This window comes from Telopea speciosissima, chromosome 5 (genome assembly GCF_018873765.1).
Source record: "Telopea speciosissima isolate NSW1024214 ecotype Mountain lineage chromosome 5, Tspe_v1, whole genome shotgun sequence".
Taxonomy (NCBI): Eukaryota; Viridiplantae; Streptophyta; class Magnoliopsida; order Proteales; family Proteaceae; genus Telopea; species Telopea speciosissima.
In genome coordinates this window covers 54,450,823-54,522,911 of record NC_057920.1, presented here as the reverse complement: position 1 = coordinate 54,522,911, position 72,089 = coordinate 54,450,823, and the positions used below count along the sequence as shown (strand labels likewise).

The 72,089-nt window shown below is 38.6% G+C and overlaps 2 protein-coding genes and 1 long non-coding RNA gene across 3 annotated transcripts; 1 reads left to right on the top strand and 2 right to left on the bottom strand.

Annotated features, from left to right (window-relative positions):
* Positions 1 to 36,145: 36,145 nt before the first annotated feature.
* On the top strand, positions 36,146 to 41,315 carry LOC122663084 (subtilisin-like protease SBT3.6). Its single transcript, XM_043858790.1, has 10 exons — positions 36,146 to 36,184; positions 36,258 to 36,349; positions 36,642 to 36,739; positions 37,026 to 37,184; positions 37,322 to 37,974; positions 38,310 to 38,404; positions 38,497 to 38,736; positions 40,219 to 40,333; positions 40,442 to 40,628; positions 40,696 to 41,315. Exons 2-10 carry the CDS (start codon positions 36,273 to 36,275, stop codon positions 41,262 to 41,264), a joined length of 2,193 nt encoding a protein of 730 aa, XP_043714725.1. The 5' UTR covers positions 36,146 to 36,184; positions 36,258 to 36,272; the 3' UTR covers positions 41,265 to 41,315.
* Positions 41,316 to 47,140: 5,825 nt separating this feature from the next.
* LOC122663083 (probable methyltransferase PMT16) lies at positions 47,141 to 48,640 on the bottom strand. Its single transcript, XM_043858789.1, has 2 exons — positions 48,233 to 48,640; positions 47,141 to 47,170 (listed from the first exon to the last, which is right to left on the bottom strand). The coding sequence occupies exons 1-2, from the start codon at positions 48,638 to 48,640 to the stop codon at positions 47,141 to 47,143; spliced, it is 438 nt and encodes a 145-aa protein (XP_043714724.1).
* Positions 48,641 to 50,936: 2,296 nt separating this feature from the next.
* On the bottom strand, positions 50,937 to 51,705 carry LOC122660933. Its single transcript, XR_006332806.1, has 3 exons — positions 51,621 to 51,705; positions 51,243 to 51,341; positions 50,937 to 50,996 (listed from the first exon to the last, which is right to left on the bottom strand). It is a non-coding gene; the product is annotated as an uncharacterized LOC122660933 (long non-coding RNA).
* Positions 51,706 to 72,089: the final 20,384 nt, after the last annotated feature.

The following is a 72,089-nucleotide window of genomic DNA, read 5'->3' as shown; positions in this document are numbered from 1 at the left end:
GCACAAAGATGCCATCGGAATTCTAATTTTTATGAATTCTAATGTCATGAGTGCAATTAACAATTGTTGTATATGTAACACTATGGAACTGAAAATATGGACAAAAAATGTTGAAAATTCATTGATGCTTTTTTTTTCCTGTGATAGAAGAGGATGCGTCGTAAGATCCACTTGGATCGAACATTTGGATCTGCTCCCCTAGTTGACACGTCGACGCATGTGACTAGTGACAACCCAAAAAAGGGTCAAAATTTTCCCCAAAAAAGCCATTGATGGTTACTTTTTTTTTTTCTTGGATAATAAAGACACATCGATGCATGTGATGTTGTTTGTATGATCATGTGATGGTGTATATGTAGATATGATAGAATCCGATCATTTATTATTGTTAAAAAATAATCATTTTTTTTTTTTTGTGAAGAAAGTAAAAACTTATTGATTAAACATAATATTAACAAGAGTATCCATGTAGTCCGTCGAGTACTTATGTATCCTAGCATATCTAGCTATGTTGTCCACAGGTTGTAAGTAAGATCTAGGCTGTTTTGTAATTATTACAGACCGAAGGGAAGAGAGGGATTGGGAAACATCAAATAAACGAGAATAAAGTTCCCATGGCCAGGGGAAAATCTCCTGGTCATATAACCAGTCTCGGACCTGTTGGGAATCCGTCCAAATGACTACTTGTTGACAGTCCAGTGAAAGTGACCTTTCGAGCCCTGCTTGGAGTCCTCGTAGTTCCGCTTCTTGTGCTGACCCTACAAAGCCACAGTCCATTGCCGAAGTAAACAGTTTATAGTTATAAAGAATTAAAAAACCCCATCCGCCAAAGGAAGAGGAGTTACAAAAGCTTCCATCTGATAAAATGACACAAGTGTCCCTGGCTCCCAGTGCTAGATAAAAGGAGAAGGGTAATGAATCATGGGTGGCCGTGGGAGATGGTGTGAGATGGATAGGTGAGGGTGGTTCGGCAAAGGCAGTTAGGTTTAAGTCATTTATCCATTTATTGATATTAAAACCATTTGATTCCTAAGATTGACAAGGACTATTGATCATATGATCCAATATTACCACAGAGTCAAGGGCTATGTTGTCCCCTTACTCCTCCCCCGCCCCCCCCCCCCCCCAAAAAAAAAAAAAAAAAGGGCTATGATATCTTTGAACATTCTAAACTGAATATGAAAATTAGGGAAAACAGAGGACTTCCCGCCCATAGTCAAATAGCGTTTAAAATGCCAATGGTTCTTTTCTTCATTCTTGTTCTTTCGAGTCTATCTCCGAGAGAGCAGAGACCCTCAGAGCCTTTGACTGCTCACCTGAACGCCAAGTCACCGGTCACCCTCGCCCCTTCCCTTCTGACGCTGTTTCGATAAGAGTTTCAGGCTTGCAGCGCCAGCGTCGGTGGAGGTAAACTTTCTCTCTCAGTTCCCATCTTCATTTCCTCAAATAGACGTTACTAAAAGCTTGAAAATAATTGTAATTATGCTACTATTTTGCGTGATAAAATCCAAACCCTATAATATTTGGGGATTTTAATCACAGTCACGATGCGAATCATGAAATGATTCACTTAGGGTTTCAGAGCTTCTGAAACTCGATTCACTGAAAACATTATTATTGAGAAATGGTTGTTAGATGTATTTTCAAGATGGTCGTAGAGCTCTCTCTCTCTCTCTTCTTTTAATTTGATTTAAAATGATATTAGAGCTTTTGAAAATCAACTATTTTCAAAAGCCATATTCTTCATCTCAGATTTATGATGCATGGGCTACTTGTAGTTCTCCTTCTCATGGCATTGATATCTACGTTACAATGTTTATTTCCAATCATATACTCCTCTATCAGATGTTGAAATTAAAGCTGCAGCCTTCTCTTTAGCTCCAAAGAATGCACCGGTGCCTGAAGGTTTGCAAGGCTTCCCTTACATGAAAGTGTTTGAGCCATTATGTCTATCTACTTTGATTTACTGTTTACCATCTTATCTAACTCTGTTCCTGTTTTCTTTTTTCTTTAGTACCATCTAAAAAACGCTCCTATGTTTCAACAGCAGCTCAAGAAGTGGTGTGGAACTGTAAAAGATGATTAGCTTATCCAGGAATGCCACTGTGAGGTCTTCACATCTCTATTGGTATTTGGAACTGCTTGTACTGACAATATATGTCACATCCACTTCTCCCAATCAGGATAGTATGAGATGCACCTTGATAGGTCTTCCCATCTCTATTGGAACTTCTACTTCTCAATGCACCTTGATAGACCTTTAACAAGAACTTGACTTGTATTGTTCATTTTTGTAGGTACTTGCATGGGTTTTTTTTTTTTCTTTCCTACTTGTATAGTTAGGACAGATGGTCAATCTTATTTTTATTTGCAAGTGTTTTTTGTTAGGCTTCAAATTGCTAACCCATACTATCAAGTTAATGTATTACATGTATTTGAACATTTTGTTGGAGTGGCTTTGTGTGATATTGGCTTGGGCTGTCATTAATTCCTATGATGAAAGATTAATGTTTATGTTGGCTTTGAATGGTTAGTTGGGCTGTGCTAGATTTTGCATAGTTATGGACTGTGCACATCAGCACTTTTTCGATGTAAAAATTACATTCTTTTTAATGTACTTATATCTGATATATAGACTGGTATAATCTAAGAAGCAAACCAACTCCCATTTCACTCTTTGTAGTTGAGATGGATCACTCGTGCTGCTGTGGAACATCAGTCCAAATACTTTTTCACCGTAGCAGTGCTCGATTAATTCGTTGCCTTGGCATCTTGTATTGAACTTGAGATTCCATGATCGCCTTTCTCAATGGTTATTGAAGGCCAGCTTGGTTCTTTTGTTTTTGTCTTAAAAATGCCACTAGTTACAATATACTGAATTAACCCATCGACTTGAATGATACCCAGGCTGCTTCCTCTGCCGCTTTTTTTATGGATGGACCCTCTCTTTCATATGGATGGTTTTTTAGGTGTGGTTTCTGTCATCTTCATCTCTTTCATGTAGTCTTTAATCTGTCTTATAGTATTTTAAAGAGGACTGATCTGCGAAGTTATAATTTTTTGTCAACTAGAAAATGCTTTTGGTTCATCTTAATTGCAAGGTCCAGTCATTGAATTCATTATCTTCTTAGTTAATCTGGTTTTGTAGTTTCTTGTTTAAGGTGATTTAAGGTCAGATGGTTTTGTTTAGGAGTAATACATTTATATAGCTTCAAGGAAATCTGATTGCTTAAGAATTATACATTCATTTAAGAATGATATGTCAATATAGCTAATGGAACACCCAAATGGTTCTTTCTGTTACATTCATTTAAGAATTATATCTATTGATCAGAAACATCTGTCGAAGTAAGGCAGAAGTGTGATGAATCACTTGAAGATGATGATGATGATGTAGGTGATGATGAGGAAGACAGCCTATTTTTTTTGACAACAAGGTCTACAATATCACTGCTTGGTCACAGCTTAATGATGGTTGCAGAAGGGCCAGGTGACAGAGGATGATGGCGATCTTCTACTTTGTAAGACTGCTACCACGTGTCTTAAGAAGTTGTCTTCTCCTTTGTTTCTTGTTTTTCTTGGCCTCTTTTCCCCCCTTTCCTCTTCTCCCATCTGATGGCCACTGGGCTGAGAACCCACCTTTTTATAATAAGTTAGCAATCTCTTGTCTTGGACTAATAATATGTATGGGATGATGTCTTGAGTTAAAACCAGATTGACACCTGTTTGCTTATTAGCTTGAAAGAAAAAACCAGCATTAACAATTTGGTGATTTCGTGTGTTAATGAAATTCTTGTGTTTCTTCTGGTCTGTTCTTACAGACCAATCTCAAGAGAAGGTGATGACTTTGCAAAATGGCTGTTTTGAGAAGCTTTCTGGTTTTGGTAGTTTCTTTTTCCAACATGAACTCCACGGTGATCAATCTCTCTCTCTCTCTCTCTCTCTGTAACCGTTGCTTCAGATACATGGTTACTACTGTCTTAAAAATGTTATCTATGACAAGAAGAATTGCAGAAAAGATAGTCAAGAAAAATGAAGTGAATAGTCCCCACTGGTTATGGAAAATTTTCATGTATAAGGTGCACCAACATATAGAAGAATCTGCTATATTTAACAAACTCTTTCAAACTCTTTTGTTATATCAAATATTTTGAAATTTGAGACGTTGGTGGTTCTTGTGTAAGAGATACAGAGGAAGATGAAACCTGAAATTCACCCAACAGGTAAGTCACAAAAAACGACATTACAAGAAAAACTTGGTGGGTTCTACCCATGCAATCCATGCCATGACCAGACCATCCTCATATTCTACTCCAAGGATGCCTTAGATTTCCTTATGAAAAAGAACTCTAAAATCTTTCGAAACTACTATTTGAACCGAGTCTTAATTCTTATGGATGAACAGGTGAATCGTTCTGTGTAAGATGGAATCAGATACAGAATGCAAAATAATCCTGCCAACCATTTTTCGCCTTGCAACTCAACATCGTGAGTCTTTTTCCCCTTCTTTTTTTTGGGGGGGGGGGGGATGATACAGAAATAGGTCAGTAGTTACTACTTAACCAATTTTTTTTTGTAACTTAATCACTTGAACTTAATGGATTTCATTTTTGCAGGGAATGGAGAAGAGAAAGTTGGAAGGTGATTCAACTGAACTTATTTCACAAATCATTCTCTTACTAAAATTCATTCTCTTTCAATCTTTCTCTTCTCCTTTTTGTTATCTTTCTTTACTAGTTCTGTTACTTCAGTGTGTGTGGTGATTGATAAAATGATGATGGTTGAGGGGAAGGGGTGGTGTGTTGGGGTTATTGGAGAGGAGTAATTGGCGGTGGGATTCAGCAATTGAGGTATAACTCAGGTGAGGTTAGTGTAATTTAATTAAATTTTTTTCATATTGGATTAAACTAACATGGTTTTAATTGATGTAAGTGAGTCTTTAGCTCAAAAAGGTCAAGCAACTGGTTATTTACCAGGAGATGATGGTTTGACGCCATCTCGACTCTCATATTGACTAATTAATGAATTTTATTTCAAAATTTGGCCTTGGTACGTATGAGTTAGTAAGACAGTCTAGAAGGTCTACAAGGTTTCTATTTTGTTCAAAGAGGAATGAACTTTTGGCTAGGAATTCGTAACTTAAGGAGTTTTTATTTTTGTCAAAGCATTATGGCCTATATTAAGGGCAACACTGCTGACTAAGCTAAATAGTTGAGTTGTTGTGTTCTTTATTAAATTGGAGTTGAGTTATTGACTTTTGCTGCAATTGTGGTTGTTTCCATGAGTCCTTGTGGTTGTAGCTTATGTGGTTCTCTCTCTCTTTATTTTTTGCTCTTTGGATTTTGGGCCTATTATGTGGCATAGTCCTTGCTAAACTACATCTAGTCTATGTGCCTTTTTTGTATGAATGTTACATATGTGTTAGAATGAAATAAAAAAGTAAGAATTTATATGGGTGGTAGTGAAGCATTTTCCCTTGCCAACACTTATACGCAGGTAAGTATATTGGCTAAGCACAGGTCTGAACATAATATGGAGTTAAACAGACAGCCACATAAAACAAAACAACAAGACAACCTACATTGTCAGCAGAGGAGGGTCTCTAAAACTTGGAAAAAGGCCATCACCCAAACTTTAAAAAAAAGAAATAATAAAGGTAACTCTGAAAGGAAAACAGCAATTAAAACCTTGTTAGTACTGGTGTTTTCTTTACATGTTTTGTCTCATTTCAGGCTCCTGCTTTGTGGATTGTTTCAGTTTCTCTAAATGATATGCAACTGTAACTTGGGATACTGCTATTAACTTCTTTCCTTCATATGCTTTCTGCTATAAAAATATCATCTGCAACTGTAACTTGGGACCTTTGAATCTTTGATTACTATTAAATATAAAAAAGAGCATGATTTCTACATGCAGTCATGATTTCGAGAACTATTGAGCGTAGTAAAAAGGGAGAGGCAACGGACACTAAATAATGCTCATGATTGCCTTAACTAACTATGCTATGAACAGTTGTATAAAAGGATCTTAGTGGATTCGAACTACCATCCCCATGAAACATGCTCATGTTTCAAGTGCTCTACCAATTTGAGCTAAAGACCCAACAAGAGTAACCATGAGATTGCCACAAACCATGTTTCAAAGATCATACCCAATGGGGACCTTGCCTCAAACCTTCCTAATGTGTCGCACATGTATTGAAATGATAATGATGGATCATTTTTGCAATCAAAGTCCTTTTATAATGACATGAAATTGGTCAACCACTTGTAGTTTTCAGTCCATGAATCTCCAACAGATTTGCCGGCATTATAGAAGGTCAATAATGTCTCCAAAGCTCAGGATAGACCTTTCATCCCTAATAGTATGAAAGTACAGCAGCATACTGTTTATGGGATGTAGACAAAAAAAAACGTACAGCAGCATACTTTCTATACACCTTTAATATGAAATTGCCATTATGTAATCATAATTCACAAAAGGTTGAAAGTAATATATGTTAGAAGGTAGATAATTTTGCCTTGCAAAAAATTAAGAAACAAACGGCAAACAGCATAAAAACATAAATTCCTTCCCGAATGAGCCATTTTAGGAAAGATAAGAAGCTTAGCACCATCCATGCGCTGCAAATGATTTCACCTAGGCCAAGCCAGGACCCATTAAGGAAACTCACATTTGAGCGCAGTCAAATTAACAAACAAAAGGGCTAATGCTAGCACAAAAACTGGTGAATCATCGAAGGTAAACCAGCCACTGTTAGCACCTGCACCAGCTCCTTCTCCGGGACTTGAAATGCTTTGGTCCTTTGGTGTAACTTCAAAATCATTTTCTGATAGCCCCTTGGTGAATCTTTGGTTTTTTAATGGATGCTTAATATGGTATTAGAGTGGATATGTTGGTCCTCCATCATTGATGGGCTCTACTCCGCCCACAAAGATAGAGCCCAGAAGGATTGCATGTAAGGGGAGGGGGAGTATTGAGGTGATTAATCCAACATCGGTTGTGGGTGCTCCGACTATCAAGTATAAGAGCCACAAGAGACCATCCCACTTTGAACCAATTGGTTTTAAGATGGAAGCTAATAATAGCCTTTTAGATGTAGTGAGAGTTTATAAGACTTGGATGGATCCTGGGTAAGTCCAACAAATTCCTCATACTCATATCCGGGGTCAACGTATAGCCTAAAAACCCACATGAGAGTTTGATCTTTTAAAAAACAGGCAAGAGATTATTGTCTGGTCGTGTAACGCCCTCACCAGCATGGGATCACTGATCATGCCCAATATAGACATCAATATAGATAGGGATTTTTTATTTCATGGGAACACCTGTGTCTGGATGCAAGAGCCACGCTACCAGGTAGCGTTCTTCAAAAAAATTATAAATGTCATGTTCCCTCACTCTTAAGCCCATCAATTCCTGAAACTTGGCCATTTTTGATTGGTGTAGGGTCTTCAATCACTTGTGGATCAAAATGCACCGGGTTGATTCTGTTGCTAGACAGGGACTTGGGCACCCTCTCCTTAATGGTTAACTTTTATGGGTGAGTTCTACCGGAGTCCCATTGTATCAGAGCATGGACATGCAACTCCAAAATGCCTCTGAGCATGAAAAGAAGTCTCTCGGGAAAGATCTCAATCCCCACATGTCCTCCTACGTGTAGGCATAAAAGGACTTGGAAATCATCTCCTTAACCGCTAGTTTTTAAGTCTGTGAGTTCTAAAAATATTTTTAGCTGGAGGTCATTCCTTGAAATCACCTTAGAACTGACCTTGTAATAGAATCAAGGCAACTTGAAAGGCAGACCCAAAGCTTCTTTGGTTGCCATAACGTACTGTAGGTTTGATAGTAGAAACAATAATATTCGATTTCAAGAAATTGGATTGGAAATTACCGTGAGCAGGAAATGCGTGTTGGTGAAGATACTGTATGCAGGCAATAGAGCATAACAGAACTCAGGTAGGGAGCCTGCCGGGCAGCTTGGCAGTAGAGGATCTGAATCCTGGGTCATGATAACGGGTCCACTAATGGGTGTGTACCCAAGAAATCCGGGTGAGTCCAAATCAGAGTCGATGGATCTGCAACCCCTTGCATGAATTCTTATTCTTGTGAGAATGTCTTCTGTAGTAGCTAGATCCGTAACACCAACCCACCTGCCAAAAGTAAAAACTCAAATACCAATTACCATAACAGGGATCCGGCCCATGGACGTCGGGTCTAATAGAAGGTATTGGTAGGGGGTGCAAGTTTGGCATGGTGAGCCCGAGCCAGCCCAAGCCCGCCCTAAGCCCAACATGGCATGGGTTGTGCATTTTAGCATGCGGTCTGGCCTAGGTTTGAGATTTTCAGGCCCGGTGTAGGGCTGGGCCTAGGTTGAGCCCTGCTCAGCCTGACCCTGTAAATATAAATAGAAAATGAAACAATTATACATAAAAATATTATACATATGATAAAAAAAAAATATAAATGATTAGTCCTGCCTTGCTTAACCCTGAAATGGCACAAAAACTGGCTGCTAGGGTCAATTAGGGCAAACTTAGTCCATCCCAGCCTAATCATTGTCAATTAGGGCCGGGTTGCGATATCCCAGTCTAACCTCAGGTCGAGCTGGGCTTGAGTTGAGCTAAGGGAACTTAGAATTGGGCTAGGATTAAATTAATTGAGAAATATTGCAATAGAATATAAGTTAAAATTACTCCTACCTTGGTACCCAGCGAGTATGACACTCATAGACAGAAGTTGTTACTCGGATTGCTGCTTTAGCACGTGAACAAGCCATAATAGAATTAACACATTATCCTTCCTAGTGGCACAACTAGATGGGCTAATAGGATTTATTCCTTTTCAAGTAGGACTAGGTTTCCCTCCACCCATAGAGGATGGTTCATCCACCATTATAAGGTTCACAAATCCCTCCTAGTGTTTTAGTTTGTTTCTAAAATGTCCTCCCGATACCATTTCCTGCCCTCTCCCACCCCATGGTGGGTGGAGAAAAACTCAATCCTTATAAATATGTTCTATTCTTCTTCAACTATAGGCTTTAAATCTAGTTTTAACAAACAATTTTAATCAGAAAAATAGGTTAGCCATAATTAAGTTTCTGCTGGAGAGACAGATATTACCTTTTACTACATCAAGATTTCTTCCCTCAGTTTCTGTTTCATCCGGTGGTAGCCCATAAATGGCTTCTCTGCAAAAAAAAAAAAAAAAAAAAAAAAAAAAAAAAAAAAAAAAACATTCACCCTGTTCCAATATATGTTGGTCCTTGCACTCCTAGTAATCCAGGCAATATATACTGGAATGAGCAGATGTATGTGAAAGAGAGAGAGAATACTGATTGGAAATGGAAATCTTATATGCTTACTTACTTCGTTTGTTATAATAAATTGATTTCCAAATGGGTCATTCGTTAGGGCTCCATAGAACTTCTGTGCATACTGCACAAAACCGCTTTCAATTTCTTTCTCATGGCCAAGAAAGATACACATTGCATGAAGAATAACCTTAGTCGACATTGAGCATGAAAGGGGAATTCGTCATCACTCCTGAGACTCTAGTCTGAAATAGAAACAAAATTTTGTAAGAAAAATTAGTTAGTCGGCTAAATATATACGTATCAAGAATGCTTATTAGGCATACCTGTCAGTCTCCTAGGCCATCTCATCTTAGAGAAATAATTTTTATTTGTATCCCCTTATTTTATCATATTGGATTTGTGTGTCCATCAAACCAATATAATAAATTTAAATTATTATTATTCCTATGCAGTAATATAATTAGGTTTATGATTATCTTAAGATTTATACCTTAAACTGTTTGTAACAACGGGCATAGTTGGGCACTCTGTTCATCTGGTTGTCACACTATGTGTTCTCAGGAATTGTGATTTCAGATACTAATGAACACAAATATTTGTGTATCAGATTACTGTTAGATTGTCAAGGACAAGATTCACTGGATACACGATGTTTGTTTGTAGACAACAAAGATGCTCAATATGGAATCCACTTCCTGTATAAGATGAATCATGAGAGTTATGCCTGGTAATGATTGGGGAAATTTTTTTGAACTTTATGGCAAGTTTTGTAACTAGTTTGTAAAATAATTTAAATATTTTATTTATTTATAATTATTATAAAAGAGTTTTGAAAATATTTTAATGTCCAATCAATAATCAAGATTTTATGTATGCGATGGACTAAAGTGGTGACAGTAATAAGTTCCATGTCCGTAGGTTCATTATGCAATATTGCAAAGTGTAAGGTTTAAATCATTATAATATATTTCATTTGGGACATAAATGTTATTTCTACTCAGAGTTCTCCTTATTTTAAATTATCATTTCTTCAAGAGTTAAGAACAAGAGGTCCTCTTTCTCTCTCACGTTGTGTGGCGCGGAGCTCATCTCGTCGAATCCATTCCACTCTAATTGACCGACCTATTCTTATTTACAGTTATCATTTCTTAAGGCTACGTTTGGATACCAAGAAAAGAAAATTTCAAAAAAATAAAAAATTGAATTTGAAAAGAGAGATGGACACATAAAACAGTCATTGTATCATTAAGCTTTTTTGTATTATTATGTTTTTTTTTTCTTGGCATCCAAACATAGCCTTAAGTGTTAGTAAATGTTCTTATTTGTAAATATTTTTATTTTCTTAAGTGTTAAGAAAGGGATACATGAACAAGCCTACCCAATAGGATCTCATCACTTTGCATCTTGATAGTCATAGGAGATAAACTTTTCTAGAAATTATAAATATGCAGAGGAGGTGAGAGAGGGTAATGTAGCCTGTGCATATGTTATTGTTTTCTTTGCTTTTTTCTGTGTCTTCCTCCATGCATCTCATTCTCTCTGAAGCTACAATGATTTGAGAATTACTAGTGACTATTGTCAGAGATTTCTAATGACTATTGTACGTGGGAGATTTATATTGATAGTCACGTGCAAGAGTTACACTAGGAGTAAGTGTTCATTCATGTGGTCCTTGTCTAGCTCTAGTATTATATTTCTTTGGAGAATTTACTCTTATAGACTAATACATAATATAAACCCTAGTCACTCCATGTGGTAGATTGACTATCCTAATGATACACGAGACATAATTCTATGACTAAAAACATTTATTGGCACCTATTTCCTGTTGGGTTTGTGTATTGTATTATTTGGTTCGACATAATTGTAATTGGTTTGTATTTGTAATTGGGATGAGTTTTGGGTCAATGACATGTACAATGGTAGATTGTAATTATGTGGGGATTAGGGTTTTGGGTTTCTCTATGTATTGTCTTTGTGTGGAAAACCCTAGTCATAAGCAAAGGGGAACACTTTGTGAGGTGGAGAGTGGTGCAGAGAGTTTTGTAGGAAATAGTGGAAAATCTCTGGTTCTCTCTGGTAGATGTAGGCAATCTTGTTGATCCATGGTAAATTCCTTGCATTGTGTGTGGTTGTTTGCTTGGGTTCTTCCTCGTGGTTGCACATTCGTCCCCACAAGTGATATCAGAGCAGGGTTCGGTGGATCATTGCAGGTGGTGCGTGAAGATCCAGAAAACAACGTTGTGCAAGGGAAGAGGAAGAAGGTTTCCAAAATACAAATCGAAGGTACAATTCCGTGAAGAAATCGGATCGTGGAGTAGATGAGTTTTCTACTTGTGTTGTTCTCAAATCTCGAAAAAAAATAGAAAAAAAAAAAAACCACAAGAGATTGATCTGGGCTATACACAAGTAGAAGAAGAGAGATGCATAGTGCGTAAGGGAGAAAGTGCGTGGGCATATTATAAGATTGTACTAGAAAGAAAAAGCTTCTACAAAGGATTTTTAAAAAAATTTAAAAGCAAGGTAATCACTACGGATTAATGAATCTGAGAAGAGCAAATTCGGCGAAAAAAAATAAAAAAGTTTTTTTTTTATCGAGTCAATACCGTACACAAGTTTGGCTCTGCACAAGAAATTTGATTTTGTGCAGAGGGTGAGGTACGGAGATTAAGTGTTCCTAAGGTTTTTCAACGTTTGAGACTCAGTGGAAAAGGGACGGATCGGGCAAATTCTGCTCCGGTGGTATAGATTTTGTGGGTTCATACATAGATCAACGGTAATACAGTTTATTCAAGTTGATGCCGGGTACAGAGGGCACAAGTCAGACAAATAGGATGGTGGTGAAGGGTTCAAGTTTCTCCATTGAACACTTTGATGGCAATAATGATTTCACCATGTGGCAACATACGGGTGAAAAAGATTCTTATGCGGGAAGGGACAGTCAAGGCTCTTAGGAAGAAATCTTAAAAAGCCAGAGAAGATGAGGGACAGTGAGTGATAAGAGTTGAGGGATTTGGCAAACAATACGATCCAGTTGTATCTTGCAGATAACCCTCTACATGAGGTCATCAGGTTGACAGATCCAAAGGAAGTCTTGGCAAAGCTATAGAGCATGTACAAGTCCAAGTCATTGACGAATCAATTGTTTTTTAAGAAACAATTATATGGTCTTTGGTTGTTAGTGTCATGCACCGATTCCTGAACCACTGGAATCTGTGATCAGAGCATACAAATACGCTCCACACTCCCACCAGGATCACTGATGCAATATTTAAGCTAACTCAATCCACATCACAAGTGATAAATCAAAGGACAAGATGAAATATATATAATCATATTCAGAGTAGTGGAAACTATGTGATAACATAGATACATTAGTTGTGGCAGTTTATTCAAGGTTATCTTTCCATCACAACAAGACATAACAGTTATCGATCATTCCCATCAAGACTTATGTATTAGATAATATTTAGATAGTACATCACCCATGAAGGAGCACAAAATGATAAAATATCAAAATATAAATGTATCAACATATAAATGTATCAAAAGGTGGCCCACAGCCTAGGCTACTACTCTCCCTGGTAGCAAGCCATGCAACAGCAATTCGGTCCATGCTGCCTGACCTCAGGAGTCCACCAGTCCTCGCTACTGCCATAGGTACATCATACTCTGAACCCTCTAGGTCCACTAAACCTGCACCATTATCTTAAAAGAGATTTCAACGAGGAATGAGCTCCATTGAGCCCAATGAGCAAATCGAATCATGCAAATGGTTACAACATGCATGGATGACAAATATCATGATGCATGAATGCATTAATTACTCTTCCATCTAATGTCACATTCTAAGTTAGGTATAGTGCTACTACAACACCCTAGGTTGCATCCCCGACCCTCCACCTCTCACACACGGATGGCCTATCTGACGATGTCAAACCAAGTTGCGGTTGGGAGCCTGTCATACACGTGTACGTCCTGTACGGCAAACCTCGATATAATCCTAGCTCTTACCCGATTTCGGCGCTCACTACAGAACCTATCTATTGAGAATGGCACCCCAGTCCATCGAAAGTTACCATCGGTTACCCAACACCTTACCCACTGTTGGTAAGGGGTGTAGCACTGGGGAAGTATGTTCCTAACCACATGCCTCTAAATGCATATTAGAGTATGTACACGCGTAGGCCAAAGGTCGAGTCCATAGTCCCTCTACCGGGCTTGCTATCTTTTCGCCCCCTCTAGCTTTCACATACACATTCAAGTATTTTTAATTATCAATCCCAAGTCTGGCACATGCTACGACACTTGAATCCCACCATTCTCACACCTCACAACCATCAACCATCTATGTTTTCCAACACACAATCATATCCGATCTCAACAAACATAACATATCTATTCCCATCACACATGCCTATGTCATCATTCAATCACATTCGCATTCTCAAATCAAACCATACAAGCAAGCACAAATATCTATGAATGCAATCACAAGAACACAAACCAAACATGATAAACAAATCCACAACGTCCCATACCACCAGGACAATTTGTACATCAGGTCTGATTTACAGTCATGCCACATGGGTTCAATTTTATTATTATCCACCTGACAAACAAATGCCTAAGTCAGGTTTAGTTCTACTGCAACACCCTAGATAGCATTCACGACCCTCCACCTCTCACACACGGATGGCCTATCCGGCGATGTCAAACTTGAGTTGCGGTTGGGAGCCTGCCATACATGTGTACGTCCTATACGGCAAACCCCCGATATAACCCTAGCTCTCACCCAGTTTCGACACTCACTACAGAACCGATCTGTTCAGAATGGCACCCCAGTCCGTCGGAAGTCACGATCGGTTACCCAACACCTTACTCCCTGTTGGTAAGGGGTGTAGCACTAGGGAAGTATGATCCTAACGACATGCCTCTAAATGCATATTAGGGTATGTACATGCGTAGGCCAGAGGTCGAGTCCATAGTCCCTCCACGTCGGGCTCGCTATCCTCTTGCCCCCTCTAGCTTACACGTGCACATATAGTGAATTTCAATTATCAATCCCAAGTCCAGCGCATACTACGACACTTGGATCGCATCAATCTCACATATCTCGCATCCACCACATATTCTCATATTCCAACACATGGCCATATCTATTTTTAACACACATAACCATATTCAGTCTCAACACAGATAACCATAAACATTGTCATCGTACATGTCCATCTCATCATTCAATCACATTCGCATTCTCAGTCTCATCACACAACTATGTTCTCATTCAAAATCTCATCACAATAATAATTCGAAGATAAAATACATCTTAGTATCTACCTTGAAGAATTTCTACCAAATAATCTCTAATAAAATAGGCATTATTATTCATACACTCTCGACCATTAAACAAATAGGTACATGTATGGAAATCAAACAACGAGATATAAAACATTCCAAAATAAGGTCGGGCATTCGATTCCTCACCTTGTATAGTTGTTCGGTTATCCGATTCGTAATTTGAATCCCTAGGTATCGGCACGTTCCCGTATGTATTTGGGTATCCTAGGTACATTTCAGAAGTACATAAATAACTCATTCCTAGACCCCTAAAGAAGGAGGGAACCATTAAAGTTCATAGGTACAAATACAGGACACCGGCACATGGGAGTTGCACAGACGATGTGTCCCAAACTTGCAAGTGCTTGTGTGTATCTGTCTGTGTCTTTTCGAGGACACAAACACATGTATTCCACCCTGACCGGAGGATGTGTCCCAAACTTGCAAGTGCCTATGTGCATTTGCCTGTGTCTTCCCGAGGACACAAGTATATGGAAGCTTGCCAGACAAGCAGATGCACTTCTGGGTTCTATTTGTCGGTTCGCATGATGGCATCAGCCAATCTGATGCTGAGTTCCAAACCCCATTTTGGTTTTGGAATCCTTGGTTCTTAGCTCAAAGGGATCATACCTAATGGCTTTATATGGTCTCCTGGCCATGAGGAACACCTCTATGTAGAGTTTAATGGGACCGAATCACTTGATTGTATGAACTCTAGGGTTTTGATGGATTCTTTATTACATCAAGGGGAGATGAGTATGTGGAGATGAACTAAAGGCATAAGGACTCATTCAAGTCCACAAATGAGGTTTAGTACCTCACCACAAGAAAACCATTTGTGAATCTTTAAGGAAGACCTTTAATCTCTTATTTCTAAACCTAGGGTTTCACCATAAATGGGTTTGGTTGTGATTGAAAAGGGGATGAAGGTTTCATGGGTTCACTTGGCCTTACATTAATTGCATCAATGCATCCCATTAATGGCTCCCTCTATTAAGTTGGTGAGCTCCATTAATGGTCAAGCATTCTAAGTCCAAAACATAAATAAGCAAGGAGGGAGAAAGAGAGGTAGGGGACTGAGAGTGCTCACCAAGATAGGATGAGCTGAGGTAAGTCCCATCTCCTCCTTCTTCTTCTCCCTTCTCCATTTTCTCCTTCTTCTTTTCTTCTTCCCTTCTCCTTTCCTCTTCTCAAATTGATTTAGGGTCGTTGGAACGAGAAGTGAATAGTGATTTGCTTTATTCCCTATTTACCTTACCCATTTGCCTACTAGGTGTGTTTGGGTAAGAATAGACCCTTAGGTCTAATGGGTTGGGGCATGTTTGGTTAGGCATTACCTTAGGTCTTTAACATAAGTCATTGGGCCTTTTAACCCACTTAAGCCCATAGTCTAGGAACTAGTTCTAATAAGGAAGGTTCTAAGGCCCTAAGCCCAACTTAATGTTTATATGCTATTAATCATTTAGCATGATCATTACAATACATGGTTGAGTTGGCAATCATGGTTAATGGTTTACCCCCAGTCGTCGTAAAGGGGTGGAGGGTACCAGTACGAGCCTTGTGGGTCCGCCCGCAGAGTGAATGCCCAGAACACTCCTTTGTCAACAAACTTCCCCCGAGATACGGTCGATGTCCTTGTGAGATGGCTTAGTATCATTGCCCATAATTCCCTAAAGTACTACAAGTTTAAACCAGACCAGTCTGACCAGGCTTTAAACAGGGTTTTGGGCACGGGTTTAACATTCTCCCCACCTTATAAGAATTTCATACTCGAAATTGGGATTTACCAGTCACATCGAATAAGTGAGGTTGCTTTGCCCAAACTTTGCTCTCATGTTCCCAAGATGCTTCTTCTACTTCGGAGTGGTTCCTGCTTGAACCTTCACATAAGAAATGACTTGATTGCGGAGATTGTGCTCGTTCCTCTTAAGGGTCTTTACAGGCTCTTCTATATAGGTCATGTCTTCAGAAAGTTCAGGTGGCTCCTGAGTCAAGACATGGGCCGGATCCAAAATGTACTTCCACAACTTCGATATGTGGAACACATCGTGGGTACCTACCAATGACGGGGGCAGTGCCAACCTATACGCCACGGGTTCGATTCTTGCTAGGATCTCATATGGCCCAATGTATCTAGGGTTCAACTTTCCCTTCTTACCAAATCGCAACACTCCTTTTGTTGGCGACACCTGAAGAAATACCTTATTACCCACGGTAAACTCGAGGTCCTTCCGCTTCAAGTCAACATAGATTTTCTACCTTGATTGTGCCGTCTTAATTCGGTCTCTAATCAAGTCTACCCTCTCACATGTAGCCTGTATCAACTTGGGCCCCAATATTCTTCACTCACCCACTTCATCCCAGTACAATGTTGTTTGACACTTCCTACCGTACTGTGCTTTGAGCGGTGCCATATCAATAGTAGCCTGGTAACTATTGTATGCAAATTCAATGAGTGAAATATGCTCATCCTAGCTACCCTTCATGCTAATGACATAACTCTGAGTATGTCTTCTAGTGTCTGTACGGTCCACTCTGACTGACCGACCGTCCGTGGATGGAAGGCCGTGCTAAAATTCAACTTTGTGCCCATAGTATGCTGAAAGCTGCCCCAAAACTTTGATGTAAACCTAGGGTCACGATCAGAGATGATACTCACTAGGACTCCATGTAGACGAATTGCATTATCCATGTATATCCCATTAAAATACATTGTTTTGTATTATCATCAAGCTTGGACCGCTAATCTTTTGAAACATGTACAAAATCTTTGCAATCTTATACTTTCAAGTGACAATAGGAAACATCTTTCCCACTCCATATCTTTTATGGAACATCTCCATTCAAAGGAATAGATGGAGATAAATTGATCAAGTAGGTAACTATAAGCATAGGTTCTCCAAAATGATTTAAGAATCTTGGGAGCATGCACCTAACATTTTCCATAATGGTATGAATCATCCGTTATACAACACCATTAAACTGTGGGGTCTTACGAGCTATTTGCTCATGCTGAATAGCATGGGCTTTGAAATACTTCTCAAATATGCCATCGTACTCATTTCCATTATCTGAGCGAATTCATTTTATATATTTTCTTATTTTTTTCAATCATGACATAAAACTGTTGAAAGATCTCAAGTACTTGGTCTTTAGTCTTCATGGTAAAACTCCAAACATTCCTGGATGAATCATCAGTAAAATTTATAAAATACAATGCACCACCAAGACTTTTCACCTTTAAGGGGCCATATACATTAGACTGAATTTAATCAAGAATCTCAGTTTTTCGTTTAGTTAAAACATGTGAAAAAGAAACTTTATACTTCTTTCCAACTAAACAATCATCACAAGGGGCAATGGAACAAAACCTCTTTACCCTTCTGACTCATGTGGCCAAGCCGTCGATTCCACAAATTAGATTGAGAATCTCCAATGGAAGTGTTCATTTTGCCTTTGGATAACTAAGCTTCGGTATTATAAAGAGAGTAACATTTCTTGCCTTTTGCTATAACAAAAGAGCCATTTTTTTGCTTCCACATCCCATCACCAAACTGTGACTCATACCCTATATCATCAAGCTTCCCAATTAGGATAAGATTCAATCTGAGATCTGGAATGTGTTTAACATCCTTGAGAACCAACTTATAACCAATATTGGTTATAATGCAAATATTGCCCATCTAAAAAATTTTAGATTTTCCATTATTACTGAACCAAAGTCTCTTGACTTGTAAAAAATAAAGAAATCTTTATGTGAAGTAGCATTGAAGGATGTGTAGGATTAAGCGCTTGCCAATCCCCCAAAAGACGCTTTGTGAGAAAATGTGCAACTTTAATTCCTTATTGCACACCAGCCAGCACGCATCGCTCCCTCGCCCTAGCCGGGATCTTGGCAGGGCATTTTGGGTCACTTTCAACAATCCCCCCTTCAAATGCACGCCCAATAACAGAGCACCCATGGTACCGGGGAGACTTGAACTCACGATCACCTGCTCTGATACCAATTGTAGGATTAAGCGTTTGCCAATCCCCCAAAAGGCGCCTTGTGAGGTAAGGTGCAACTTTAATTCCTTATTACACACCAGCCAGCGCGCATCGCTCCCTCGCCCGAGCCGGGATCTCGACAGGGCATTTTGGGTCACTCCTAACAGGATGCTTTTGTTGACCTCTGACATTGTTGTCATTATTGACAATCTTGTGAAAAACAATGGTTGTGTGTGAAGAGCTCACAAAATTATAGCAAGTTGGAGTTGAAGACAGAAAGTATGTGAGATATAAAAAAACAACTGTTCATCCAAGTCATGTGAGCTTCCAATATGAAGATAGCAAGCATGAACAAAAGATGCAAGTCATGTGACCTTCTAATGAGAAGAAAAAAGCTTGAAAAAAAAAAACGATGCTAAAAAGAATGAAAATCAAAAGATGTCTATTGGATACAGAAAACATGTGTGTCTGCCTCCATCTTTCTTGTCAATTGGAGATATGAAGGTTATCCATAGCAGACATGGTTTTTTAACTCTTGACAATCATGCCTAGGATAATATGACTCATTGAGATCTGCTTTGGTAGCGCACAACATCTACTTAGTTTCTTTCTTGCTTATTTTTCATGTTTGCATAACAGATTTTTCCAATGAGTATGTGAATGTATGTCACCTTGTTTAGTTGTTTGAACATGTTCATAATTTCATAATCATTATATTTGAGTTCTAACAACTTTGCTCTCAAAATTCAAAAGGCTTTGTGAACACCTCATGGAAAGCATGTATTGGATTACAGTTGTCATAGCTTGGTTTGATAGGTGGAATTCTAATATAGAGTGGTTATTGGTGGTTTGAGCTCATGGCTGGACTATGTTTGGCATATTGGGTTTGCTCAAGTTAAGTTGAAGCTACAAAACATCATGGATATGCTCAAACATCTCTACTCCACCTTGGTTTGCTCTATCTCAGCCTATTCAGTAGAAGAATGCATAACAGTAATTATTTTGTGTCTTGGATGCCCATCTTGTGTTTAGTTTGTTGTAGATCATATACAAGCTATATAGAGTCTTCACTGTGTTTTGATTGAGGTCCAGACACCCGGATGAGCATTAAATAGGTGGTCATAGTCTATGGTGTATAGGAGTAGCCTATACTAGCTCATTATTGCTATATATGTTTTTTTATGTTTAGAGGAGTTTCTATGGTTAAAGATCTATTTGGTATGGATTTAGATGATTGTAGAGCTTGTGGGGCTCAGATGTTGGTGATGTGATAGCTCAGTCAATGACCTAGTCACCCTAGGTGTTCGTGTGAAGAGCATATCAAGTTGGAGTTCATCTCCCATCTTGTTTTTCTAATTTTTTTAAATTTATTGAAGAGAGAGAAAGAGGAGAGAGAATATGGACCCCAACTGGGGTGCCAGGTGTCAGGGGTGTGAGGTTACATGGCCACCTAGGCAACCTACTAGGCCAACAAGGTCGAACAGCTCATGACAGCAGCCATGGCACCAGCCACAACAGCCATGGCAACAACCATAGCAACCATGGCAGCCATGCTGCCCAAGCAACTGCACTGTAACTGCCCAGCCCTCTTGGGCTTTATGTCAAACAGATGGTGGGTGCTCCTATACTTAGAAAAAATTTTGATTGTTTAAAAACCATGCTCTCTGTAAGTATTTCTTTGTATTAGCTTAGTGAATTTTTTAGAGCATCAGAAGCCATATCCAACTGTATGGATGTGAATCACAAGTGGCAAGGAGTTGGAGCATATAAGTTTCATCTTTTTTAGCCACTTGTACAGCTCACTAATAAACTGTCATTTTTCAAAAAGCACAAGGGATTATGCGGCTGAGATTGGTTTTTAAATATAATTTAGTATCTCTTGTTCTGATTGGTTGATCTAAATCACAATCAACGGCTCAGATGAAAGATTTCAAATGGGCACCTCATAATTACGCACATGCTTAATTGGTACATTTAAGTAGTGTGGTTTCCAATTAACATGAGTTTCTTCTGATTGGTGCATCAAGAATTTAATCCAATGCCTCTATTTTAATCTTGGAATCTGGATTATTATCCAACGGTCATGGCTAACGCCACTGTCGTGTAAAGCGGAGGACAAAGTATTGATCTTTCTTTTGATCTGGGCCATCCATACAGTTTGATCTAAGGGCCCAGATTATCTCATACTTTGTTTCGAATTTTGGGTTACTTAAGAGTCGATTTTCAGGATTCGTACAGAGATTCTATCCTCCATATTTTGACGTCCACTACACACTAGTGGAGCTAGATTTAGAGTTTGACGACTCCATGAAGTGATTTCCATATTTTCTCAAGGAGGTTGGTGTTTTGGGTGGATTGATGCATTGGGATCTGTGTTAGAGTCTTCCAGGACATGCTATACGTTACTACTGACATTCAGAAGGCTTACATCGATAGTGGTTGTTATTCTATGTCGTCTTTGAGGTAGTTCTTTTTTCAAGTTCGTAGTTTTGTCATTGAATCTTATTGGGGAGTGAGATTCTTATATTTTTTAGTGTTGAGAATTTTTTTTGACTAATTAAACTTATTTTTATTGTTAAGGCCTACTCTGCTGATATAGTTAGGTAAGGATTGTTTCCTATGGTTCTTGTGTTATATAGAATCAACTGAACCTGTGTAATAAGGTTTTTTTTATAGTGGAGTACTAAGCAAATCACAAAACCCGTGAAGGGGTATTACTCCATAGATGTAGGCCATTATGCCAAACCACGTATATTCTTGTGTTATGGTTTGATTAATTGTTTTGAAGTCCTTGCTGACTGAGTGGGTGTGGTTCACTGGCAGACCGAGCAACTTTGTGGTGACCATACGACTATATGTTTAACTGTGAAAATCTAAGTTTGGGAAAAATATTTATAAACATAGATTCACCCCCTCTCTGTGTCGAGTGTTGTTCATCAGATTTTGAATAGATTACCCAATTTGAAGCATTACATGTTGCATTTACATAACCCTCAACACACATAGAAAAAAAATAGAACTCCATCAGAAGCAACTGCAATGGTTTCTTGTTGTTCTTTATTACCATCAACTTTTTCTCCCTTATGATTTTTCTTCGACTTTGAACACTCTTTTTTTATGTGCCCTAGTTTCTTGCAATAGTAATAAGTCACACCTTTTGTTGATTTAGATCTCCCTCATGATTTGCTTCGATTATGATTTTCTATACGCTTTAATCTCTATCATTCCTCAGTAACCAAAGCATATGGATGGGAGGAATCTGAAGATTTTCTTTTCACTTCTTCATTCAATAAATTTCTTGTATGACTCATGGTAACAATACCATTAGTTGCCGAGTTGCTAAGGGATACAATAAGAGTCTTCAACCTTTAGGTAAAGAGCTTAGCAACAACAATGCTTGCAACTCATCATCAAACACCATCTTCATGATTGCCAACTAATTAACAATGCTTTAAATTTCATTTAAGTGTTTTGCAACTGACACATATTCTTTAAACTTCAAGTTCACAAATTTTCTCATTAAGAATGTCTTGTTTCCAAGTATGTATCTTTCATACAAATCATACAATTTCTTTCACAAAGAACTTTCGCTAGTTTTCTTGATACATGATGGAACACAACATCATCCAACCATTGTTGTTAGTTGCTTTTCTATCCAAATTCTTTGAATCATCATCTGATACAGTTTTTAGTTTCTTCTCTATCCCCTCAATTGGCAAATAAAGGTCTTCCATTTTGAATTTTCAAATCAACCAATTGCTTCCATTCAAACTAATCATCCTTGAAGAGATACTTGCATCCATCTTTGATCCATACAATCAAACAACAAACCAAGCTTTAATACCACTAGTTGGAAAGAGATGAGGAAAAATCTACCCTCATGTGTGAATTGAAGAAGCAAACATAAAGAAAATGGAAATGAAACATGCAACCACAAAGCTAAAAAAAAACCACATTTAACGTGGAAACCCTTCAAAGAGAAGGGAAAAAACCACAAGACAACTTCGAGAGCAATATACTAAAACAAATAAAAGATTACAATGATTCACCTCTCAAGTTTATGCCCAAATTTGAGTTCGACAAAAAGATTGAGAATAAAATAGCTAGCACTTGAAGAGATTATGAGGTTACCTCACACTTCAACAAAATGCTATCAAATTACCTCTAAAAGTCACCAATAATTTCTCCCAAAGCTTGGAGAACCCAACTGATAAGCACAAATTGCAACTTTTGAATACTCGACTGATTTATGTAGAGCATGAGATATAGCAAAAAAAGGGCCTTAAGAAAGACCCAATCCGCCAGAGTAAACCTCCACAAAATTCTGCCCTACTTCTCCAAGAGCTCCAAGAACAACTTCATAACTTCTTAACCAAGCTGAAAAATCAATTCCTCTTTTCAAAACCTTACTACTTTCTCTCTCCTTAGAAAAACCCACTAAGTCTATTTCTTTCTTCTCTTGGAAGAAAATCCCACTATACTTTTTTTCCCAAAGTGATTATTCATATGACTACAAAGAAATAGGAGGCACCAGGATGATAGAGCCAGGTTTGCATCTCAACTTTTTGAGATAACTAAAATGGATCTCCAGGAGGCAAACCTCAACCTGAAGGTGGCGTTAAATCGATGGATGACTTGATATGTTGTAGAAGTTTGGGCCTATCGGTTGTTCCCTCTCATCCAAAACAAATCATTGAGGTGGTTTGGTGCAAGCCCCTTCCCCCTGTGGGAACAAATATGCCATAGCGGGGGAATATCGCCATGTGTCCTCCACCTCATCCCTCTTTTTTTGGGGATAAGAGAGAGATGAATTGGATGTAAGAGTTGCCACCTAGAGAAGGATCTAGGACCCAGAATTGTAAATGTATGACTCTCATGAAAGCACCATTTTGGGGACAAATGGTCTGTTGGTCTGGGTACAGGTCAAGTTACGATCTGGGAAAGGTATTAGGCATCCCAGTTCGCCCAGACTTGTCGGTCTTTCTATTGTTAGGCAGGGTAGGATTATAACATGCTTTTGGGGAGAAAGTAAAATATATGAAGACTATAAAAAAAAGTAAGGTACAAGACAAAGGGGAAGAAACACATACCTAGAGGTCTGGCTGCAAAATAAGGATTAGTATACAGGAAAGTAAAATAAAAGACATTCAAAGCTTATATGACTTAAGCATGATTAGCACTAAATTAAGCATGGTAGAACTATGGATACATGAAAGGAAAACTGAAATTTGATATGCATGACATAGAGAAAATAGGACATGATAACTAAATGTGCATGACGTGATTGTAAGTATATAAGCTAGAGTTGAGGATGCATGTGAATTGAATGTGCATGGCATATAAATGTGTAAAATTCATGACATGAATGCAGCATAGGGAGTCTTAGACTATAGGGGATGGGGATCATGGATTAATACATGCATGCAAAATAGATACAATATGAAAAAGAAAGGGGAAGTGCGATCACCATCTAGAGAGATGGGATCATACTCCTCCGGAGATGCAAAGTTAATATAAGTAAAAGGGTAAAAACAAAGAGATTTCAACCAAGTGTGAAAGTAAAGTACCACCTACTTAGTTAAAAGACAACCAAAATCCCGGAGATGTGGAGGTTTCCCTTTTGTGACTCAGGGGGCTTTGTACGTAGAGCAAGTAATGCCACTTGTGGTGGCTTCTCTTGTCACCTTGTATGCGACACTTCATTGTCCAAGCACCGAAATCACCATGCAAGTGACTCTAAGCTATGATCTTGAAGCTTCAAGTGTGGATGGTAGCACTCAAAAGGCAGAGGAAGCGATAGGCTAAGGCCAAGTTGGGAGCCAAAGGCTAAGGCTTCAAGCGCTAGAGTAGGGGAGTTGAACTTAGAGCATGCAAGCACTAAGCTAGTAAGGAATTGGACTAGGGACTTGTGGGAACTTATGTGTGTGTTAATGTAACCCTCCTCAACATGAGAGGGGTGTATTTATAGATGTATAGGGGTATGTGCACTCCCAAATTCATGTAAGGATGCTAGGTTTGACCTGGATCATCTAAAGGTGCTATCTTTGCATTGACAGAGGATGTTTGGTCAAGGTAAGAACCAATGGGGTGTGGGCATGTGTTTAGTTGCTTAGAAAATGTTTCTTGGGGCCTAAGGAAGCTAAAATACGCATCCAAGATGCCAAAAATAAGCTTGGTCACGAAAGAAAGTGAAATCGGAGCTAAACATAGCAAGTTTGGAAATTTTTGGATTTGTACAAAGTTGACAATGAACTGGGGTCAAGTCGACATTGAAGGTGGGGTGAGATCGACATCGAAGGGGGGGTGAGGTCGACATCGAGTGGCTGTCGATAAACAACACTTAACATCAAGGAGGGTGGCTCGACTGTCGATATAAAAACTCTAAATGTCGAGGTAAGTTCGATAGTAGGGATGTTCTGCCCTACAATGAGAGGGTATGGCTCGATGTCGATGGAAGGTGGGATCGATGTTGACTCAGGGTCTTTGAGTATTGACCTAGGCTTCAGTGTCGATAGGGATGAATTGGGCTGTCTGGGCCAGGTTCTATGCTGGGCCTTACTGGTTCCAAGGGGTCTAAGTCAGGACTAGCCTTTCCAAGGGGGTCTTAGAGGGCTTGGAGGCTCTGATTTGGGCTCAGACAAGGGGAATCGAAGATCGATAAATGGATTCGGGCAGTGCACACTAACGCTACATCCACAATACAACGACTCTACGTCTTGGAGGGTTCTCATCATCGTCACAGGAAATCTTCGGGGTAAAGGACAAAATGAGGTGTCTACAACCCCTTGGATGAAACTCAACGTGGACGGGAGTTGCTTAGGAAATCTTGGCAAATTTGGTGCGGGTGGGGTAATACACGATTATAACGGAAAAGTGATTTTTTCCTTCAAGATTTTTTTGGGAATCGAGACTATTTTTGAAGCTGAGTTTGCTGGTCTCAGAGAGGGACTTCTCAAAGCAAAGGAGCTGAATGTGTCTACCTTATGGATTGAATTGGATTCTCCTATTGTCCTCTCAATTCAATTTAAGGCAATCCCCTGGTTTGCTCTTCAAGATTGGACCTTCCTTCAACCGTTCTTGAACTCAACCCCTTGGAGGATCACCCACTGTTTTAGAGACTATTTGCTGAAAGATGCGGCAAAATCAAGACCTTCAGAGTATATAGTTCATTTCCAAGACGCATTTTTGAGGAGCTTGGAATGGATCCAATGTCCATGCCCAAATTCAGATTCGGTTAGCGAGGGAGGGGGCAGTTTCTGTTGATGGTGTAGCCGTAGATGGGATTGCTTCTCTTCTAATCTTTTGCCTGGAAATGCTTAGGTTTTGATGTTATAGATTTTCTTTTTTCTTTCCATTATCAATGAATCTTTTTAGACGGAAAAAAAAAAAAAACCCTACAAAAGACCACTAAATCAAAGGTAGTGTTTGTAGGCATCACAAGTGCGATCGAAGCGGAAGCGTAAACAAGATCACAATATCGATAGAGAAGCCATTCAAATAACTAAACGAAGCATGGATCGATTATTACCTAAGCCTCACAGATGCAAGACCTCCAATCGATGATAGCCCTTTCTCGATCATTCCACGCACCACGCAAGCTTTGCGTTCCCATACGATCAAGCTATATATCTCCTCCAAACACCAAGGAACACACCACCTTGATTTCTTTTAGGATCAAACACGAAAGAAGAGAGAAGGGAGAAAACGGATTTAGGAGGGAGAGAGAGAGCTCCAAAGTTTTGGGTGCCTAGTGCATTCCTTGTGTGTGATTTTGCAATTCCATAACTAAATATGAATTGCCCCTCACACATTCCCAATTTGGTAGCTCACATAGGCAAGGCATATTGAGTTTCCTATTGAGACTCAATTGCTAGCCCATCTAATCTTTTCCCACAAGGAAAGATATGTATTGTTAGGGGAATCAAATATTGGGTTGAATATCCAATATTCACCCAATAAGTTTTCTTTTCTAACAATCTCCTCCATCCTACTATAAGATCCAATCTTACAAGAGGATCATGAAAAGGAAGCCATGATCAATCGTTACAGTGTAGATGAATGGAACTGAAGGAAAGGGGTAGGATCGCAATGGGATTCCACTCAGCTTCTAAGATGTGCAACATCGAAGATGCCAAGCAGATGTAATAACCTACGCCCAAGGTAAGTAGTTAAAAACACGCATCAGTCCCCCACAAAAACAATGTTGCATGGTTCAATATAAGGCATGTGTACGAGACTGTTAAACCTCAATGAACCAATACACCGATCGAGAGATTCAATTACCTTGATTGGATTGAGTGAAAACATTTCAAACCAAAAGTTCAAGAAATAGATAATGTTTTGTATATATATCTAAAACTATTTCAAAAACATTTTGAAAATGCTACCGGATCTGGATTTGTGTCCAATCCTATATAGAATACTCTCCTTAACATACTCCCAACGTATGGGCTGTGGGTTCTATGTTAGGCATCTCTTTCAAATACAGTCAGACACTGAGAATCCAATGCACCGATATATAGTCAGAGAGAGACATCAACCGTTGGTACACCAAAACTCTCAACACATTAATGCATTGATAAGGATCCCTCAGGTCAAGGGACCAATCGAGAACTACTTAAGAGAATCTCATTTTCTTTATAAACTGACAGTACATCACATGTGAAATTCTCAAGTGATTCAGTCCAATGTACACACCAAATGTACACTCACATTTGTGTCTTGAAAAAATAACCATCGTAAGCACACACAATGTGACCACCATGCCGGATGGGATGTCCAGTCCCATCCCCAGTGGTGAACAGTTTTAGGTATGAATACCTAAGGACAATAACTGAGCTCAATAACTGATCATGCTAATCAAAATTTAAATTTATTAATTCAAATAGAAGGAGTTTTGTACATCAGTGCCCGTTACCCATGGACTTCACCCCCACATTCCTAACATGTTTCTCAAAAACACTAGGAGGCAATGCAGTAGCCATGGGGTCAGATAAGTTATCTGCAGTGTCAACCTTAGTTATGACTATGTCACTATGCTGAATAATCTCACGAATCAAGTGATATTTTTGCTCCACATGTTTATTCCTCTGATGAGCTCTTGGTTCCTTCGCTTGTGCTATAACTCCCCTGTTGTTACATAACAATTGTATGGGTTGCTCCACTAGCTCAGGCACCACCCCTAGGTCTGTCAAAAATTTCTTGAGCCAGACACCTTCCTTGGCTGCTTCACTAGCTACTGAGTACTCAGCTTCACTCATGGAGTCAGCTGTTGACTTCTGTTTGGCACTCCTCCAAATCACTGCACCCCCACCAATCATAAAGGCCATCCCAAAGGTAGACTTTCTGTCATCCTTGTCAGTTTGGAAATCTGAATCCGTATATCCAACTACTGACAATTGATCACAACTATATACAAGAAAGTAATCTTTGGTCCTCCTCAGGTACTTGAGGATCCCTTTGACAGGTGTCCAATGTTCTTGTCCTGGATTGGATTGATATCGACTCATAATCCCTACTGCATGACAAATATCCGGCCTGGTACACAACATGACATACATCAGACTTCCTACTGCCGAAGCATAAGGAACTTTGTTCATAGTCTCAATTTCCTCAGGAGTTTGAGGACATATAACTTGGATAAATCGATTCCATGTCTGAGAGGCACATTACCTCTCTTCGAATCCTGTATGTTGAACTTATCAAGCACTTTGTCAATGTAGGTGGATTGTGACAATCCCAACATCCTCTTCTTGCGATCTCTCACAAGCTTAATTCCTAGGATGTAGTTGCCTTCACCCAGATCTTTCATTGAAAATATTTTGGATAACCACATCTTTACAGATGAAAGTAACTCCACATCATTCCCAATGAGCAATATATCATCCACATATAGGACAAGGAAATAGACAACACCCCCACAGATTTTTTTATACACACATGGTTCATCAATGTTTTGTTCAAACTCAAATTCCTTGATAGTTTGATCAAAATGGATATTCCATGATTTGAAAGCTTGTTTTAGTCCATAAATAGACCTCAACAATCATCATACTTTATTTTCCTCCCCTAGGGAGACAAAACCCTCTGGCTGATTCATGTATATGACCTCATCAAGATAACCGTTAAGGAAAGTGATCTGTACATCCATCTGCCAGATCTCATAATCATGGTATGCAACAATCGAAAATAGAATCCGAATGGATTTAATCATCGCTACAGGTGAGCAGGTTTCATCATAGTCAATACCCTCTTTCTGAATGTATCCCTTCACCACCAGTCTTGCCTTGAAACGTTCCACCTTTCCATCCACACCTCTCTTCCTCTTGTAGATCCATTTACAACCAATGGGTTTTACCCCTTCTGACAGATCTTCAAGAGTCTAGACATGGTTAGAATCCATGGAATCTATTTCACTGCGCATAGCTTCCTGCCATTTCACCGAGTCAACATCCTTAAGAGCCTCAGCGTAAGTATAAGGATCTGTGTCTGAACAATCAGACACCATGTGGAATTCTTCCACCTTTTGATCCTCCTCAATGAGAAGGTTCAAACGAGTTGGTGGTCTGATAGACCTCCTACTCCTCCTAGGCTCTTGAGGCTGTTGCTCAACTGTGGGAACGTCAACTAAAATTTTTCTCGACGCAGAGGGTACTTGGTCATCAGTTACTTCTTTAATGACCATTGGATTTGATCTTGGTGAGATCATGTCATCCTCAAGAAATGTTGCATGCTTACTAACTATGACTTTCTGATTAACAGGGTCATAGAAGTAGTAGCCTATTGTAGTCTTAGGGTATCCCAAGAAATAGCATCTATCTATGCGGGATTCCAACTTATCTGTCTGTTGTTTCCTTACATGTGCTATGCAACCCCACACCTTAAGATGTTGAAGACTAGGCTTACGCCGATACCACAACTCAAAAGGTGTTTTGGTCACAGACTTTGTTGGTACCCTGTTCAGTATATAGATGGTAGTTTCTAGTGCGAAACCCTAAAAACTCAATGGCAGTTCCGAATAACTCAATATAGACCGAACCATGTCCAATAAGGTTCAGTTCCTCCTTTCTAAAACTCCGTTCTGTTGAGGTGTTCCTGGGGTAGTTAACTGAGTTATAATCCCAGCTTCTTTCAAATAGTCCATGAACTCATCTGATAAACACTCCCCTCCTCGATTAGATCGGAGGCATTTAATGCATTACCCAACTGTTTTTCAACCTTCGCTCGGAATTCCTTAAATTTGTCAAAGGTTTTCGACTTGCGGTGCATCAAGTATATATAACCATAGCGAGAGTAGTCATCAGTGAAGGTTATGAAGTATTCGTAACCATACCTCGCCTAAACGTTAATGGGTCCACATACATCAGAGTGTATCAATTCTAACACTGCTTCGGCTCTTCTTCCCTTGTTAGAGAAGGGTTTTTTGGTCATCTTTTCTTGTAGACATGACTCACAGGTTGGATAAGGTTCTACTTTCAATGATTCCAAAGGCCCATCTTTACCAACCTGTTTATCCTTTCTACTCCAATATGACCTAACCTCAAGTGCCAAAGATGTGTTGAATTATCTTGGGCTGATTTTCTTTTTAAAGAACTATTGGAGATCTCATTCACCTCTAGTACCGGTTTTAAGAGATATAATCCGTTATCCAGTAGGCCAGAAGCAATAAAAGAATTATTCAACCAAATAGTTAACTTATTATCAAAGAGGAAAGTATAACCATCCTTAACAAGCCTACTAACAGAAATAATGTTCCTCCTAAAATGAAGAACATAAAAACAATCTCTCAAAATTAAAGTACTACTACTGAAAAATAAAGTAAAATCTCCAATGGCCTCAGCAACGGTCTCAGCACCCGTACCCGTTCGCAAACGAACTTCATTCTTACTCAGTCTTCTTGTCAACTTGAACCCCTGCAACAAGTTACAAATATGGGCGGTAGACCCCGAGTCCACCAACCATGTGTTAATAGGTTCCTCTGACAAATTAGATTCATAAAGGACCAAGGTTTCAGAAATGCCTTCTTCCTGTTTCTCTTGCTTCTTTTTCTGAGCAGCCAGGAAAGCACGACATTCCTTCTTCCAATGTCCGTCCTTCTTACAATAGAAATAAGTCCCCTTGCCCTTGTTCTTCTGAATTCCTTTGTTGCCAACCTTAGGGTTTTTGCCCTTGTCAGCCTTCTTCTTCTTCTTCTTGCCCTTGGGCTTGGAGGAAGAAGACTTGTCCTCTATAGTCAAGACCTCCACCTTCTGCTTCTTGGATGCAGCTTCCACTTCTTGCAACATGTTGCCCAGCTCAGGGAGTTCCACGGAGAGTTTGTTCATGTTATAATTAACAATAGATGATCCGTAGGTCTCCTGAGGCAATGAGTAGAAGATGACATCCGTCTTATAATTCAGCTTGAAGGATGTCCCAAGGTTCTCCGGTTCTAGGAAGAAGTTCCTCATTTTCATGACATGATCAATAATCGGAGTACCTTGAACCATCTTCGTGCTATGGAGGAGTGTCACCAGTTGATGATGGGCATGCCTTTCTTCTCTCCAATACATCTCCTTCAACTCTTCCATCATGTCCTTGGTCAAGTACAGATCCTTGACCGAATCAGCGATGGTCTTCTCCAGAGAACTCAGCACGAGGAGTTTTGTCTTAGAGTTTTTCTGTCGAAACAACTCATAGGCCAGCTTAGAATCAGGGTTCTCCTCATTAGGGAATTCAAGCTCTTCTTCGTCCAGGACAGACATTAGACCTTCTGCAGACAGGAGTAACTTGATGTTCCTCCTCTAGTCAACATAGTTTGGGCCAGTCAAAATATGGTCTTTAATAAGGGCGGCATAGTTCATTTGGGTTGACATATTTAAATCTACATGATGTACAAAAATTAACAATTAGCATGATCAACAACCATTGAAATAACTGGGGTAAGAACAATCAATGGTCAATCACACCCCAAACTTCCCTCTAGCTTATAGGGCATGAATTGGAAACTACCAACCCTCATGCTCCTGACTTAGCCTATCGGAGTTCATAATTCGCATCTTGGTTGGGTGGACTATTCTGTCTGTCACTTAGACTTCCAATGTAATTTGGCCACCTAAGTGTCATGCCCATTCCTATCGGCTGACACACGCTCAAGTCAAGTGTTTACCCTTAATTTTGGAGGGATCTATGGTGTTTGTGGGTTAATCCCTATTATCATAGTACATATACCACTGACCACATTCTCTACCTATCACATGTGAGATGAGTGCAAATAATTTCACCAATTCACCCAAATATTATCTTATCGGCATCTACAATGGTGGATCAATGAAAATTCTACATTCACAAACTAAGGAAGGCCATAAGAATCCCACCAACCAGGATTTCCCATATCACACTTGTATTAAAAATGAGGGAAAACGAAAACGCATATAAAATATACATCCAATGTATAAACATAATAGCACATCTATCTAAGGAAAACTATAAACATAAAAACACTAATGATTATGGAATAGCATTTTTAATCAACATGAGTTCATAACCATAATAAACTCACTTTGATTAAAAGATGGATGGGAGCAATCATAGCCTCATATGTTACTCCCACTCATGGCAATTATAGTATGATAATGCATATACAACTATCTATTACAGGAAAAAAATCCAAAAAACTATAAAAATCTTGGACACTTCAAGTGAGCAAGTCCTTCCTTCAATCTTCTCTCCAACGAACCAGCAAAATCCTTGATCCACGATCCAAAAACACGATCCCGATCTCAACACGATCTCTAAGCGGTTACAATGAATAATTTTAAACTAATTCCAAAATTATTACAATTCTTTCCAAATAAATAAAATTACATAATAGGAAATCAGTCCACCAAAATTGGACTGGTTGGAGAAAAGAAGGAAATTACATATAAAATCACATCCATGCCATGCCTAGCACACACATACATCTAATGCATGTAATTTTTAAATCCCATAACCATGGTCATAATTACATATATGATGCTCAAAAATTAATATTCCAATATTTTATGTGAAAATTGCCCAAAAACACATAAAAACATCATTCCATGACAATCCAAGTCATTATGATCATGTGCATCCAATGCATCCATCATGCAACCATTACCATGACAATTTATGTCATAATGGTTATGTGCATTACATGACCATTACCATGACAATCCAATGTCACTATGATCATGTACATCACATAGCCATTACCATGACAATTTATGTCATAATGGTCATGACACATACCCCCATAAAGCCATCACATACATGCTTAAAATAAAATTAATAACTATAAAATTATAATAAACCATTATGCCTATTGGGGAAGATGGGTGAAGGGAGGAATCTCTCCACCCATCTTCTCCAATGAAATTCCCTTCAACAACTAAAACATAATTTTTTTATTTTTTTAATAATGAAAAACTACTACACAAAATATAGCAAAATAAAGGAAAAATTATGAAACCAAGTGCACAAAGGCACAAGGCAACACCGCACGCAGCAAGGCTGTCCACGCACGCACGCGACTGGCAACCATGCGTACACGGACAGAGGGGGCATGGAGCGGCATGGGGCTGGGGTGCGTACGGCAGGTGGGGCGCGTGCAGGCAGCAAGCCCGCAGCCCCCTTGTGCGCATGCATCTCATCCTAATTTTTTTGTTTAAAAAAAAACTTGAATAAAATTTAAGAGCATCACATAATAATGAAAAAAAAATATTGAAAACAACCCCATCGATAGAGAAGCTCTGATGCCACTGTAGGCATCGCAAGTGCGATCGAAGCGGAAGCGTAAACAAGATCACAATATCGATGGAGAAGTCATTCAAATAACTGAACGAAGCAGGGATCGATTATTACCTAAGCCTCACAGATGCAAGACCTCCAATCGATGATAGCCCTTTCTCGATCGTTCCACGCACCACGCAAGCTTTGCGTTTCCACATGATCAAGTTGTATATCTCCTCCAAAAACCAAGGAACACACCATCTTGATTTCTTCTAGGATCAAACACCAAAGAAGAGAGAAGGGAGAAAATGGATTTAGGAGGGGGAGAGAGAGCTCCAGCATTTAGGGTGCCTAGTGCATTCCTTGTGTGTGATTTTGCAATCCCATAACTAAATATGAATTGCCCCTCACACATTCCCAATTTGGTAGCTCACATAGGCAAGGCTTATTGAGCTTCCTATTTGGACTCAATTGCTAGCCCATCTAATCTTTTTTCACAAGGAAAGATATGCATTGCTAGGGGAATCAAATATTGGGTTGAATATGCAATATTCACCCAATAAGTTTCCTTTTCTAAGAGTGTTTGCCAACTCATATGTTACTCAATCAAGATGGAGTTTGGATCCAACTTAACCCAACACCCAACAATCTCCACACGGGGTTAGGTCAACATGGCCTAAAATCCAACAAGGTGGAGGACAGTGAAGGGTAAAATTGTAAAAAACTTATAGTTCTTTTAAAAGAACATTGCATTAGGTAGTTTTGTAAATTCAAATCCAATATTGTGTAATCATGTTGAACAAAAAAATGAGTAATTTGATAATCCAAACTCAATAATTTCTAATCTTAGAATTTCCTCTTATTAGCTTTTTTGAAGAAAAGATCTCTATTTGGTGGCGTTTCCTATGCTCTCTCACAAGGCACCGTGAGATGATGTCTCTATCCCTGGGTTTTCCCTATTTTATTTTACCACTGTAAAAAAAAGAAAAATCTGTTTACTACAGCTATAGCCCTTATATTTAGTGGATAAACCGTCCAAATTGGGGACTTGGCTATTGTATAGCACGAAAACCCACCCCAAATACAGGGGATGTGGTCATTTCATATGTGGGGCCCAAGTGAGACCCACCTATGAAATGACTACCTTACCCTTGTTTTTGTCATCGTTTAACGGTGATGCACAGGTGCAGTTCCCCGCCACGGTTGAATAAAATCTTTTTCCCCAAATTGGTGCAAATACCTAAATTGTGACTCGTTCTTGTTATTCATGAGCTGTCGCATCACTAGCTCTATTTTTCCTTCTTTTGTTTTTGGATTTTCTAGAATACTTTGACTGGAGACTTACTCATGAACCACTGCTCTATTTTTCCTTTTACTTTTGGAATTTTTAAAATAGTTTCTTCTCCTGTGGGGACCTCAAAGACCCTAACTACGGCCTTACACTCGTGAATCACTGCTCTATTTTAACTTCTTTTGCTTTTGAACTTTGTAAAATAGTTCATTCTCCTTAATAATCAAAGAAAAGCATTATCCACATGTGTATTAGGTCAGTGGTAGTAATCACTTTAGACTGCAAGCTAGGGCAAAAAAAACACAAAGTAGAGAATTACCGTGGGCTGCGAATTGGAGTCCGGATGGCTGAATTGACAACATTAATGGATGGAGTTTTGTCGGGATTTTTAATGTTTTTAAAATTAAAGATTCAAAAAGTTTTTTAGTGGGTCTATCTTTTTGAAGACACCCTTAGTTGCGTCTTTTTCCCTCATATATTACGAGAAGAGATCTTGACTATTTAAGGTAGTGACTATATGTTGTTTGTGAAGTCTGATTTGATCCAAAAGTTATGATTGAGATTTTTGGAGGATCTTTTCACTCTCGAAGCGATCCCAAAATACCAAAAAATAATGGGGCTTCAAACCAAAGGCTGGAGTTGTATTGAGCTCGTTGAAATCTTCGAAATGAGTATTTTTGTTCCATGTGTTATATTTTGGTCCAACTCAGATTTTTTGGGCAAATTTTTGGGTTAGAGGCATTTGTGTACTTTCTGGGGTTAGGGATTTCTTATCTCTTTGAGATAAGATTATGAGGGTTTTGTGATATTTTAGAGAAAATAGTGAAATCTATTCTATTACTCAGTCATGGACGTAGCTTCCATCTTGGAGGTGAACCACGTAAATCTCTGTGTTGTGCGTTGTATGCTTTATCTCTATTTTTGTTTTTCTTCTGCACATCATCATTCTGGACGTTGTTTGTTGTAACAGTATAATCTTCGGATTTTCCTGTGTAATCCCATTTAGTTCTGTAATTTCTGTGATTATAGTGTTGTTTTTTCTAAAGATATAAACACATGGTTAACCTAAATTGTACAAATTGAGGTGGTTAAAAACTTTAATAGAAAAATATCTTTTGATGTGACTCAACTCTACTATCTTCTATTATGAAATTCTTTTGTTAGCACATTCATTGTGAACTTGGAAAATAAAACATAAAACGACATAAGTGATTGGTAAGTAGGTAAGGTCACAGAAATGACCACAAATTCGATCCATAAATTAAGATAAGATTTTTTCTATTTGTTTCCGTGTCTTAGAAGAATTCCTCACTAAATCCACCTTCTCTTAGTTATAAATAAGGGACCAATTGAACATCGAGCTCTTAACCAAAGCTTCATTTTAGATTTTCACTTTCAAATTCAATATCTAATTAATGACTACCTCTTCAGAACACCATTACTTCACCGTCATCATTGTTCTCTTCCTGCTCAATCTCCATTGCTGGAATTCTCTCACATTTGCTGAGACTACAACAAATGTAAGTAACTTTTGATGCTTTTGGTATTTAATAACTGAAGAGATCATTTATCATATTAGTGCTTCCAAATCAGGAGTACATAGTGTATATGGGTGCAAAGCAGCATGAGAATCCAGCAGCCACTGTGAAGTCTCACCATAACATGCTAGCCAAGTTGCTTGGAAGGTATTGTTAGCCTATATTTTCTATTCCCCTCCCCCTCCCCCTTCCTTCATTAGAGTTGAGCTCGTCTCCAGGGAGGCGTGCGCCCAGGGTGCTGTCAGGGGGCATCCAACGGCTGAGCTGTGCCACACACATCTCGGCACATGCCTAGGGATGTGTGTAGCACAGCCCAACAGCTGGCAGCACCCTGGCAATTCCCTGCTCCCTGGTGACGATCCTGATCCCCTTCATTATGCTTGATAATTAATATTATTGTATCGAAAGTATTAAAATTTTCCTGATTTTCTTTCTTAAGCAAAGAAGCTGCCAAGAATTCAATTCTCTACCACTATAAACATGGCTTCTCTGGGTTTGCAGCTAGTTTGAGTGACTCCCAGGCAAAAGCAATTGCAGGTAACTTTAAACTTGAAGAAGAAACAACATTCATGAAAAGTTGTTGCCCATCTTCTTGTAATGGATTTTTTATTTTCGCTAAAGGTTAGCAAGATTATAATTAGAAAAAAATGAAAAGATACAATTAAGTATTTAACGTCTAATCATACCCAGACGGATACAAATAAACAAAATGTAGGGAAGACAAACCCTACTGGAAGAAAAGAGAAAACTCAAAGAGATTCGAAATATCAAGAAAAATGAACGAAATCTTCTTCTAATGGATACTAGTTATATAAAATTGCAGACTTTCCAGGTGTTGTCCGAGTGTTCCCTAATCGCATTCATAAACTCCATACTACCCGAAGCTGGGATTTTCTAGGGCTCGATTCACACGAGTATCAAAGTAACCTTTTGTCTAAAACTCATATGGGGGACGGAATTATTATTGGCGTTATAGACACAGGTAACTTAAATTCTATTATGAGCTCTTTTTCATTAGTCAAACTTACTAGCTTGTTTTGTAATTAATTTTATTATCTCGTAAATCTAGACAATTCCCTCAAATTTTTGTTTTTAATATGACGGCTTTCTCGTCCTTAGGAATCTGGCCAGAGTCAGAAAGCTTCAACGATGATAACATGAGTCCAATTCCATCGCGTTGGAAAGGAATTTGCCAAACTGGAGAGTCTTTCAATTCCAACCACTGCAATAAGAAACTCATTGGTGCTCGCTGGTTCTTAAAAGGAGTTAACACCACTGGATTTGGAGACTATTTGTCCCCAAGGGACAAATTGGGACATGGCACTCACTGTTCTTCCATAGCAGCAGGTCGTTTTGTAGAAAATGCAAGCTATGAAGGGTTAGGAACCGGTTTAGCTAGAGGAGGTGCACCTCTTGCTCACCTAGCAATGTACAAGGCTTGTTGGAGTGGACTTAATTGCCCAGAGTCATCCTTACTAAAGGCATTTGACATGGCCATACATGATGGAGTAGACATTTTATCTGTGTCTATAGGGGCTTTGCAATTGCCTCTAACATATGTTGATTCTGGAATTGCAATCGGTGGATTTCATGCAGTAGAAAAGGGGATAACTGTTGTTTGTTCGGCAGGAAACTCAGGCCCTTACTCTTATACAGTTAAAAATATAGCTCCTTGGATCATCACTGTTGCAGCCACCACCATTGACAGGGCTTTCTTCACTAAAATTACACCTGGAAACAACCAACCTTTCCTGGTAATGTGCCGAAGACTATTTTAAAGCTTTTTTTTTTTGGCTTGAATATTATCTAGGACCGGGGTAATCCCCTAAATTTTATTAAGGGGTTTTTGACAAATGCCCCCTGAAAATATCCATTTATCTAAATGCCCACTTACAATTTTTCTAAAATTGTAAGTGGGCATTTAGATAAATGGATATTTTCAGGGGGCATTTGTCAAAAACCCTTTATTAAGATATAAGATCAAGAAGAACAAAGGGGACATAACCCGTCTTACCCCAATCTGTGAAGAAATAATCACTCTCAACTCGAAACAAAATTACATACGAAAAACTGTTATATTTACTATCCAAGACTATATTTGTTGCAGGGCCAGTCCCTATCAACTGTAAAGCACAGAGTAATGGCTGATATTGTTTACTCAGAAGACCTGGCTATGGATAATGTGTCTGCAGCTGATGCATTGTGAGATTTTGTTTTTGATATCTCCTTTATCCTTCAACCTTCATTTTAATTTTTAAACTTTTCCCCCAACTTTGCTTTTTGGTTTCCTGCAGAGTTTGCAAGAAAGGAAGTCTGAATGAGACATTAGTGGCAGGAAAGGTTGTCCTTTGTTTTTTACAACCATCTAAAGGGTATTTTAGTGAAGCAAATGATACAGTTGTGAAAGCTGGAGGAGTTGGCCTTATATACACACAACCTCACAATGAATACCTCCCTTCATGCATTGGCATTCCTTGTATAAAAGTAGATTATGAAATAGGGACGAGCATAGTTTCCTACATCACAAGGACAAGGTAAGGAGATAATGAATGGCTCCCCATTCTTTTTAAGCAGCAAATGTTGTGGTCTTCTAACCTCAAGGGGTTAGCGCAGCTGGCTTGGAGGGGACATGAGACTCCGCCTCAGGAAGCGAGGTCTCGTGATTAAACCTTCGCTGCTGGATAATTTCTTGGGATCACTCGCTTGAGGCTCATTAGGGTCCAGAAGCTCCCGGTTCGTGCATGGCACGGGGGTCATGTACGAGCCCAAGGGGGGATTTAGTTGGCCTAAAGTCGGATACCCCTCCTGTCCCCCAAAAAATAAAAAATAAAAAAAATATTGTGGTTTAAGTATAGACGGCGGGCTGTTATTATTAATCATTTATATTAGGTTTGCTCAATTGAAGACTAAGAAAAAAAGGGTAGATGTTCTCTGTGTTGCATTGCATCTTGTGCCTAGACACATGGGTCTGTCATTCAGGGGACAAGATGATCATTTTGCCCACCCCCAAGTGTCTAAGCGTAGCCTGCACGGCTGCGCCCCCATGTAAAGAACATTTTGCCAAAAATTATCATTACCATATATATATTGGACACAGCTGTTTGGTCCACCTCAATCAATTATTCAGAAAATAGAATCCTTGATCTGACCCTTTTTATGAAAGAACACATAACAATAATAGAGTCTGGTTCAGGGTCCTTGCACCAGAAAAGTCCTTGGGACCTGAGCACCACCCACATGGAATCCAAAGGGGGCGGTGGAAAATTAGCATCCTTGTAGTGTCCGGTGTTCTACTTTTAGTGGCAAAACTTACTTTGATTTGGGTTAGATAGGACGATCTTGGTGTCTTCTATTTACTCTGTTCCTTCCCCTATGTAATTGGCAGAAACTCGAGGAACTCTTTGCGAAATACAAAGAAAGATGGTTGGGATTGGGTATCTCGTTATGTGGACGGTCATCTTTGATTCGGGTTGATTTTCATCCTATTTGGCATGGAATTTAGTCTGGATCGACTAGGATTGTTGTTGTCCTTTGGCATGCGATTGTCTGGTTTAAACGTCATATCTCTTGCCATAGTTTTATTGGGTGGGCAGCGTTTACCATGTCGCTCCCCACTCAAGACTTTCTTACCGGAAGTAGAGATGCTTTATCTCTTCATGTTGCTTCTATTGGATTGTAGTGGAAGTCACAATCATTTGTTCTTCGTATGTCCTTTCAATAAACATATTTGAGAAAGAATCCTCTCCAAATGTTAGATCATCAAGAGGAGAGCTCTTGGGCTTGAAAGAGAATGGAAGTGCTTGAAGAGGATATCATTTTTTTCTTTTTTTCTTTTTTTCTTTTTTTCTTTTTTGCCTCCCTTTTTATGGTTTGGGCTTGGTTGAATATATTTCACAATAGTCAGTAAAATATTAATTAATTTGTATAAAATATTATTTATTTTCTTTTTAACTCTAATTTAGGACATTGAGGAATCACATTGACTAAGGATGTTTGGTCCCATTTGTCAAGTACAGGTCATCAGTTGTGAAGCTTAGTAAGACAAAGTCTGTAGTTGGGAAATGGGTATCTCCACGAGTGGCCTTATTTTCATCCAGAGGACCAAGTTCTTTATCACCAACTGTGTTGAAGGTATGTTTAGGCTCAACTCCTTTAAGAGAGACCTAAGATATTATTATTCTTTGGTAGTAATAAAAGTAGTATTTTGCTTCTTTGAAGTTAGATTAATTGTCTTGGCAGCCTGATATAGCCGCACCAGGAGTGCACATCTTAGCAGCATATCCACAAACACTTACCAGTCATGGATATAAATTCCTCAGTGGAACCTCAATGGCCTGCCCTCATGTGGCTGGAGTAGCTGCCCTCATCAAGTCTTTGCACAAAGATTGGTCACCTGCAGCCATAAAATCAGCAATTGTGACTACTGGTAAGTTCTATAAACATTTGAGATTAACTTTTACTTAATAGCATACTCATCCATGAACACATTGCAGCCTCAGAAACTGGCACAGATGGACAAGTAATATTGGCACATGGAGATACTCACAAGCTAGCTGACCCTTTCGACATTGGTGGAGGGCATGTCAATCCCAAGAAAGTGGCAGATCCAGGGCTTATTTATGATACTAAAATGAAGAACTACATAGAGTTCCTCTGTTCTATGGGCTACACCAGTAAAGAGATTACCAACATAAGTGGAAGAGAAGTCTCTTGTTCAAAAAATAAGTATTCTGAGTTAGACCTGAATCTCCCCTCTATCTCCATCCCAAACCTTAAAAATACCATGACAGTGACTAGGACTGTGACAAATGTGGGGTCTATCAATTCATTCTACAAAGCTTTGGTGGAATCTCCTCATGGTGTTAGAGTGAAAGTTGAACCACAGACACTATCCTTCAATTCATCCATCACCATGCTTTCATTCAAAGTGACATTTACTTCTACTCAGAAGTTGCTGGGGGATTACTCATTTGGAAGTCTAACTTGGACTGATAATCAACATTTGGTGAGGATTCCGTTAGCTATTCGCGTTATTGAGTATGAATCATTTGTGGATATTTAGAGTGTATTTTTCTTGGGAAAGAGGGGTTGAGGGAGATAATAAGATTAGTACTGTTTGACAACTAGAAGGATCTTTCTCATTAATGTAAGGATAGTTTATTAGAATGTACACTTGGTAATGTTGTAGAAATCTTCAACTTCACCATAAGAATCTGCTTTCATAAACTATGGAGAGCCCCCAACTTTGTAAAGGCAACCAGCTCATGCAATGATTGATAATGCCGCAAAGATTGAAGTAATCCTCCAAGAAACCCTATTCTTGATCAACCTATTGAGATTCAACAAACCCTATCATTGCTTCTTCTTCTTCCTCCTTGAGTTCTTCTTCGCCTTTGAGAAAAGCTCCAAGAATAAGTTCCCAAAGAGAAAATCCTTCTCTCTGTTTTTTTTTTTTATTCGACTCAAATTTGAGTTTTTGTTCAACCCTTAAAATTCTGTTTTCCATTTTTCCTTTTATAAAAAAAAACATGGTTACATGACCACTAAACAACCACATGAATAGGCCTGTTGAAATAGGTTTGGACTCATGTGAGCCCACATACAACAAACATCCCCTTCAAACCCTTGAGGAGGGAAAGCTCCAACCTTGACTTATCACATGGAGTCTATAGCAACCAACTCTCTGCACATTTCTTGTTTCCCCGTAGAAACAACATTCGTCATCATATCAGATGGACTCTTATTTGTGTAACTCTTCTGAAGCTGCAACAAAATTTTCTCTAACACATCAGCGTGCGTTAGGCTCCTCTGTAGCCCGATATGATGTTTAGCGCACATCCAATGGCCCACAGTGCTTGGACACGCAGCCTAACACCCCGCCTGTGTATTGGGTTGAGTGCCCGAGCACTGCGGGCTGTCGGATGGTGTGCTACACAACATGTCGCTCTACAGAGGACCCAAATCCAACACATCATGTATCCAGTAGTATCTGACATTAGTGTGCTTGGTGTAGGAATGATATGTAGCATTCTTGCTTAAGTCTAAAGCACTCTGACTATCATAATAAAGTACATATCTCTCTTGTTTCAGCCCCAACTCCTAAAGAAATTTTTGCTTCCACAACGTCTCTTTTTCAGCTTCAGTAGTAGCAATATACTCTACTTTGGTAGTAGAAATTGCAACATATTTTGAAATTTTGACTGCCATGATACAACACTCCCAACAAAAATGAAAAAATATCCTAAAGTAGACTTTCTATGATCAAGATCACTTGCTTGATAACCTGCCATATCAGCATCTGCTTATCCTTCCATAACTGATTTTGAACCCCCAAAACCCAAGGACAACTTGGAAGTACTTTCAAATAATTGATAACCCATTTAACTGCATCCCGATGTTCTCTACTTGGATTATATAGAAATCTTCTCACAACACCACCTACATGAGCTATATCCGAAATTGTACATACCATTGAATAAATCAGACTTTGCACATCGATGAGTAAGGGATGGCTGCCATAATTTTCTTTTCTTCTTCAGTAGTGGGACATTACTTCTTGCTCAACTTGGAGTGACTTTCAAGTTGTATGCTAATTGACTTGTCATCCTTCATGTTGAACCTTTCAAGCACCCGTTCAACATACTTCTCTTGTGACAATCATGGCCTTTTTTCCTTGTAATTTCCCCCTCCATTTCTAGATCTGTAATTTTTTGTAATTTTCCCCTCCAAAATGCGACACATGGCAGGCTTCAATCCAACGGTTTTAAAGCATTCTCTTGCTTTGAAGTCATGAAGTAACTATGGTTACCCAAACCCAGTACCTAACCCGGGTCAAGCTTAACCAAACCATCACTAAACCCGGAGTTAACTCAAACCCAAATACACCCAACCCTGATCTCGTGTTTCTCTGCTATGCCCTCTTTGGAGAGACGAACGGAAGAAAGCTGCCGCTGCTAGATCCACAGAGAAGCTGCCGCTGCTTCTCTAACAAAGAAGCTTTTCTCCCTCTGCTTCTCCGACACCGTCGCAGACGAAGGCGATCCCCTAGACCCCTCCGAGTTTCCTTCCTCCTTTACACTCATCTCAGTTGAAGAGACGAAAACCGAACCCAACCCTATCTCATCGTGTCTCTCTCTCTCCTATGCCCTCATTGCTCAACGAACAGAGAAGCTCTCTCTGCCGCTGCTGAACGAACCCATAACGAGAAGCTCCCGATCGATTTAGTCTCAACGAACAGAGAAGGGAAGAACAAAGCCGCTGTTGAACGAACCCAGAACGAGAAGCTGCCGCTGCCCTCATTGCTCAAAGAACAAAGAACCTCAACGAACAGAGAACGAGAAGCTGCTGCTGCCGCTGCCGCCGGAATCGTCGAGCTGCGAACAGAGATCATCTATTTCGTTGTCGCCCCCATCTCGCCGGATCCGTCGAGGAGAACCGGAGTTGCAGTCCATAGAGGTTGGCTCCCCATTAAAGGTACTCTGATTTTTTTTATTTTTTTATTTGGGTAGAACCGTGATTGTGTGGACTAAAGATGATCTCTCTCATTTCGGTTTATTTTTTTTTGGATGATCTTTTCACTCCAAAAAGATGAATTTTTTGGATGATCTTTCCTTGGGTAGAACGGAGATCATATATTTCGGTTTATTTTTTATTTTTGGGTAGAACCTTGATTGTGTGGTCTAAGCATCGCCTCTTCTGATTTCTCTATCTCTCTTTGCCTTTGTTTTTAGAAAACTCTGATTAATGTTACTCTATTCATTTTGTCTCCCTGAGGTTTGAATCCAATTTCTAGAAAAAAAAAAAGAAACCGACACCTCATAACAGGGAAGAAAGGGAGAGAAAAAAAAAAAAAAAACAACCAGCACAGAGCGCTTCATTCCCTCAGTTTAAGCCTGAGGAGATTATAGGTATCATGAATGTTTTTGCTGAACCAGGCTTCCTTGCTCCTACTGGCTTATTCCTTGCGGGAACAAAATATATGGTATATACTGGCTTATTCCTTGCGCTTCATTCCCTCAGTTTCAGCCTCCATCTTAGACTCAACTTGCAATGGCTTTATTTATGTATATATACTTCTTTTCCTAGAGCCTAGAACACCTAAGCATTGCAGGTTTACACAATGAAAATCTCAGTACATCAAGTGAATTTTTTTTTCTCTATCCTTTCTCAAATTGCTTGTGACCCCACCAGAAATTGGATTGCAGAGTCAAAAGACGTTTAAACTATGGCTGATCTAAAATAGGACATCAGATAGGTTAGGTTAGGTTAGGAATGGATTTTTTGGTTCTTATTGATAAACTGAGTTGACATTTATCATTTTGTGAGAGCTATTCAAATGAAAGAATCTCTTATTCTTTTCCATCTTCAAACCAAATCAAAATCCTTTTGTTTGTTCTGACATGTTTTTTTTTAAGGTGAATCCTTAGCTCAAAATGGGAGAGCACCTGGGAATTACCCAGGCAATGATAGTTCGAATCCATCAAGATTCATACATTTGACATGATTGTGCCAGCTATCCTAGTTACTATTTTATTTCTATTGTTCTTTCAGTTAACAAAGAAAATACCATAAACATAGAGACTTTCCAACCAGATAACCATTTCAAGGCAGAAACACAAAGCTACTACAACCTTCAATGTTCAAATATCATAGCTCAATCAATAGAATCATCTACAAACCAGGATAACCTACTCATGAAAACAGCAGTCTATCTTCAGGTCTGTTGGAAGAATAGCTTACAGAGTTTGGAGCTGCGGAGAACATAGAAGTATTGCCAACTATGGGCAGAAGTTCTTGCAACAAATGGTCCTGATTTCATCTCCAACTAATACCAGATCAGAGAGAAAAAAAAGAACTGGTTCCAGAGCTGGCAGTAATGTTGTTTTGGCCAATATCTCCTTTGATTTGATTTTTGTCAATAAAAAATTACCCAACATGATTGACTTCCTTGATCGACTCTCAAACCAAACGTTAGATGAATTAATCAGCAAGGGATATGTAGAGTATTTGACATGAAGAAAGGACATATTGTATCCCCTCGTGAAGAAATTAGGAGTCTTGGGGGAGTCGAACCACCATCTACTGGGTATAACCCCAGTTGCTCTTCCGTTTTGAGCTAAAGACTCACATACCTCCATAAATCATGTTAGTTTAATCCAATATTCTGAAGAATGGTGTCATGCAACTTTTTTTTTATGCTACTTCTCTCTAATTTTTTTAAATGCTCTATTATATGTCATTTAGGTGAACGAGAAGGATATTGTGTGGTTTGTGCAATTCTGTGTTTCACAGTGTAAGCATTGGTAAATATTCCATTCCTGTCTGATCCCTTACAGATCCAAAATAGTATAATATTTCTTTCTACTGTTTGACTACTGATCCTAGCAAAAAAAATTTTCAATGAGAACTTGGGTTCATTGTGGGAGGACCTAGAAGAAGATCCAGATAAACAGATCCATGGATAGACAACACTTGCCATAAACCAGAATCAATCAAAATTTTGTACAAAATTCAGTAGGATACAAATTCAGATGAGATTTTAGGGGTTCATTCATAATCCTAAAGGCCTCCCAAAAACAATAACCAACAAATTTAGAGACCATCAAAAAAATTAATAAAATTTCCCACAGAGTACTCTAGTAGAACAGTAATGAATTTTAATTTTAACTCATTTCAAAGCTTGAAGATTGGAAGCCAAATCCATACTATTAAAGTTGGTTTTAGTGAGGTTATAACCATAAAAAACCTCAACTCAAACCATTTGGACTTAGGGTTCATGAAGTCTAAACATAATCACCTCCAAGTTTGAAGTTCCAAGCTTCAATTAAAGTTCTAGCCAAATTGAGTTCCAACAATTCACTGAATTTTTACAACTTAATCTATAAGAGACTTATATCCAGAATGAATCAAGCTTCATTAACCATTAGATGAAGCAATAAAATAAAAAAAAAAACGAATGCAGCTCTATGTCAAGAGTGGGACAAACTTTGATCAATTGTAACAAAAATGCAAGGTTGTGGCTCACTTCTGGCAGCAACAAACACTTGATACCAAACCAAAAGCAAATCACTTCACAAAACGAATGAGCCCCTTCAAAAAATTGACCAGCCACAGCTTATTGTAACCTACTGGAACTTTGATCCCTTATCTTTCTCATTGCCCATCTAATAAAAAAAGTGGGAGAGTATTCAGGAATTTGGACTCCCCTTTCCCTCATCATTCCTTTTGGGACTTCTATGTCTCTCTTTTCCATGACTACGATGTTTGTTTCTTCTAGAAGTTGTGGTTCCACGCATTTTAAAAATTCACTTCATGCACTGAGATTTTCATTGTGTAAACCTGCAATGCTTAGGTGTTCTAGGCTCTAGGAAAAGTAGTATATACACATAAATAAAGCCATTGCAAGTTGAGTATAAGATGGAGGCTGATCTATGAGGGCTGGCCTTGGTGCAACGTTTAAAGGGTGCTCCATTGTGATCCGGCCGATCTCATCCTGATTCTTGGAACCCTGTTCTAATTCAATTCATCTCATTGAGCCTTATCCCAATTGCTATGAGATGGGGTATATATGAATATTTCCCCACATTTTCTGCTATGCTATGCAACTATGCAGTATTTACAAATTTTTAGAAGATCTTATATGGATCTAATGCAGTGATGAGAAAGAAAGGTTAATCAGAGAAAGAACAGTTCTATCAAAAAAAAAAAAAAAAACACAAAGAAAGGACAGATGTTTCAAAGATCCCACTTTTAGAATTATGAGTCATCTTTAATCCACACAATCAGAGAAAGAACGGTTCTACCAATAAAAAAATTAGAGTACCTTTCATGGCTGCAGGCTACTCTTCAACCCTTAAATTGGTAAACAGATCTCCACGATCCACAAACCGCATAAAATGAATGAATTATATTCTTGTCCAAGAACGGTTCAATTTTTATTTATTTTTCTGTCAAATTTGAATTCTTGAACTGCAAATGTGAAAGCAGACTCACAGATAAAAGAAGAAATTAGAATCATATGCGGAAGGTAAAGTAGAAGAAGAAAGGAGTAGAGAGAATGGGAGAACAGAGACCTCCACCTCACTCTTCTCACACTCTCTGAACAGTGAGATGAGTGGAAAGGATTTTTCATTCAATTCGTCCAAGAACGGTACTATCAAAAAAAAAAAAAAAAAGAGTACCTTTAATGGCTGCAGGCTACTCTTCAACTGAGATGAGTGGAAAGGAGGAAGCAGGAAGGAAACTCGTTCAGCAGCGGCAGCTTCTCCGTTCGTCTCTTCTACTGAGATGAGTGGAAAGGAGGAAAGAAACTCGGAGGGGTTTGGGGGATCGCCTTCGTCTGCGACGGCGTCGGAGAAGCAGAGGGAGAAAGCTTCTTTGTGAGAGAAGCAGCGGCAGCTTCTCTGTGGATCTAGCAGCGACAGCTTTCTTCCGTTCGTCTCTCCAAAGAGGGCATATCAGAGAAACACGAGATCAGTGTGTATTTGGGTTTGAGTTAACTCCGCGATTAGTGATGGTTTGGTTAAGCTTGACCCGGGTTAGGTACTGGGTTTGGGTAACCATAGTTATTTCATGACTTAAAAGCAAGAGAATGTTTTAAGACCGTTGGATTGAAGTCTACCACGTGTCGTACTCTGGAGGGGAAAATTACAAGAACTTACAGATGTAGAAATGGAGAAGATTAAAATTCAACAGGACACCCCCGTAGTTTCATCAGTTCTGCGAAGAAATAAATCATCTCCGAAGATCTGATAAGAAAGAACTCAGAAGGGTTTTGCGAATCAAATTAAAAAAAAATAATCCCAAAATTTTTTTTCTTTCATTTTAAGCCATCCATGGGTTGAAACTTTGAGGGGAGAACTGAAAGTTCTACTGCAGATGACACTCGGCCCAAGATTTATTCTTGGGGACATGAACAGGTAGACCCAAGTCTAAAAAAAGTCAACATTGAGGAGAGAATCGAGATAGACAGAAACAGAGAGTGAGAGAGAAACCATTAATGCAGAGTGGTAGAGGTGAAGAACAACTTACCCCACAACCAGTATCAATGCCGGTTCTAATGGATCCATCCTTGAGATTGATCAACTCGCCGATATCATCGATATAGGGATCAACACCATTGGGAAACATGGTACCACCACCAGCGAACTTGAATCGATCCCCATCGAATCGAATCCAATTCTGAATCGCGTTCTCCATCAACTCTTTGTGCGGCACATTCGCATACCATGCATCATCCCGACTCATCGGCCATTTAAATGTGCACTTGTACCCAAACGGCGCAGGCACGCGACACTTGAGCAATTCCCCTCTCTTCGGGCAGTGTCTCTCCCTGTATATCAGTTTGTCCCTATCGAACTCCATGGATCGCTTGGTGTCTTCACATGGAGTGTATTCGTTGTACTCGGAATCGCAAGATAGGTAATGCTTCGTAACCATCGTCGTCGGAGAGTCATCGACTACGTGGTGGGTCGAGAAATCCAATTTAGGAGTGAGGGTTTTGCTCTGTATGTCAGTGCAAGGAACCGAATTGACCAGGCGAGCGATGGAAGGGACTCCACCACTGTGTTTCCAGATGCCGAGGACGTATGCAAGAGAGCAGAGAACGGTGTCTAAGGTCAGGCCTAATAGATTTAGGGATTTTTTGTTTGGAGGAGAAAAGGTAAATAAGGGTAAAATGGTACTTCAATTAAGTCACTGAAGTTTAAAAAGTAACACTGTTTTTTTACCTTCAAAACTAACGGGTCACTAACACCATGATCCATTAGGAAGTTATACGTAAATGATGTAACTATGGGGGTTGTTTTGTTATTGTTTTAAACACCAGGGATACATATAATTTGCTCTAAAATTTTATTTATAAAAAAAAATCGTGAATGATATCGGAAAATCGACAATCAGAATTTGGGATCCCGATTTTAACCTGCTTTGAATCGAATGCTCTTGAAGCAGAATCGGATTGGACGTTAATGATTCAAGATTGTACTGACTTCACTGATTGCATACATGAGCCAGCAGGTATAGTCGTTGTTGGCCGCGTGGATGAATCCTCATCGACACCTGGATAGAAAAGAAAGTTAATCGGTCAGTGATTATGTATATATATCTACTGGTGAAGTGGTTGTTCGAGAGGATAATGGCGATGGAACCCAGATGGCGACGATGATGGCGTCACATGTGGTTCGATTTAAATGTTGGTGGAGCGAAAAATTAAAGCAAAACAGGTGACAAGGAAGGATTTCTCCCTGGGAGAGACAGAGAAGAAGGCCGGGATCATCTTTCTCTGCGAGAATTAGGGGCCTTTAAAATGTCGATTCTCTATATATCATTCCAATGGAGAAGTGTTAGAAAAAGAAAGATATTGGATTAATATTGGATATTAGACCCAATATTGGATTTCTTTAGCAATAAGAATCTTTTCTTGTTAGAAAAGATTGGATGGATTGGTAATTGAGTCTCAATAGAAAATATCTCTTGCCCATGTGTGTTATCAATTTGAGAGTAAGAGGGGCAAATCATATAATATATATGAGTGGTGAGATTGCCAAAAACTCACAAAAAGTACACAAGCAACGCAAAATCGTTGAGCACTCTTCCCCCTCCTAAAACCGTTATCTCTTCCTCTCCCTCTCTTGGTGTTTGATCTTGGAGAAAGTCCAAGGTTTTGTGATCCTTGGAGTGTGGAGGAGTTGGCTTGATCGTGTGGGGAACACAAGACTTTGCGTGGTGCGTGGAATGATCGAGAAAGGGCTATCATTGACTGGAGGTCTTGCATATATGAAGCTCTAGGTAACGATCGATCCCTCTATTGGTTAGACTTTTGAATGACATCTCCCATCGATATCTTTGATCTTGTTTTCGCTTCCATTGGATTCACTACAAGAAAACTCATTTTTTTCGACGATTTTTTTCATTGCCAAAAATCCAAATCCGTTGCTAAATATGCTGGCGACGGTTTTCTAAGCCGTTGCAATCACCGTTGGCATAAATGGCGCAGCCAAAATTAGGCGACGGAATAAGGGGTTCTGTTGGAAAAAATATATTTGGCGACGGTTAAAATAATACCGTTGCAGAAGATAATATTATGGCAACGGAACAAAGTTTACCGTTGCAGAAAGCTATATTTTTAGCAACGGTATTAACCGTTGTAAATAATAAAAACCCCGTCGCTAAGAGCAATAAAGTTAGTCTTTTTGGCAACGGTATAAAAATAACCGTGGCCAAAACTGAAATAACAAAAAAAAAAAAAATTAAAATCAATATATTTCCTGTAATTACATCTGTATACTGGTCCATACATAGCCTTCAAGAATTCTAAAGAAACCACAAATTAGAGTATTGACATGGAACTCTCAAAGTGAGGCTTTAACAAGGTAGTATACATATAACTAAAATAAAGAAAGACAACAGCATGCGTCAACTACAACAAGAGTTTCCAGTTAGAGGGATCAAAGCAGAAGCGCTTCCTACATAAACAGTAATTATTCCCCAAGCTACTTCAGACCTTGACTGACTATGTAATTTTACAAATCGAAAGAAAATTCAGATATTCCATAAAACATAGCCTTCAAGAATTCTAAAGAAAGTGTATTTGATTCCAGATGTTCTCAGTATTTGTTATGAGCAGTAGGTTGAAATTGGATGACTGGTAAGTTGAATAACAAGGCATATAGGCAGCCTGTGTCCAAGAAAAAAAAATTGTTCACAATCATAACAATAGGCAAGTGTTTTGAGTTGATGAGGAGCTCGTGGTGTCCCTGGAGATGTCCTTTGAGGCACTTCTGAAGATGAACTTCTACATCCATTGCCCAGGAAATTTTCATAACCACTAAGAGGAACAAAAGAATCCAGAGTTCAATGAGATCCAGCTACAATAAATCAGCAGCAAAGCAACAACATTAAGGCTATGTTTGGATGCCAAGAAATGAAAAGAACACAACATATCATCATATTTCCTACCTCTTGACTACTACAAGAAGAATAAGAATAAGAATCCAACCAACTTAGGAAAGGACAGTAGAAGAGAAAATGCTGGAATTACCTTCCTTTTAGCATCTGCATATTTTACCACTCGTTCTGGAAACAGAGTAAAAGAGAGAAGTGAAAGCTTATTCCCTAGTAGCTCCCTGACCCACAAAACCTGCAAATAGTACAGAGGAGTTACAAGCCAAGGATAACAAACCCAGGAGTCCGGTGCAATGAACATGAAAAAAATAGCATTCCGAAGGAAGGACAATCACCCCTCATCAATACGAGGATGACAAGAACTTAACAAGAATATCCCTTCAAAGAAACTCCATTAAAAATTAAAACTACCTCCACTCCCATCAAATCACAAACCAAAGAACAGAAGGGGAAAAAAAAAAAAAAGTATATGAATTAGTATATGGATAAAAATCAGTTTGCATTCTATCTCCACCATCTTCACTTTTATTTTGTGAATAGATGGAAAAAATCTTTACCCTTTTTGACCCATTGAGGACTTCTGTTGCACTCTAAAATCAATATTGACCCACAAGACCTCTGGCCCTCTACAGAGAAAAGTAAAGACAAGTAATATTTTTTTATGAGAGAGTGTTGCAAAGCAGAGCAAACCCCCCCTTTGCTGTGCTGCCCAACACCTGAGCACACCCCCCCTTGCTGTCCAATACTTGAGCACACACACCCCGCTTTGCTGCCCTACACCTGAGCACACACACCCCCTTGCTGCCCAATACCTGAGCACACACCCCCCCCCCTTGCTGCCCTACACCTGAGCACACACCCCCCTTGCTATCCAATACCTAAGCACACAACCCCCCCTTGTTGCCCTACAACTGAGCACACACCCCATCTTGCTGCCCAATACTTGAGCACACCCCCCCCCCCTTGCTGCCCTACACCTGAGGACACACCTCCCCCTTGCTGCCCAATACCTAAGCACACACCCCCTTGCTGCCCTACAACTGAGCACACCCCCCCCTTCTTGCCCTATACCTGAGCACACATCCCCCACTCCTTGCTACCCTAAACATTTTATGGCATTGATTTCTATCAAAAGAAATATGGTTACTTAAGCTAGAGCAGTCCAATAAACTGCCTATAAGTAAGAACTTTGGGGATTTAAGACATTTATGGAAGTAAGAAATGCACATCATCTGCAGGACTTTTGAACATTGTTTTCTTCATGTTCTTTCACCAAAAACAAATTTTTACTTCCCCTCCCTCCCCTTTTAGATACTAGTTTACACTTAACACATTTAAATGGACAAAGTTCACTCCCACCTTATTGAAGGAAACCTTTTTCTTGAAGAGAATGAACTCGGCCAGGACAATGGTTGGAGTGACCGAAATCTTAGCCATCGGTAGAAACCAACACTTGCATGTAGACACAAGCGAGGAAAGAAATAATTAACAAACGAGAAAAAGAAAAAAATCGTAGAGGAAACAGAAAGAGTATATGTTTCTTGAGTATCTTACCTGTTATGCTTTAGGCTGATATTGTTGGCAAGGCCAGTAGAGAAAGACATGACAGTACCCACGAAAAAGAGAGAAGAGTATATGTTTCTTTTTTAATGTAGGCCCTTAGTCTTGTTGGAATACCAAACTAGTTAATATCCAAACAACCTAGACTTAGACTACCTACCCTTGGCTTAACGCCAGACTCGTTCCTTTATCAAGGAGTAACCCTAGTCCATTGTTAGCCCAACCCAATGATGGAATGCTGTATTTTTTGAAGAAAGAAAGACAATGTTTTGAAATAAATCAGTCAGGTTTGTGTGTGGACCCAAGCGAAAGTAATGGGCTTGGCTTATAAGCCCCAAGGGTTGGTGTTCAAACCCTTGACTCGAAACAATGTGTGGAGGATATGACCTCCGGGCTAATGGACTGACATTGTACCCATCCACAAACTCGATTTACAGACCTAAGGGCCACTTTAATGTAAGCCAAATGACCTATTGTTGAAAATCAAGAAATGATTCAACTTTAAGATCCATGGCTAAGAAAGAAAAAGGAAAGAAAAAGGAAAATCTTTTGTTTTTATTAAAAAATACATTTTGAAGGAGAAAGAAGCCATTAAAGAATTTTGACTGAAAATAGATCTGCCCAGATCTAGACTAGATTGACCCCACAAATGAAGAGGAAATCGGTAAAACAACACAAATAAAAAAAAACAGAAAGATATTTTGCTTTAAACCCGAAAATCAATGGTTAAACCATATGAATGCAACAAGGTACAACAATGGGGTTGTTGTGACATGAATCACTAATGGTTCAAGATACAAAAAACCATTAGTATATATTGAGAACAACAATATTTGACATAAATTTTGAAGAATAACATAGTCTATTGACCAACCTGAACCACTTGCACTAGTACTGCCATGTACTTCGGTATCGCTCATTGTTTAAACCTGTTTTACAATAAACAATCACTGTCAGAACATGTTGGAAGCTCTTGGGCTTGGCAGCTCAATAAAAAAAAAGAGCCAAGAAAATATAATGGGGGTGATCTACTACCAAATATTGATTACTACATGTTGAAGTATAAGAAAGTGGCTTTAACAAGTACAAAAAACAGGTGAAATTCTATGGCACTACTGTGACATGTTCCCTTGGAATGAATGGTTCCTCCAATCTGTGTATTTCTGATAAGTGCAGTGTTTGTCGTATTATAAGACATGGGTTCTCCATAAAGAAACAGATCAAGGGAGGTATTGGTGTTTTCACAACTTCAACAAGTGGAAGAGTCTTTGAATCTATTGAACTCTATGAAGAAACCCCATCTGTGAGGAAGGCTTTAATAGTCTGTAGAGTGATTGCAGGAAGGGTACATAAGCCTTTGGAGAACATCCAAGGACTAGCAGGGCAAACAGGGTTTGATTCATTGGTTGGAAAAGTTGGTCTTTATTCAAATATTGAGGAGCTATACTTACTCAACCCCAGAGCTCTTCTCCCTTGCTTTGTGGTAATCTGCAAGTCCTGAAAGGGAGAAAAAAGAAAAAAATGTTTACAAGTTATAGTTTTGAATTTTTTTTTTTTTTTTTTTTTGTAGTACTATAAAATTCCACTTTTCTTCATTACCACCCTATCACCCTCTAGCATTTTTGGAACCTCAACAAATAATCATGGTCCATGTTGTCAAGTCATCATCCAAGTTTGTTCAATTGCAGAAAATTCCTTTCCCTTAAAGGTTGTCTTTTGTCACATATAAATGTTTTGGAGAACTGTTATGACTCTTTAAGAGTCCTTATAAAGTAGATCATTGTCAAGGAAAAGGGCACAAACTTGTCACCATATATTGGTGTTCAATCACTTAAAAAATTTCACCTACTTTTGACTTCCATGCTCAGTATTACTGTAGAAGAAGGAGAAAGAGCAGAAGAGTTAATTAAAATAATGGGACAAGTGCATTGGTTGTGTGATTTGTGTCCTCTTGTGAAAGATATAGTATGAAAATGGTACAAAAATAGCCGTAGCCTTTGTGATGACTGTTCAAACATTGCTGCAGGTTATGTGGACCTTTGTTTTCTTCTTTGAAAATTTAAGAGGGCAAGGTGCAGTGACTCAGCGAGAGAGAGGGGGGAATACAAGTTGAACTAGATGGGTCCTTCGGAAATAAAATCATACACAAGAGATTAGAATGGAGGTGTCCACCTTCAACAGCAAGGGTGTGGGCGATAGAGCATGCCAACCCATGAAATGGATTTGACTTGCAAAATCAATTAACTTGGACCACGCTCCCAGTCTAATATAGCTTCTTGGATCTTGTAATTGTGTTACAAGTTAAATAACCTAGAAACTCTATGAAGAAGAGTGGATGACAGAATTGCTTTTATTTCCTTTTTAAAGTCTCTGACCCCATCTATGATTTATTTCCCAGCTCCCAAACCCACCCCCTATTCACTCACCTTTACTTCCTAATCACAAGCACATATAATGCAGACCTCTTTTTCATAAACCATCTGGTCAGAATGCAATATTGCAATTGAATTCTATAGTTAATTAGAGCAATCAAGTCCATAGTGTTTAAGTAGAGTTTACAAACTCAAACTTTAGAGCTATTATCAATATCTGTATGAACTCACTAACCAAACAAAGGCACTTGTAAAGAGAGGAAGCCAAGTAATTAATAATTTTTTGCTTTTCACTACTATCATGGGGAAGAGAGAAGAGTCAAAAGAGAAGGGAAGGGTGTTGTGGGGAATTTCAAGCTCAAAGCCACTCTGAGTGGTGGGTCATAGTCATGCCTTGCAGTTCCTACAGATTTTATTAGGGTCCCATTTCCAAGTCAAGCTGAGCCCCAATTACATAAAGAGCTTTTCTACTCCTCTTCCCATTCCCCAAAAATTGGCACAGCTGTATGCAATCCCCCACCCCCATCCTTCTCTTTCAAAACCTAACAAAGTACATACAATAGTACCCAAAATATCCCTCTATATAAGACTGAAAATGGAATCCAGCTTCATTTCAAATTTAAACAAAAACTTACAAAATCAAAACAAAACAGTATAATTTATTTCACCAGACCAGCTAAAAAAACCCCATATAGAAGACCAAAGTTCTTCCCCAAAACACTGAAAGGCATATTATATAACCCAACTATAGCAATTTAGCACAGACAAGAAAATGACAACTCTTGAAAACGATATAATGATAAGTCACTTTTAATAACTTTGAAAACTCTCTTTTACCCCAACTTAATGAACTTTTGGGAATAAGACAATGGGATTTTCAAAGAAGTTTGATATCCTAAATACACCTATAGAAGTGCCATTCAAATAATCACTTCATGAAAAGTTAGTAGCAAGTGCAATGGAATACTTTATTCCCCTTCTCATTCATCAAAACCTAGGGATGGCTTGATAAGCAATTTAATGGAGAGGGCTTCTCCTATATATTAATAGCTACAGTTTCATAGGCTTGCTTCAATTCTGTAGCAGGTTTCCTATCAATCCCCCCCCCCCCCCCACACACACACATATACATATTGCAATAGAAGAGATTTAGGGGTTGCCCAACACAAAGCCATTGAAGAAACAAAAATGTGTATTCAAATTCAAGTATGTGAAACTGGATATACAATATTCTTAAGTAATTTACTCTGTTCTGCATATTATTTCCATCCGTGTATGAAATATCTAATATATTCTGCATAAATTTCTTCTTATGCAGATGAAAATTTTAGTATTCTTCATATTATAAGTTCTTTGTTCTTTAGCAGTCCCAAATCCCAATTCCTCCCTTAATGCACACAGACCTTCAACCATGCACCCTAGTTTATCTAATTACAAACAAATCTTTTTACAACTTCCTACCAAATTCAAAACATAAGTCTGATTCTCTACTTACCTTAGAATCCCAGCTCAAAACTTGATTTCAGTTCTCTATCCTCTTCCCTATTCCATTCTTTGTCCAACAACTCAGCAATGCTCCTTTTTAACTTTCAATTTGCCTTCAATTCTTGTAATTTGGCATCCAAAATACCCAATGTCACACAATTTCCTCACCAATACAGCAGCTCCTCTTCACTCCCAATCAGTTCCTTTACCCTCTTCTTTTCTTCTTCCTTTCCAAGTGTAGAATCGGTTCTGGTGTGTTGAGTAATTAACACATATTCTTACCTCAATTAATCTATATATGCTATCATAATAACATACTTCTTAATCACTTCAACTTAGTCTAACACGTTATTGGATTTTAATAACCTAAAGGAGATATATAGTGCCTCAGTCCCCATCTCATATACAAATATTAAAAATCAAATTAACAAGATATATGGTGCCTCAGAGCATCTCAGATTTATCATTATAAAACAGGAAAAAAATAAATAAAGTGAAAGCATCCTTATTATCCCACGCCATTCACAGAGCAATGCAACAACAGAGTCATAGCTTGTAAAGATAGACAAAATCCCAAACGATGCTTGTCCGGAATTAAAGATTCAGACTGTGTGTGTGTGTGAGACACAGAGAGAGAGATAGATACCTAGCAAAAATCTCAATCAATACAAAAACCCAATGGAAGAAACTAGATAAACCCTGAAATCGAAAACTTGCAGTCAGCCTTAGCGAGAGAGAGAAATATTGAGCGAGAGAGAGAAATATTGAGCAAGAGAGAACCAAACCTACCTCTGATTTTCTCAAGTCTAAAACACCTCTCCTAATCTGGAATCATCGCCTGCTGGTAACGCACAAGGGTGGGAGAGGGGTTGTAGAGAAAAGGGACTCGACTGTCCACCTTCCACAGACGCTGCGTACTCTGCGTCGTGCGTCTAGCTCAGAGGGTGGAGGCGAGCTGTACAGGAGGGGTTAGGTTTGGGGTTAAACAAAATAAGTTTCCAAGAGCTAGGAGAGCAAGAGAAGAATGCCTGGATTGAGATATTGTGAGAGAGATTTTGAGAGAAAATGGGTTTCGTGCGGGAATGGGGAAGACAAAGCGGGAAAGGGAAATGACGCCAAAAACAAAAATTGCTGCTACGGTTAAAAATATCTAGTTACCCTAAATAACAATCCACGACAGTTTGAGTTTTAGTGTTGCTATAAAACAATATTTGGCTACGGTAATACTTTTACCGTTGCCATAGAAATGCTCGTGTATATTTACAATTCATATTTAGCGATGATTTGTATTATGTCGTTGCTACAAATCGTATTTTCCGCAACGGTTATTTTATAAGCGTTGTATTAAATATTTTTGGGCAACGGATTATACATTACCGTTGCTATAAATTAAATAAGGCGACAAATGATATACTACTGTTGCTATAAATAGTAGGACAAATTTGATATTCTCTCCCAGAAACGCTCGTGTATATTTACACTTTATATTTGGCTACGTTTTGTATTATGTCGTTGCAACAAATCGTATTTTCCGCAATGGTTATTTTATAACCATCGTATTAAATATTTTTTTACGACGTTAATATATTTTCCCTCGCCTTAAATGAAATTTGGCGACTCTATATTGGTGCATGTTGCTATAAATCATATTGGGCGGCAGATTATATATTACCGTTGCTATAAATTAAATAAGGTGACGGATTATATATTACCGTTGCTATAAATTAAATAAGGCGACGAATGGTATATTACCGTTGCTATAAATATTGCACATTGATTGCTAACAAGAAGAGTCTCTCTTTCTATCGCTACATCTCTATTCCCTCTGCTGTCTCCCTTCTCTCTTCCTCTGGTCTCCATCCTCCCTCCCCCCCCTCAAAGCAGCCTTGTTTCCAGATACCTCGCCTAAATTCTAAACATGAATTTTCTTTTGATAAAAAAAGCCCTTTGACTGAGAAAATCGTTTATTTTTTTGTAAGAATTTATTTTCTTCTATATACAACCAAACACACCTAAAAAAATAAAAATAAATGAATAAATAAACTATTGTTGTCCGATTCAATCTTCAATTTTTGTTAAAGTATGGGGACGTGTCATCTGTCAAAATCAGATTCAAACACTCTTTAACAGAGAGAGAGCCGTTGGAGGTTCTTCCTCACCAACCACCACATTTTCTTTTTCTTTTTTTTTAATGGAAAAGAGATTGTCATTCAAAATCCAAAAATAAAATCAAGACAGCCGTTCGAAGCTCTTCCTTCATACCAACGTCATTTTTTTTACATCTCTGAAAATGAATTCAAGAGCTCCACACTTCGTCTCTGTTTTTCACAGTACCTCTGCTGCTACTGAACATCATTTTTTTGCATCTCTAACAATGCATTCAAGAGTTGTGGTTGTTCCACACTTCGTCTCTATTTTTCACAATACCTCTACTACTGAAGGAGAGCTCAGCTGCTAAAGGGGTTCATCTCTGTTCTAAGGTTTGAGTTTCTTCCTCCAAGCATCTTTGTTGTATTGAATAACCATTTTTTGTCTTGTAGAATTTTGTAGCTACGATTAAATGTCCATACCCTACGCTTATTTGTAACTCTTAAATCCTATAATCTCCTTACAAATTCCAAACGTTGCGTTCGAAATTTGAAGCACATGTGACTAAGTGCCTTGTGTTCTTAATTTTGTAGGAGATTTTTGTATAGTTCAATTGTTCGCTCTTTCTTAATGGTTTCCGTATCTCTCTGTAACTCTATCGGGCTTCAGATTGAATTGAAGGATAATTGCTGAGGAGAGTGATATTATTGCAATGTGACTGAGTGCCTTGTGTTCATAATTTTGTATGAAAATTGAAAGATAATAGCTGAGGAGAGTGATATTATTGCAATTGAAAATTCTTCAGCAAATTCAGCAAACAACCCTCATTGTCTAGAATTTATTGTAGAGAGTGATATTATTGCTAAGGAAAGTTCTTCAGAAAATTCAGCAAACAACCCTCGTTGTCTATAAATTACTGAGTCTATCAGATAACAGCTTTCTCAGAGGAGGTTGAAGCCATCGTCCATGGGATCAGCTTGTAGTATTTTCAGAGTCCACAATAGAATTTGGAGAATGAAGGACGGTGCTTACACTCTGGATACAGTCTCTATTGGCCCTTATCACCATGGTATGGAAAAGTTCAAGGCTATGGAAGATGTTAAGTTTCAATACTTACTGGAAGTGCTTAATCGAAAATAAGATATAACCAGTCTCGAGAAATTAGTGGAAACTCTCACGTTGTTGGAATTTGCTGCCCGTTGCTATTATGAAGAGCCCATTGAATTAAGTTCTGTAGAATTTGTAGGAATGATGTTCTTGGATGGCATTTTCATCCTTGAGTTATTCCAGAAATATGCAAATTATGAGTCAGGGGATGAAGTTCTAGTGGAGGATTCCCATTTTAGGAGAGCAAGGATTATGGCTGATTTGGTAGTGTTGGAAAACCAAATCCCCTTGTTTATTCTTGAAACATTATTCAACCTGCTAAGTAATAAGGATATTGCTTCCGAACAATCACAACTCATCCAATTAGCTGTTAAGTTCTTTCGGCCATTGATACCAAATATTATGAAATATTATGATGATCTTCAAGAAATGGACAAGACAATTCGACATAGCCATTTACTCTATCTGCTGAACTACACATGTGGGAGTGCTACTCCCAGGATCCGAAGATCATCTACATCAACTGAATCCCTAAACTTTATGCCATGTGTATCAGGGCTCCTCCTTTTGGGGGTTGAGTTTGAGAAGATGGAGGGAAATGATGTTAAGTACATTGACATGAAGTACATGGAACGAGTGTTTAAAATCACTCCCTTGTGCATTAATGACTACACATATTTCTTCTTCCAGAACCTGATTGCTTATGAGCTACATCGTTTGATAGGTGGGCATCGCATAACATTTTATCGATATCTTTGATCTTGTTTTTGCTTCCACTGGATTAAACATTGATTGCAAACCAGAAGATTCTCTCTTTCTGTCACTACAGCTCTATTCCTCCTGCTGTCTCCCTTCTCTCTTCCTCTGGTCTCCATCACCCCCACTTAAAGCAGCCTTGTTTCCAGATACCTCGCCTAAATTCTAAACATGAATTTTCTTTTGATAAGAAAATCCCTTTGACTGAGAAAATCGTTTATTTTTTTGCAGGAATTTCTTTTCTTCTCTATACAACCAAAACACACTTAAAAAAATAAAAATAAATAAATAAAAAAACTACTGTTGTCCGATTCAATCTTCAATTTTTGTTTAAGCATGGGGATGTGTCATCTATCAAAATCAGATTCAAACACTCTTTAACAGAGAGAGAGAGCCGTTGGAGGTTCTTCCACCCCAACCTCATTTTCTTTTTCTTTTTTTTAATGGAAAAGAGATGATGTCATTCAAAATCCAAATAAAAAATCAAGAGAGCCGTTGGAAGCTCATCCTTCATTCCAACGTCATTTTTTTTACATCTTTGAAAACGAATTCAAGAGCTCCACACTTCGTCTCTGTTATTCACATTACATCTGCTGCTATTAAACGTCATTTTTTAGCATCTCTAACAACACATTCAAGAGCTGAGGTTGTTCCACACTTCGTCACTGTTTTTCACAGTACCTCTGCTACTGAAGCAGAAGCTCAGCTACTAAAGGGGCTCGTCTCAGTTATACGGTCTGAGTTTCTTTCTCCAAGCATCTTTGTTGTATTGAATAACCACTTTTTTGCCTTGAAGAATTTTGTAGCTACGATTTGTAAATGTCCATGCCTTGTGCTTATTTGTAACTCTTAAATCCTATAATCTCCTTACAAATTGCAAACGTTGCCTTCGAAATTTGAAGCACATGCAACTGAGTGCCTTGTGTTCTTAATTTTCTATGAAATTTTTGTATAGTTCAATTGTTCTCTCTTTCTTAATGGTTTTCATATCTCCCTATAATTCTATCGGGCTTCAGATTGAATTGAAGAATAATGGCTGAGGCGAGTGATATTATTGCAATGTGACTGAGTGCCTTGTGTTCATAATTTTGTATGAAATTTTTGTATAGTTCAATTGTTCTCTCTTTCTTAATGGTTTCGGTATCTCTCTGTAACTCTATCGGGCTTCAGATTGAATTGAAGGATAGTGGCTGAGGAGAGTGATATTATTGCAATTGAAAGTTCTTCTGCAAATTCAGCAAACAACCCTCACTGTCTAGAAATTACTGTAGAGAGTGATATTATTGCTATGGAAAGTTCTTCAAAAAATTCAACAAACAACCCTCGTTGTCTAGAAATTACTGAGTCTATCAGACAACAGCTTTCTAAGAGGAGGTTGAAGCCATCGTCCATGGGATCAGCTTGTAGTATTTTCAGAGTCCACAATAGAATTCGGAGAATAGAGGACGGTGCTTACACTCCGGATACGGTCTCTATTGGCCCTTATCACCGTGGTAAGGAAAAGTTCAAGGCTATGGAAGATGTTAAGTTTCAATACTTACTGGAAGTGCTTAATCGTAAACAAGATATAAACAGTCTCAAAAAATTAGTGGAAGCTCTCACGTTGTTGGAATTTGCTGCCCATTACTATTATGAAAAGCCCATTGAATTAAGTTCTGTAGAATTTGTAGGAATGATGCTCTTGGAAGGCATTTTCATCCTTGAGTTATTCCAGAAATATGCAAATTATAAGCCAGGGGATGAAGTCCTAGAGGAGGATTCCAATTTTAGGAGAGCAAGGATTATGGCTGATTTGGTATTGTTGGAAAACCAAATCCCTTGTTTATTCTTGAAACATTATTCAACTAGCTAAGTAATAAGGATATTGCTTCCGAACAACCACAACTCATCCAATTGGCTCTTAAGTTCTTTCGGCCATTGATACCAAATATTATGAAATATTATGATGATCTTCAAGAAATGGACAAGACAATTCGACACAACGCGCCATTTACTCTGTCATCTAAACTACACATGTGGGAGTGCTACTCCCAGAGTCCTAGGATCCAAAGATCATCCACATCAACTGAATCCCTAAACTCTATGCCATGTGTATCAAAGCTCCTCCTTTCAGGGGTTGAGTTTGAGAAGATGGAGGGAAATGATGTTAAGTACATTGACATGAAGTACATGGAACGCGTGTTTAAAATCTCTCCCTTGTGAATTAATGACTGCACATATTTCTTCTTCTAGGACCTAATTGCTTATAAGCTACATCGTTTGACTGGTGGGCATCGCATAACATCCTATCGATATCTTTGATCTTGTTTTTGCTTCCACTGGATTGCACATTGATTGCTAACAAGAAGAGTCTCTCTTTCTATCACTGCATCTCTGTTCCCCCAGCTTTCTCCCTTCTCTCTTCCTCGTGCCTCCATCCTCCCCCCCTCAAAGTAGCCTTGTTTCCAGATACCTCGCCTAAATTCTAAACATGAATTTTCTTTTGATCAGAAAATCCCTTAGACTGAGAAAATCGTTTATTTTTTTTGTAGGAATTTCTTTTCTTCTCTATACAACCAACCACACCTAAAGAAATAAAAATAAAAAAAATAAAAAAACTATTGTTGTCCGATTCAATCTTCAATTTTTGTTAGTGTATGGGGACGTGTCATCTGTCAAAATCAAATTCAAACACTCTTTAACAGAGAGAGAGCCGTTGGAGGTTCTTCCTCCCCAACCTCATTTTATTTTTCTTTTTTTTTTAATGGAAAAGAGATTATGTCATTCAAAATCCAAAAATAAAATCCAGACAGCCGTTTGAAGCTCTTCCTTCAATCCAACGTCATTTTTTTAACATCTCTGAAAATGAATTCAAGAGCTCCACACTTCGTCTCTGTTTTTCACAGTACCTCTGCTGCTACTGAACGTAATTTTTTGCATCTCGAACAATGCATTCAAGAGCTGTGGTTGTTCCACACTTCATCTCTATTTTTCATAGTACCTTTGCTACTGAAGGAGAAGCTCAGCTGCTAAAGGGGCTCGTCTCTGTTCTACGATCTGAGTTTCTTCCTCCAAGTGTCTTTGTTGTATTGAATAACCATTTTTTGTATTGTAGAATTTTGTAGCTACGATTTGTAAATGTCCATGCCCTGCACTTATTTGTAACTCTTAAATCCTATAATCTCCTTACAAATTGCAAACGTTGCCTTCGAAATTCGAAGCACATGTGACTGAGTGCCTCGTGTTCTTAAATTTGTAGGAAATTTTTGTATAGTTCAATTATTCTCTCTTTCTTAATGGTTTCCGTATCTCCCTGTAACTCTTTCGGGCTTCAGATTGAATTGAAGGATAATGGCTGAGGAGAGTGATATAATTGCAATGTGACTGAGTACCTTGTGTTCATAATTTTGTATGAAATTTTTGTATAGTTCAATTGTTCTCTCTTTCTTAATGGTTTCGGTATCTCTCTGTTACTCTATCGGGCTTCAGATTGAATTGAAAGAAAATGGCTGAGGAGAGTGATATTATTGCAATTGAAAATTCTTCAGCAAATTCAGCAAACAACCCTCATTGTCTAGAATTTATTCTAGAGAGTGCTATTATTGCTAAGGAAAGTTCTTCAGAAAATTCAGCAAGCAACCCTTGTTGTCTAGAAATTACTGAGTCTATCAGACAATAGCTTTCTCAGAGGAGGTTGAAGCCATCGTCCACGGGATCAGCTTGTAGTATTTTTAGAGTCCACAATAGAATTCGGAGAATGAAGGACGGTGCTTACACTCCGGATACAGTCTCTATTGGCCCTTATCACCATGGTATGGAAAAGTTCAAGGCTATGGAAGATGTTAATTTTCAATACTTACTGGAAGTGCTTAATCGAAAACAAGATATAACCAGTCTCGAGAAATTAGTGGAAGCTCTCACGTTGTTGGAATTTGCTGCCCGTTGCTATTAGGAAGAGCCCATTGAATTAAGTTCTGTAGAATTTGTAGGAATGATGTTCTTGGATGGCATTTTCATCCTTGAGTTATTCCAGAAATATGCAAATTATGAGCCAGGGGATGAAGTTCTAGTGGAGGATTCCCATTTTAGGAGAGCAAGGATTATGGCTGATTTGGTATTGTTGGAAAACCAAATCCTCTTGTGTATTCTTGAAACATTATTCAACCTGCTAATTAATAAGGATATTGCTACTGAACAACCACAACTCATCCAATTGGCTCTTAATTTCTTTCGGCCATTGATACCAAATATTATGAAATATTATGATGATCTTCAAGAAATGGATAAGACAATTCGACACAGCCATTTACTCTGTCATCTAAACTACACAAGTGGGAGTGCTACTCCTAGAGTCCTAGGATCCAAAAATCATCCACATCAACTAAATCCCTAAACTCTATGCCATGTGTAATAGAGCTCCTCCTTTCGGGGGTTGAGTTTGAGAAGATGCAGGTAATTGATGTTAAGTACATTGACATGAAGTACATGGAATGAGTGTTTAAAATCACTCCCTTGTGCATTAAAGACTACACATATTTCTTCTTCCAGAACCTGATTGCTTATGAGCTACATCGTTTGACAGGTGGGCATCGCATAACATCCTATCGATATCTTTGATCTTGTTTTTGCTTCCACTGGATTGCACATTGATTGCTAACAAGAAGAGTCTCTCTTTCTGTCGCTTCATCTCTGTTCCCCTACCTGTCACCCTTCTATTTTCCTCTGGTCTCCATCCCTCCCCCCTCAAAGCAGCCTTGTCTCCAGATACCTCGCCTAATTCTAAACATGAATTTTCTTTTGATCAGAAAATCCCTGACTTAGAAAATCGTTTATTTTTTTGTAGGGATTTCTTTTATTCTCTATACAGCCAAACACACCTTAAAAAAATAAAATAAATAAATAATAAAACTATTGTTGTCCGATTCAATCTTCAATTTTTGTTAAAGTATGGGGGCGTATCATCTATCAAAATCAGATTCAAACACTCTTTAACAGAGAGAGAGCCGTTGGAGGTTCTTCCTCCCCAACCTCATTTTCTTTTTCTTTTTCTTTTTTTTAATGGAAAAGAGATGATGTCGTTCAAAATCCAAAAATAAAATCAAGAGAGCCGTTCGAAGCTCTTCCTTTATTCCAATGTCATTTTTTTTACATCTCTGAAAATGAATTCAAGAGCTCCACACTTTGTCTTTGTTTTTCACAGTACCTCTGCTGCTACTGAACGTCACTTTTTTGCATCTCTAACAACGCATTCAAGAGCTATGGTTGTTCCACACTTCGTCTCTATTTTTCACAATACCTCTGCTACTGAAGGAGAAGCTTAGCTGCTAAAGGGGTTCGTCTCTGTTCTACGGTTTGAGTTTCTTCCTCCAAGCGTCTTTGTTGTATTGAATAACCATTTTTTGACTTGTAGAATTTTGTAACTACGATTTATAAATGTCCATGCCCTGCGCTTATTTGTAACCCTTAAATCCTATAATCTCCTTACAAATTGCAAACGTTGCCTTTGAACTTTGAAGTACATGTGACTGCGTGCCTTGTGTTCTTAATTTTGTAGGATATTTTTGTATAGTTCAAGTGCTCTCTCTTTCTTAATGGTTTTCGTATCTCCCTGTAATTCTATCGGGCTTCAGATTGAATTGAAGGATAATAGCTGAGGAGAGTGATATTATTGCAATGTGACTAAGTGCCTTGTGTTCATAATTTTGTAATAAATTTTTGTATAGTTCAATTATTTTCTCTTTCTTAATGGTTTTGGTATCTCTCTATAACTCTATCGGGCTTCAGATTGAATTGAAAGATAATGGCTGAGGAGAGTGATATTATTGCAATTGAAAATTCTTCAGCAAATTCAACAAACAACCCTCATTGTCTAGAATTTATTGTAGAGAGTGATATTATTGCTAAGGAAAGTTCTTCAGAAAATTCAGCAAACAATCCTCGTTGTCTAGAAATTACTGAGTCTATCAGACGACATCTATCTCAAAGGAGGTTGAAGCCATCGTCCATGGGATCAGCTTGTAGTATTTTCAGAGTCCACAATAGAATTCAGAGAATGAAGGACGGTGCTTACACTCCGGATACGGTCTCTATTGGCCATTATCACCGTGGTATGGAAAAGTTCAAGGCTATGAAAGATGTTAACTTTCAATACTTACTGGAAGTGCTTAATCGAAAACAAGATATAACCAGTCTCAAGAAATTAGTGGAAGCTCTCACGTTGTTGGAATTTGCTGCCCGTTGCTGTTATGAAGAGCCATTGAATTAAGTTCTGTAGAATTTGTAGGAATGATGCTCTTGGATGGCATTTTCATCCTTGAGTTATTCCAGAAATATGCAAATTATGAGCCAAGTGATGAAGTTCGAGTGGAGGATTCCCATTTTAGGAGAGCAAGGATTATGGCTGATTTGGTATTGCTGGAAAACCAAATTCCCTTGTTTATTCTTGAAACATTATTCAACCTGCTAAGTAATCAGGATATTGCTTCCGAACAACCACAACTCATCCAATTGGCTCTTAATTTCTTTCGGCCATTGATACCAAATATTAAGAAATATTATGATGATCTTCAAGAAATGGACAAGACAATTTGACACAGCCATTTACTCTGTCATCTAAACAGCACATGTGGGAGTGCTACTCTAAGAGTCCCAGGATCCAAAGATCATCCACATCAACTGAATCCCTAACTCAATGCCATGTGCATCAGAGCTCCTCCATTCGGGGGTTGAGTTTGAGAAGATGGAGGGAAATGATATTAAGTACATTGACATGAAGTACAAGGAACGAGTCTTTAAAATCACTCCCTTGAACATTAATGACTACACATATTTCTTCTTCCAGAACCTGATTGCTTATGAGCTACATCGTTTAACAGGTGGGCATCACATAACATCCTATCGTTATCTTTGATCTTGTTTTTGCTTTCACTGGATTGCACATTGATTGCTAACAAGAAGATTCTCTCTTTCTATCACTGCATCTCTGTTCCCCCTACTGTCTCCCTTCTCTCTTCCTCTAGTCTCCATCCTCCCCCCTCCTCAAAGGAGCCTTGTTTCCAGATACCTCGCCTAAATTATAAAAATGAATTTTCTTTTGATCAGAAAATCCCTTTCACTGAGAAAATCGTTTATTTTTTTGTAGGAATTTCTTTTCTTCTCTATACAACCAAACACACCTAAAAAAATAAAAATAAATAAATAAATAAACTACTGTTGTCCGATTCAATCTTCAATTTTTGTTTAAGTATGGGGATGTGTCATCTGTCAGAATCAGATTCAAACACTCTTTAACAGAGAGAGAGCCGTTGGAGGTTCTTCCACCCCAACCCCATTTTTTTTTTTTTTAACAGAAAAGAGATGATGTCATTCAAAATCCAAAAATATAATCAAGAGAGCCTTCGGAAGCTCTTCCTTCATTCCAATGTCATTTTTTTTACATCTTTGAAAAGGAATTCAAGGGCTCCACACTTCGTCTCTGTTTTTCACATTACATCTGCTGCTATTGAACATCCTTTTTTTGCATCTCTAACAACACATTCAAGAGCTGAGGTTGTTCCACACTTCGTCTCTGTTTTTCACAGTACCTCTGCTACTAAAGGAGAAACTCAGCTGCTAAAGGGGCTCGTCTCTGTTCTACGGTCAAAGTTTCTTCCTCCAAGCGTCTTTGTTGTATTGAATAACCACTTGTTTGCCTTGAAGAATTTTGTAGCTACGATTTGTAAATGTCCATGCCCTGCACTTATTTGTAACACTTAAATCCTATAATCTCCTTACAAATTGCAAACGTTGCCTTCAAAATTTGAAGCACATACGACTGAGTGCCGTATGTTCTTAATTTTTTAGGAAATTTTTGTATAATTCAATTGTTCTCTCTTTCTTAATGGTTTTCGTATCTCCCTGTAACTCTATCGGGCTTCAGATTGAATTGAAGGACAATGGCTGAGGCGAGTGCTATTATTGCAATGTGACTGAGTGCCTTGTGTTCATAATTTTGTATGAAATTTTTGTATGGTTCAATTGTTCTCTCTTTCTTAATGGTTTCGGTATCTCTCTGTAAATCTATCGGGCTTCAGATTCAATTGAAGGATAATGGCTGAGGAGAGTGATATTATTGCAATTGAAAGTTCTTCAGCAAATTCAGCAAACAACCCTCACTGTCTAGAAATTACTGTAGAGAATGATATTTTTGCTATGGAAAGTTCTTTAGAAAATTCAGCGAGTGATTGAATTGAAGGATAATAGCTGAGGAGAGTGATATTATTGCAATGTGACTGAGTGCCTTGTGTTCATAATTTTGTATGAAATTTTTGTATGGTTCAATTGTTCTCTCTTTCTTAATGGTTTCGGTATCTCTCTGTAACTCTATCGGGCTTCAGATTCAATTGAAGGATAATGACTGAGGAGAGTGATATTATTGCAATTGAAAGTTCTTCAACAAATTCAGCAAACAACCCTCACTGTCTAGAAATTACTGTAGAGAGTGATATTTTTGCTATGGAAAGTTCTTCAGAAAATTCAGCAACCAACCCTTATTGTCTAGAAATTACTGAGTCTATCAGACAACAGCTTTCTCAGAGGTGGTTGAAGCCATCGTCCATGGGATCAGCTTGTAGTATTTTCAAAGTCCACAATCGAGTTCAGAGAATGAAGGGCGGTGCTTACACTCCGGATACGGTCTCTATTGGCCCTTGCCACCGTGGTATGAAAAAGTTCAAGGCTATAGAAGATGTTAAGTTTCAATACTTACTGGAAGTGCTTAATCGAAAACAAGATATAACCAGTCTCAAGAAATTAGTGGAAGCTCTCACGTTGTTGGAATTTGCTGCCCGTTGCTATTATTAAGAACCCATTGAATTAACTTCTGTAGAATTTGTAGGAATGATGCTCTTGGATGGCATTTTCATCCTTGAGTTATTCCAGAAATATGCAAATTATGAGCCAGGGGATGAAGTTCTAGTCGATGATTCCCATTTTAGGAGAGCAAGGATTATGGCTGATTTGGTATTGCTGGAAAACCAAATCCCCTTGTTTATTCTTGAAACATTATTCAACCTGCTAAGTAATAAGGATATTGCTTCCGAACAACCACAACTCATCCAATTGGCTCTTAAGTTCTATCGACTATTGATACCAAATATTATGAAATATTATGATGATCCTCAAGAAATGGGCAAGACAATTCGACACAGCCATTTACTCTGTCTGCTAAACTACACATGTGGGAGTGCTACTCCCAGAGTCCCAGGATCCAAAGATCATCCACATCAACTGAATCCCTAAACTCTATGCCATGTGTATTAGAGCTCCTCCTTTCGGTGGTTGAGCTTGGGAAGATGGAGGGTGATGATGTTAAGTACATGGAACGAGTGTTTAAAATCTCTCCGTCGTGCATTAATGACTACACATATTTCTTCTTCCAGAACCTGATTGCTTATGAGCTACATCATTTGGCAGGTGGGCATCGCATAACATCCTATCGATATCTTTGATCTTGTTTTTGCTTCCACTGGATTTCACATTGATTGCTAACATGAAGAGTCTCTCTTTCTGTCGCTACATCTCTGTTCCCCCTGCTGTCTCCCTTCTCTCTTCCTTTGCTCTCCATCCTCCCCCCCTCAAAGTAGCCTTGTTTCCAGATACCTCGCCTAAATTCTAAACATGAATTTTCTTTTGATCAGAAAATCTCTTTGACTGAGAAATCGTTTATTTTTTTGTTGGAATTTCTTTTCTTCTCTATACAACCAAACACACCTAAAAAAGTAAAAATAAATAAATTAAAAAACTATTGTTGTCCGATTCAATCTTCAATTTTTTTTAAGTGTAGGGATGTGTCATCTATCAAAATCAAATTCAAACACTCTTTAGCAGAGAGAGAGCCGTTGGAGGTTCTTCCACCCCAGCCTCATTTTCTTTTCTGTTTTTTAATGGAAAAGAGATGATGTTATTCAAAATCCAAAAATAAAATCAAGAGAGCCGTTGGAAGCTCTTCCTTCATTCCAACGTCATTTTTTTTTACATCTCTGAAAACGAATTCAAGAGCTCCACACTTTGTCTCTGTTTTTCACATTACATCTGCTGCTATTGAACGTCATTTTCTTGCATCTCTAACAACACATTCAAGAGCTGAGGTTGTTTCACACTTCGTCTATGTTTTTCACAGTACCTCTGCTACTGAAGGAGAAACTCAGTTGCTAAAGGGGCTTGTCTCTGTGCTACGGTCTGAGTTTCTTCCTCCAAGCGTCTTTGTTGTATTGAATAACCACTTTTTTGTCTTGAAGAATTTTATAGCTACGATTTGTAAATGTCCAAGCCCTGCGCTTATTTTTAACACTTAAATCCTATAATCTCCTTACAAATTGCAAATGTTGCCTTCGAAATTTGAAGCACATGACTGAGTGCCTTGTATTCTTAATTTTTTAGGAAATTTTTATATAGTTCAATTGTTCTCTCTTTCTTAATGGTTTTCGTATCTCCCCGTAACTCTATCAAGCTTTAGATTGAATTGAAGGATAATGGCTGAGGAGAGTTATATTATTGCAGTGTGACTGAGTACCTTGTGTTCATAATTTTGTATGAAATTTTTGTATAGTTCGATTGTTCTCTCTCTCTTAATTGTTTCGGTATCTCTCTGTAACTCTATCGGGCTTCAGATTCAATTGAAGGATAATGGCTGAGGAGAGTGATATTATTGCAATTGACAGTTCTTCAGCAAATTTAGCAAACAACGCTCACTATCTAGAAATTACTGTAGAGAGTGATATTATTGCTATGGAAAGTTCTTCAGAAAATTCAGCAAACAACCCTCATTGTCTAGAAATTACTGAGTCTATCAGACAACAGCTTTCTCAAAGGAGGTTGATGCCATCGTCCATGGGAATCAGCTTGTAGTATTTTTAGAGTCCACAATAGAATTCGAAGAATGAAGGACGATGCTTACACTCCGGATATGGTCTCTATTGGCCCTTATCACTGTGGTATGGAAAAGTTCAAGGCTATGAAAGATGTTAAGTTTCAATACTTACTGGAAGTGCTTAATCGAAAACAAGGTATAACCAGTCTCGAGAAATTAGTGGAAGTTCTCACGTTGTTGGAATCTACTGCCCGTTGCTATTATGAAGAGCCCATTGAATTAAGTTCTGCAGAATTTGTAGGAATGATGCTCTTGGATGGCATTTTCATCCTTGAGTTATTCCAGAAATATACAAATTATGAGCCAAGGGATGAAGTTCTAGTGGAGGATTCCCATTTTAGGAGAGCAAGGATTATAGCTGATTTTTTCCCTCCCCCATCTCGATGTAATACATATACTGCCACATAGGGGGTGACTGGGACAACCCGTGTCCTTCCACTACCTACCAGGATCACAGATACAGTGTCCCGAGCCACAGTCGACCCTGTCATCATATATTAATAACAGAAAGGAACATACCAATATGGAATAGGTCGTCCTAGATACAGAGTTAACGGAAGCAAAATTTAATTAAATCATGTGAAATTATAGAGCTTCGGTTCTCTATTGATAACACATAGTACACTGTTCATAAATGTAACCATTCAATCTCTCCTATAATTAAACACATAGTTTATACATGAATGTGGAAATGAAGACAAAAAGTTAAATGATAATAATTGCCACA

Coding starts and splice junctions, on each gene's coding strand:
- LOC122663084 (XM_043858790.1), top strand. CDS start 36,273: ATGGGTGCAAAGCAGCATGAGAATCCAGCAGCCACTGTGAAGTCTCAC. Junction 37,975..38,309: donor TGGTAATGTGCCGAAGACTA/TTTTAAAGCTTT, acceptor TATTTGTTGCAG/GGCCAGTCCCTATCAACTGT. Junction 40,629..40,695: donor ATCAGCAATTGTGACTACTG/GTAAGTTCTATA, acceptor AACACATTGCAG/CCTCAGAAACTGGCACAGAT.
- LOC122663083 (XM_043858789.1), bottom strand. CDS start 48,640: ATGGTTACGAAGCATTACCTATCTTGCGATTCCGAGTACAACGAATAC. Junction 47,171..48,232: donor GCATTGATACTGGTTGTGGG/GTAAGTTGTTCT, acceptor TCACATTTGCAG/TTCAAGAATTCAAATTTGAC.